We start from the raw sequence: 61,251 nt of genomic DNA on the forward strand, positions 1-61,251 counted from the left end.
GATAGGGCCCGATTTCCAATCATGTGATCAGATCTGGACATCCCTATTGCAATCTAAACAACTACATTCTCGCCTAAAAAAAGCCTTTCCTTGCTACTTTACAGCCTATAAATAATTTTTTCTAAAATTTAATAATATTATATATATAATTTATATAATAGAAAAGTCATGTGTATATTCAGCGGGCCCACATCTTGAATAAGAATCATATTCGTAATGTGCATACATCATCATTTGAAATGGATTTTAATGCATTTGAATGTGTTGATGATAATACATCCCACATTTACAGCAATACACAATTGTTTTTTTTTACCAAAACAGTTCTAGTAAATTTCACAATTACAAACAAATGATGAGAAGCACACAGAATTATACAAGGATAATCAAATATAAAGCAATTCCCTTCCTGCCCATTCAGATTAGTCACTTCTCATCGCTTTCGGAAAAGGAAGTGTTTAAGATGCACTATCAGGTTCGTTGTGTGATATTGACATATTACACTTTTTTTTTTAAAGAACTTTGGTTGTGTGGGTTTTGTACTTGGCTTTGTTTGAAGGTCAGTTTTTTGTTCTTTTTCTCTTGATACGTCTTTCAAGCTGTCATGAAGGTTTTTTCTGTGCTATGTTTGATGTAGACTTTGAAGGCACTTGTTTGCAGCATCAGATCTGCCTTTTTTTGTAGTAAAGCATGATCAGAGTTGTTAAAATGACAGTTAAATGACTTGGATGAAGCACATGAATTATCATCAAGTAGTAATAAAATATTCATTCATTCATTTTCTTTTCGGCTTAGTCTCTTTATTAATCTGGGGTCGCCACAGCAGAATGAACCGCCAACTTATCCAGCATATGTTTTACGCAGCGGATGCTGTTTTCCAGGTGCAACCCATCACTGGGAAACACCCATACACTCTAATTCACACACATACACTACGGACAATTTTAGCTTACCCAATTCACCTGTACCGCATGTCTTTGGACTTGTGGGGGAAACCGGAGCACCCGGAGGAAACTCACACAAACACGGGGAGAACATGCAAACTCCACACATTAATGCCAACTGACCCAGCCGAAGCGCGAACCAGCAACCTTCTTGCTGTGAGGCGACAGAACTACCTACTGCGCCACCGCGTTGCCCTACGATCTAAGATAATAATAATAATAATGTCATCATATGTTTATTTAATTTATTTAAATTATTGCATCACTGTAAAATGTTATAATTACTCTTTACATGCAGAATAATATTCATAATTTGTGCCCCTTCAATATATGTATTATGCAATTATAACATATTTGACTAGATTTAGAATATAAATTCCTACAATTTACAGCAATGTAAAAATATGTTTTAAAAATGTCTAAAATAGGGTTTTCTTCTCGTAAAAAGTATTTTAATAAGGCAAAGAATAAATTACAGAGTATCTTTTTGTACAAGTGAAGTTTCATAAACTAATTTTGAGAGGAGCACGTGATATGATTGAGCACGACTGGCCGCTCATCTGTAATCAGTAATAATCCAATCAGAGTGATCCTAGTTTACTATAAATGAAGCATTTTCTTCCTACTGCTCTATCTTCGTTTTGGAAGAATCCCCCCTTCCACCCCATCTCCTCCTTTTCCTCCCTATAAAGGGGGAGCTCTCGAGACCTACCTGATCTCGGATCTCCTGATATGCTTATTGCCTGGGCGGGAGCCTTGGGCTCAAATATCTCAGAGCTCAGGGTTCTCTCCTGGGACAGCATGCCAAACCTGCTTTAAACACCAAGCATGTCTAAGTGTGAACTCTTGAATTGTAGATTTTTTTAAAGCAATTTATAGACAAATTAATTTAATGAATGAAAAAAATGTTACTGAACAAAAATTTTCTGAATTTAATTCAGTTATGGAATAAATACTTTAATTTATTCAATGTAAAAAACACGATTAAGAACTTAAAGGTGAGCTGAGAGTTGAATTTAGCTCCAATGTTTTGCTAATCATTATTATATATTCAGCTCTTTAGTGACCTGAACACAGATAGATCTCTTGATATTGAGTAATCAGATATCATTCATTAATTTTGCACAAAAAAAAAAAATCTACATTACTACATACCTAGGGTTTGTAGTGACGCTACACTTGATTTAAAAAATGAACTAAAAAACAGACATTTTTTTCTTATTTTATTCTCACTCCAAAACTTCTGTTTGCTCTTTGTTCCTACTACTTATATAAAATGAGCTGAAACAACACAATGGGATTGTTTTGAGAAAACTGAATTGTTTTATGTTAAGTCCAGTTAAATTTGTAAAAACTATTAAGTTAATTTAATTCCTTCACATTGTCATTGATTGATGTGGAACCCAGCATTTTTACAGTGTTGTTTCTATTGTTGTAGTGTTTAAAAGGAATATATTGAGAAATCCTGATGTCTAACTTTAGAAAATTAATGAGGGAGAGTGTAGTAGATTGTGTTACAGTTCACTAAAGACCCAAAGTAGCATTTAAGGGTCGATTGGAATCAAAACAAATCTGAAATTGTCCAGTCATGCATTGAAACCCTTAGATAATTACCCACAATGCCCTTACTTTTTAAAAACGAGTCTTTCATTGCCTTTGTGGGTACACTTTAAACCCACACAAAGTCCCCAGAATTCAATGATTAGAGATTTGCCAGTCAAATATTGATTCATTAGTGTGTGGGTCTGATTTTGCCTTTGGGAAGTAAGGGTCAGATTTGCTAAGATATGTTAAAGAAATACTGCACTCTTTTTGGTAAAGGTTCATTTTACAAGTCACCTAGAGTTTCACAATTTTTAAATCCATTTGGCCAATCTTCGAATCTAGCGGAAGCACTTTCAGTTTAGCTTAGCATAAATCTGAATCGGATTCGATCATTAGCATCTCGCTCAAAAATTATAAAACAGAAGAGTTGAGCTTTAAATATAGAAAAATTATTTAAACACTTTTCTCAAATTTTTAAGCACAATGCTAATGATCTAATCTGATTCATTGATTTATGCTAAGCTAAGCTAAAAGTGCTCCCACCATACCTGGGGATCGGCTAAGTGGATTCAAAAATGGTAAAGCTTAACTGTTTTGCAATGTTTTGTCATGTCTTTAGAGATTCTACAGCAACACTTTTAGTAAAAACAGAAGAGTCAAGCTTTAAATATAGGAAAATTATTGAAACTCTTCTTACACTTTTGAGCAGGATGCTAATGATTTAATCTGATACTTTTATTTATGCTAAGCTAAAAGTGCTCCCTCCATATCTGGAGATCAGCTGAGTGGAATCAAAAACTGTAAAGCTAAACTGTTTTGCAAATGTTTTGTCGTGTCTTTAGAGATTCTAGAGCGACACTTGTAGTGAAAAACAGAAGAGTCAATCTTTAAATATAGGAAAATTATTAAAACTCCTTTCTTATATTTTTGAGCACGATGCTAATGGTCTTATTTGATTCATTGATTTATGCTAAGCTAAGCTAAAAGTGCTCCCACCATACCTGGAGATCGGCAAAGTGGATTCAAAAACGGTAAAGCTCAACTGTTTTGCAATGTTTTGTCATGTCTTTGGAGATTCTACAGCAACACTTTTAGTGAAAAACAGAAGAGTCAAGCTTTAAATAAAGGAAAATTATTGAAACGTTTTTCTTACATTTTTGAGCACGATGCTAATACTTTAATCTAATTCATTGATTTATGCTAAGCTAAAAATGCTCCTGCCATACCTGTTGATTGGCGGAATGGATTCAAAAATGATGAAACTCAACTGTTTTGCAATGTTTTGTTGTGTCTTTAGAGATTCTAGAGCGACACTTTTAGTGAAAAACAGAAGAGTCAAGCTTTAAGTATAGGAGAATTATTGAAACTCTTCTCAAATTTTTGAGCACGATGTTAATGGTCTAATCCGATTCACTGATTTATGCTAAGCTAAGCTAAGCTAAAGTGGCTCGCACCATACCTGGAGATCGGTTAAAAATGGTAAAACTCAATTGTTTTGCAATGTTTTGTTGTGTCTTTAGAGATTCTAGAGCAACACTTTTTGCGAAAAATTCATTAGAAAACAGATATGCTTTTATCATTTATATACATATTTTCTCATTATGGTGTTGATAATAAATATATATAGAAATAGTTCAAAACCAGTTTGATCTCACAAGGAAAAGTGGTTAATTCGTACAAATTAATTTGTCTTCTTTTATATAAAAACATATGATTTTTAAAACAAGGCGTGCACCCAAACCCTACACCTAACCCTAACACTTATTGGGGGATGAGCAAATTGTGTCTTATGACTAATGACAAAGTCTTATGACTACCCGTAAACTTACACTATAACATTCCATTGGGTCTTTCGTGACCATATACACTGTTTTAAATTAATTACAAAACAGATCAGTTTTATTGATATTGTTTTGTCTTCAATAACAGCTTGAAGAATATTGAGATGGTTGATGTCTACCTTAAAAATGAATGAGGTGGAAGTTAGTAAATGGCATACTAAATCTTTTGAGGTTTAATCTGAATCTAAACAAATCTGCTATTGTCTCGACGTTTAATAGTCCTACTTAAAACCGTATAGAAATCCTTAGATAATTACCCACAATGCCCTTGCCTAGTGAAAATGAATCTTTCATTGCCTCTGTGTGAACATTTCAAGCCTGCACAAAGCCCCTTAGACTTCAATGATTAGAGATTTGCCAGTCAAATATTGAATTTCTAGACTTGGTTTATTGAAGGACAATGCTGAAAAGAAAAGAAAGAAAAAAATCTCATCCTCTGTCATCAGTATGGGTTTTTTTAAGGAGGCGAGCAGGTGGTCATCATTAGTGTCTGGGTGTGATTTTGCCTTTGGGAATCGAATGTCTATGTCATTGTGTCTTATCAAAGAGAAATATAGCAAAGGCCTTCAGATGACCACAGCGCTGCTATTGTAAGTCTGTTCACCTCCAACATAATTAGAGGTTAAGAGCTTCTAAAATGGCCCTTGACTCATTTGCTTGAGCAGAGCTATCATTAAAGCATTTGAGCTCTGCACGGGAGAGCCTAATAACTCTTGTTTCTCAGTAAGTGTGAAGTCACAGGAGTACAGTCTCGTTCTTCACTTTTAAAGACTGGGTTTAATAGCCATTAGCAGACTGGAGCTTCGGGGTTTTGGATGGGAACGTACTGTACAATAGGAAAAAAACACAGTCTTCTGGCTGTGGTGCTGCTGAACATGATGTTGAGATGTTTCGATTGTGTTTTTACATCAGTATTCAGTGTTTTTCCTGAAGCAAGGCTTCGATTTTAGCAGTGGGTTTTGTGTTGAGATAATGATTGGTTGATAGAAAAGTTTCTTCAGGAAAAACATATAGGCATCAGGAACATGACTTGTTTGTGTAAATCATTTTATCCGTTGTCATGTTGCATGACTGAAAGTGAATATAAGAAATTCTCTTGATAAATTTCAGGGAATGTTATGGTCTATTTATAGAAATGTATATGGTTACACACTATGCTTTTTTACATTTTGACATTTTACCAGTATAGGAAAAAGTAATAAAATAAAATACTACTTGTCATTATTACTATTATATAAGTATGCAAATATATATGTATATCAGTTGTACGGTTGGTCAGTCAGTTGGTTGGTCAGTCTTTAAGTCTGTTTTTAGTCAGTCATTTGGTTGGGCTATCAGTTGTTCAGATATTTGGTTCAGTAGTTTGGTTGGTTTGTTGGTCAGATGGTTGGTCTGGCAGTAAGTACAGTAAGTCATTTGGTCGGTCAGTAAGTCAATCAGTTGATCAGTCAGTTGGTTGGTCCAATGGAATGTCAGTCAGTAAGCCAGTCAGTTTGTTGATCAGTCAGTTACCATCGGTTGGTCAGTTACTCAGTTTGTTGATCATTTGCTTGGTCAGTTATCCAGTCAGTCAATTAGTTGGTTGGTCAATTGGTCAGTCAGTCAATCGTTTGGTCAGAAATTTGCTCAGTCTGTCAGTTGGTTGGTTGGTCAGATGGTAAGTCTGTCAGTAACTCGGTAAGTTGGTTGGTTGGTTGGTCAGATGGTTGGTCTGTCATTAAGTCATTAGGTCGTTCAGTAAGTCAATTAGTTGATTGGTCAATTGGTTCGTCGGTCTGTCAACCAGTTGATCCGTCAATAGGTTGGTCGAATGGTATGTCTGTCAGTAAGTCAGTGAGTTTGTCGGTCAGTCAGATGGCCATTGATTGGTCAGTTAGTCGGTTGGTTGATCAGTTGTCAATCCGCCAGTCAGTCAATCAGTTGGTTGGTCAATTGGTCAGTCAGTCAATCGTTTGCGCAGTAATTTAATCAGTCTATCAGTTGGTTGATTGGTCAGATTGTAAGTCTGTCCGTAACTCAGTAAGTTGGTTGGTTTGTTGGTCAGATGGTGGGTCTATGTTTATAGTAAGTCAATGAGTTGATTGGTCAATTGGTTCGTCAGTCTGTCAAACAGTTGATCAGTCAGTTGGTTGGTCGAATGGTATGTCAGTCAATAGGCCAGTCAGTTTGTTGATCAGTCAGTTATCATCGGTTGGTCAGTTACTGAGTTTGTTGATCATTTGCTTGGTCAGCTATCCAGTCAGTCAATTAGTTGGTTGGTCAATTGGTCAGTCAGTCAGTCAATCAATCGTTTGATCAGAAAATTGCTTAGTCTGTCAGTTGGTTGATTGGTCAGATGGTAAGTTTGTCAGTAACTCGGTAAGTTGGTTGGTTGGTTGGTTGGTTGGTTGGTTGGTCAGATGGTTAGTCTGTCAGTAAGTCATTTGGTCGGTCAGTAATTCAATTAGTTGATTGGTCAATTGGTTTGTTGGTCTGTCAATCAGTTGATCCGTCAGTTGGTTGGTCGAATGGTATGTCAGTCAATCGTTTGGTCAGTAATTTGGTCAGTCTGTCAGTTGGTTGATTGGTCAGATAGTAAGTCTGTCAGTAATTCAAGTTCCTTGGTCAGCCAGCGAGTCAGTCAATTAGTTGGTTAGTCAGTTGATCAGTCAGTCAGTCAAGCAGGCAGTCAGTCAATTGGTTAGTCGATTTGTCAGTCTGTCAGTTGGTTGATTGGTCAGATGGTAAGTCTATTAGTAACTCAGTTGCTTGGTTGGTTGGTCAGTTATTTGGTTGATCAATCATTCTCTTCATCAGTCATTCAGTCGGTTGGTTGGTTGGTTGGTTGGTTGGTTGGTTGGTTGGTTGGTGAGTCAGTCAGTCAGTCAGTCAGTTAGTCAGTCAGTCAGTTTGCCAGATATTTGGTCGGTCTGTCAGTTGATTGCCTGGACAGATGGTAGGTCTGTCAATAGGTTTAACAGTTGGTTGGTTGGTTGGTTGGTTGATCAGTTTGTCAATCAGTCAGCTGGTCGTTCATTCAGTCAATTATTTAGGTGGTCAGTTGGTTGATTGGTGAGTTATTCATTCAGTTGACCAGTTAATTGGTCCTTCTGTTAGTTGGTTGATTGGACAAATGTAAGCCTGTCAATAACTGATTCAGTTGGTCAGTTGTTTAGTTGGTCAGTTAGTCAGTTAATCAATCAGTCAGATGTTCAGTTACTTTGTCAGTCAATCAATCGCTTGGTCAGTCAGTCGGTCATTCAGTTAGTTTGTTGTTTGGTCAGTCAGCGAGTTGGTCAATCAGTCAACTGGTCAGATGGTTGGTTGGTCAATTAGTTAGTTAGTTGGTTGGTCAATTAGCCACTTGGTCAATCAGTCAAATCAATCAGTTACTTGATTGTTTGGTTGGTTAGTCAGTTAGTTGGTTTGTCAATAAGTCAGTTGGTCGGTTGTTTGATCAGTTTTAAGTTAGTTGGTTGGTGAATCAGTCGCTTGGTCTGTCATTCAGTGGGTCATTCAGTTAGTTGGTTGTTCGGTCAATCAGTCAGTTGGTCAGTCGGTTGGTTGGTTGGTCAGTCAGTCAGGCAATTGGCTATGAGTCTGAATCCTTCTCTCATTTCCGATTTTATTGAAGAAGTTGTGGCCTGATGGTCAGCAAGTCAGAGTTGTAACTCAAAAGTCTTCCAGTCTCAATATACACAATAGAGACTGCCCTTCAGAAAGTCCCTCTAAACCCCATCGACTGTTCACCACTCACTTCCCCTAATGTGTGTGCACAGCAATGGGTTAAACGCAGAGGACATATTCAGAGTACACGTTACCATACTTGACAGTCACATCACTTGACTTCAAGATCTGACGAAGGACATCTTCAAAATGAACGGCGTCAGGTCATCACAATGACAAACTGCATGCCTGGATTATCTGTTGTTCGTCTGATAGGTGACGAACAAAGCAAATAGGTCTTATACATATGAAACAGTTGTGTCTGGGACGGTGAGGGCGTCTAATTGCCGTGTTTGTTGTGATGTGGAAGCCAGTACAGATATCAGAGTGAACATGTGTGAGGGGAATTGTATCGATGTACACGACGCTTGCTGAATTTCAAAGAGGGACTCGTCGAACCTGACTCCATCACACCGACTGACAGTCAAACGCCTCAGATTGAGAGTGGATACTGTGTCAACATTCATTAGACCAGACCTTAAATGAAATGGAGACCTAATGGACTAGAAACTAAATGAAACTGTGCTTTGTGCGTATGTGTGTGTGAAAGTGGGATAATTTCATTTACTCGACTTCTTTTAACTAAAATGAAATTTAAAAGTCAATGTCATCAAAGTAGCTTATTATGATGATGTTTTATAACTAATTATTAATGATCCAGTCATCCTCACTACATTTTTAAAGGAAGCTTGCTTATTTTCAGTTTATTGAATACTTTTATTATGTTAATTTATGATTTTATTATTTATGTTATTAATTTTACATTACTTTCATGACAAACAACACATTTCAAATATGTTTCTGAAATAGGCATCTTAGGCATGTAGACTTGGGCAAGAAAGATGATTTAAGTGACTTTGAACGTGGCATGGTTGGTGGTGCTAGATGGGCTGGTCTGAGTATTTAATAAACTGCTGATCTACTGGGATTTTCACGCACAACCATCTCTAGGGTTTTGTCAGAAAAAGAGAAAATATCCACTGAGCGGCAGTTCTGTGGAAGCAAATGCCTTGTTGATGCCAGAGGTCAGAGTAGAATGGCCAGACTAGTTCGAGCTGATAGAAAGGCAACAGTAGCTCAAGCAACTACTAGCTACAACTGAGGTATCACTCGTTACAACTGAGCATCTCTGAACCCACAACATCTCCAACCTTAAGGCAGATGGGCTACAGCAGCAGAAGACCACACCGGGTGCCACTCCTATCAGCTACAAACAGGAAACTGAGGCTACAATTCGCACAGGCTCACCAAAATTGGACAATAAAAGATTGGAAAAACGTTGCCTGGTCTGATGAGTCTCGATTTCTGCTGCAATATTCGGATGATACGGTCAAAGTTTGGCGTCAACAACATGAAAGCATGGATGCATCCTGCCTTGTATCAACAGTTCAAGCTGGTTGTGATGGTGTAATGGTATGGGGGCTATTTTCTTAGCACACTTTGGGCCTTAGTACCTATTGAGCATCAACCTACCTGGGTATTGTTGCTGACCGTGTCCATTTTTTTATGACCACAGTGTACCCATCTTTTGATTTATTATATATTTTTAGTTCGTTTATTTAATTGGATTTAATAATTTTAGTGATCACTTTTTTAGTTATTTGCAATGACAATATTTATCTTTATTTGACATTTTTCTTGTAAACATTAATATTATGTTTAATTTCAGCTTTATTTTACTGAACAAAATAGATTTTGTTTTAATTAAGCATTATAACATTACTGATAGCACTCATTATAAACAACTAACACAATAAACAACGACCTAGCAACTACCCAGAACATCCTAACCATCACTCTGAATGCCTTGAACCACATGTCAACCTAAAAATGAAATAATATTTAAATATTACTATTGTTGCTCATCGTATAATTTTCAGTTTGTTTAATTTTAAAATAAATAATTAAAGAACAAATAGTATTATAATATCTTCTCTATAAAGGCTCTAGAACAGACAAGCATTCTCTTTAATTAATATTAATATTGAGAATCAATAATATTAACCAATCTGAATTCCGAACACAGGATGTGTGTGTATTACTGTGGTTTCCATCTAAACTGCTCAGTCTATTATATAAAGTTCATATGCATACATTTAAGAAGTCACAAGAGGTACTTCTGTGAAACAGGCAGAAATGAAATGAGCTTGAAAACTGAAAAACCGAAGCTCAGCAGAACAAAGAAAACTCTAGTTATCAGTCAATTAGCCTTCAGAGTCTGTGTAATTTGAACAATACAGTCAGAACACTCCAGAAATGAGGAGACAGAAAGATCTTTTACAAGAGGAGAAAGACATTTAAACAAGAACAATGCAAAATGTATTCATTTCTACATGTACGCTCACTTTTTGATCACATTTTCAAAACGTAACGTTAAATATTAAGCTTATAATACCTCAGCCATACATTTGGTGAAGTGGATCAGTATTATTTTAAGTATTATTTTATACTAATTTTGTTTATATATTATTGCTCAAAGTGCAATTTAAAGGCTTAATTAGGTTAATTAGGGGAGTTTAGGTAATTAGGCAAGACATTGTATAACAGTAGTTTGTTCTGTAGACAATTGTAAATAATATTGCTTGAGGAATCTAATAATATTCACCTTAAAAATAGTGTTTAAAAAGTAAAACGATGCCTTTTTTAGCCAAAATAAAACAAATAAGACTTTCTCCAGAAGAAAAAAATATTACTGGTAATACTGGGAAAATTTTCTTAATCCCTTACATATCACTTCAGAAATATTTAAAAAAGAGCACAAATTTCACTAATAATAGGGCTAATAATTTTGCTCTCAACTATATATATCAAAAATTAAAGTTAACATTCATTTATTTGTTTGTTTTTTTGACAATGGATAAATGACAGAGCAACAATTAATTTCACCAGGCCCAAAAATGCTAACAGCAAAACTCCTTTGTACAGGGCCATATAGATGTAGCGCCTTATTTAGACTGTAATGCAAACAGCACACACACACAAACACAAACACACACCTTATTTCAGCTGGTGGTAAAGAACCAGAATTTGCATGCCGAATGCTTTGGTCCAGCTGAATGAGCTCATGTTTTGTAACGATGATCATAATAGCAGTGTGTGTTTTCATAAAGAAATCTCATGAGACCCATTACTGGCATCAGACTGCTGCCACCACCACCTCTGTCCTACACACCATAACACCATAACAACTGAATGCCAAACCCTAATGCTTACCTTAAACTTTAACCAATTGGTAAACCCTAAACCATACCCTAAACCTGAACTTAACCAAAACAACTGTGTGCCAAATCTTAACCCTTAACCTTAACCAACCCTTAAACATGCAGATGATCACTACAGCGCACACACACACACACACACACACACACACGTACACAACATGCATACACATGGACACACCTTTACTTGTATGTGCACACTGACTCACACACGAGACAACACAACACACATGCACATCCACAACTATCCTTGTGAGGACATTCATTGACAAAATGTAATCGGTAGCCCCTGACACAACTGAATGCCAAACTCTAACCCTAACTTAAACAACTGAGCCAAACCTAACTCTTGCCTTAAACCTTATCCTAACCATCACAACTGAGTGACAAACCCTAAACCTTATCCTAACCATCATCACTGAGTGACAATCCCAAACCCTTATCTTAAACCTGAACAAACCATAACAACTGATTGACAAACCCTAACTCTTACCCTAAAGCTGAACCTAACTATCACAAATGAGTGCCAAACACTAACATTTTCCCTAAACCTGAATTTAACTATGACAACTGAGTGCCATAACATAACTGTTACCTTAAACTTTAACTTGACTATCACAACTGAGTGACAAACCCTAACCATTACCCTAAACCTGAACGTAATGATAAAAACTCAGTGCCAAACCCTAACCGTTACCTTAAACTTTAACTAAGTGACTAACCCTAACTCTCACTCTAAACCTGAACGTAACCATGAACAATTAAGTGACAAATCCTAACCGATAAGTTAAACCTGAGCTTATTTATATCAACTGATTGACAAACCATAACGCTTATCTTAAACCCGAACCTAATCATAGTGCCAAACCCTAAACCTTACACTAAACCTGAACTTAACTATCAAAATTGGGTGACAAACCCTAGCTCTTACACTAAACCTGAACTAAACCATAACAACTGAATGCCAAACCCTAAGCTTTACCCTAAACCTCAACTTAACCATAACAACTGAGTGCCAAACCCTAACCCTTACGCTAAACCTGAATTGAACTATCACAACTAGGTGTCAAACCCTTACCCTAAACCTAAACATAAACCTCACAACTGAGGGCCAAACCCTAACTGTTACTGTTAAACTTTAACTAAGTGGCAAACCCTAAACTTGACCCTAATCCTGAACTTAACAATCACAACCAAGTGCCAAACCCTAACCCTTATGCTAAACCTGAACTTAACCATAACAACTGAATGCCAAACCCTAATGCTTACCTTAAACTTTAACCAAGTGGTAAACCGTAAACCTTACTCTTAACCTGAATTTAACCATAACAACTGTGTGCCAAATCTTAACCCTAAACCAAATCATAACCATCAAAGAGCCCTTAACCCTTAAATGTCTGCCAGAAAGTGAGAAGCAGCCAAAATGTCCTTACTTTACACTCTTGGTCCTCATTGTGATGATCCATAACTCAAACAAGTACAAGTACATACACACACCCACACACACACACTGACCGACAGACAGCATTCACTCTCCCACAAAGAGAAATGTCCTGAGGAGCCTCGAGTTTCACTTCTCACCTTTAAAAGGAGAAACAAACCCGTCCGGCCACTGAGACGCTCTACTCTTGTGCCAAAATCTGTGCCAACTCAGGCTCATTTACATTTATTCTCATTAAAGTGATAGGTCAGCTAAAACTGAAACTTGTTCTTTACAGCTTGTATGACTTTCTTTAGCCAATTTTTTTTTACTTATGCAATGAACTCATCTGTGGGGTTCAGTATTTTTGTTGTTGTTTGTCTATGTATGGTAAAGGAAACAATTTTCATTTTTCTTCAGAATTTTATTATATTTTATGACATGCATGTTGGGAATAGTGAATTAGATTAAATAAATATTATAATAGAAAATTAGAAAATGCATTAATTAGCTCTTTAATAATCAGATTTCTTTTGAAATTCTGCTTTAAATTGCCAAAAGGTAGAAAGCGATGCATCAAAGAATCAATGTTATATGGTTTTAATTAATAGTTTCATTGTGGGGCTGGGTGATTAATCGAAAAGTAATTGAAATCGACAAACAGAAACTATAATCGATCAAATTTTTCTAGGTCAATTTTTTCGATTACTTTCCCTACCTCGTGTGGTCACGTGACCTGCGCTTACAAATCTGCATCGAGCGCAGAGTATGGTCTGGCACAGCCTTTACACAGTCCCATACCTGATGCTGACCTCTCAAAAACTACACATTGCAAAGACACATAGCGCAAGATCTGTGATTGGTCAGCTTGGTAGCCTTGACGAGTTTGGGCGGCGAGGAAAGGGCAAAAAAATGAATAAAAGAATCGTTGATTGATCATAATCGAGTTAAAATGTTCAATTAATCAAGATTTTGATTTTAGGCCAAATCGCCCGGCCCTAATTAATTGACTATAATAGTAATAATAATAATTTTGCTATCAATTAGATTTTGCTATATAGTTAATTTAACTATTTATGCCTAAATAAATGAATGAAATATTCCTACATTTAACCTCAAATTTAATGAAGGAACTGACTATTACTAATGAGTTTAGGGGTAGAAAATTAACAGTGAAGATATCAAAATCTTCGCCTTCTTTTTAAATTCACCATATAAATGCCATTTTCATCCAAACAATTGCTACAAACTGGCCTAAAACAAAAACAAATGCATCAGGTTATGCTACAAATGAGTTATAATATAAATGCACCTCAGAAATCATCCCACCAAAGTTTAATCTACATTATAACTCAATTCCTTAATTATATATATGAGCAAATCTGCTATCATGTACATTTCCAGGAAAACTTTTTTTTTCTATCAACTTTCTGGACTGTTTCTATGAAATCCAATACTCATTGTTTATTTTACATGAAATGCATGAGATTGATTTGGGAAGTCACAACGATTATATCGATTTTTTTATTCCAAAACTGCCCTAAAACATGTAAACCCACCAGGATTTACACTTAGTGTTCTTAACTAATCGCTTACTCATGAAATAATTCAAGAATATCAGTTTTCATGTAAATTCACCTCAAAATTGTAACGAAATGCATTTGAAGTCTTTTCAAGAGTAACATAACCACAAAGTGATGTCAGCAAACCCCACCAGACCCAATCCTCGGTTGCCAAACATTGTGCTCAGCGTTAGCCGATAGCTTCCCATGTGCCAAACACCATGGGAGGGAATGTCCACCGAAAACTGACTAAACACCAGAAACCAAGATGACCCAAACCTGACTTCGCCAATCTGTTGGATTTTTTTTGTGTTTTCTTTTCCCCTTCCAAGGGCTCAAGATTAAGCTGAACAAATGGAGAGATTGTGCAAAAGAAACCCCATCTCCTTTCAAGCCAACTTTATTACATTGTGTTGTCACCCGATACCATGATTAGGACAATGACTCTCACTGTGGGACAGCGTATGGCTATACGGGACGGAAACGAATATCCCTGGTTTCCCACAAAAGCGGCCTTAAATGTTAGCAGACATCCAAACTCGGCAAGGCGCATTTCTGTTTTCGCCTTTCTTTCCTGATCACTCCAAATAGATGGACCCCAACAATCTGCCTGGCGTTCCGTGATCGTCTCTAGTGCCCATTTAGCCAAGGAAAGAAAGAGCAGCTTGTTGATTAAAAAGCTTTTTACTTCAGACGCGTCCTCCATTAATTCCATTCAAACGCTCACGTCAAATCGCCTTGTCTGGAGGCTAATCACTATGAATGATCTGCAAACTCCAGCAGCCAAAAGAGAAGCTATTCATAACTGTTAGCGGCCCCAATAATAAAGCCTTCTAATGCTTTAATGGCTTGAGCTGTTGTGTGGCAGGATTCATCTTCTCTTTTAAAAGCAATTACATTCTCAGACTCAAACGAAAGAGGCGTAGTTGCTCTCAGAGCATTTTGCTGTGGCACCACGCACAATAGAGCTTTTTGGGTGGTGTATATTCATGCTTAAAATTAGTGGATTGGTTCACATGGAAGATTTGGTACCTTACTTGCTCTGCTTTAACATTATATGTTACGTTTGGAGATAAAGGGATCACCTAAAATGATAATTCTGTTTTTAATTACTCGCCCACATGTCTTTCTAATTCCCTGATATGTGATCAATTTTAGACAAGTAGCAGTGCAATATGGCTGTATATCGGCACTGGTAGGCGTGCGTTGGCTCGAGGCTCCACCAGTGTCTCACCAGTGACGATATACAGCCATATCACACTGCTACGAGTGTGATATTGTGTTTATACAACAGTTCGATGGCATAATCGTGTATATAAAAAAGACAATCAAACACAGACAATCTTAAAAAGCCTTTTGTACAAGGAACTACTTTCTTTCGCCATTCATTCACATCTGCGGCTGACAGTCAGAACACCAGAGACCATTGCTACTTCACGAACTTCACTTTAGAACTAGTGTTTGAATGATTCTCTAGCATTATGTCTAAAATGATGACAAAACAGGGGATTTTGCTCACATTTTAAGACTAGAAGGCTGAACGACATGAAATGCCATCAGTCAAAAGAGATTTCCCAGTATTTCTCAGTTTCAGTCAGGAGATCGCTGTAATTTACCCTGAAATGTTTGAATACTGCACTACAAAATACAAAAGAGAGAGAGATCAACTTAGAGTGTCACTTACCTGTTTTATAATGATTTGTTCAGATGTAGTTTGAAATACGAAAGAAAACAAGTTTTTCTCCCCTAAGGACTTGGTATTTGACGCCATCTTAAGACGCAACTGTCTTTGCTCTGCTCAGTATGGCAGGCTCATGGCCATTGATGCGCTGAATCTTCAAAATTATAAATATTTAAAATAGGCACCATCCTTATAAATAAAATGCATAGTTGCAATTTAAACAACTATATTCTCACCTAAAAAAAAGCCTCAAAAGTACATTATGCTGTCCAACAGCTGCAATATTTGTAGTGAGTTTATTGATCTGCTATCCCTCTATGTGGGCGGAGTAATGCACAAGAGTGAAGAGGCTGTATGAGTATTGTTATTGCAGAATATTGTAGAGCTATCAGCCAATCAGATTCGAGAACCAGACAGAACTATTGTATTAATTTGTATAGCTTCAGAACACATTTTAAGATATTTTAGATGAAATCCGAGAGCTCCCTTAGCCTCCATAGACAGCAACAGTTTTGAGATGTTCAAAGCCAAAGACCTTGACAAAAAAATTCCATGTGACTTCAGTGGTTCACATGTTATTATGCAACACTCCATAAACACTTTTGTGCACTGAATACCCTTTAATAATTGTTGCTTTTTGCCAGTTGGACTACTGAAGTCACATGGAATGTTTTTACCATTTTAAGTTTGTGTTATTTTAAAGGTCAGAGAGCTCCCGGGTTTCATCTAAAATATCCTAATTTGTGCTCCAAAGATGAATAAAGGTTTTTAGGGGGATTGGAACAACATAAGGGTGAGTAATTAATTGCACAATTAATAGTATTTAATAATAACAAAGAATTGGTGTTTGGGGCGGTGGGTCTATGGAGTAAACTAACCCTTTAAAAATGCACAAGCAATGTTTTGATTTTCATTATTTGAGTTATTTGTTGGTGGCAGTGACAATAAACATTTTAAATGTATCGTTTGATGGTGTATACAGTATATTGAGTCATATGTTAGATTTTCAAAGCTTGGATTTAGCTTTAATTAAAAAGCTAAAGTAGAAGATGTCAAAATTCACAAGTTTCGACATGTTGAGTTGTTCATTTAAGCCAGTCACAATAAATATTTTCCAGATTTCATTAACTCATTTTTTAGTCATTTTTGGTGTATAAATTGCATTTACTCATTTAAAAACAGCAGATTCATTCATGTCCTGTTCATTTTTTGTGTCTGATTCAGGTAACTCTGCATTTTTCACCCCACACTCTCAGAAATAAAGGTACGCGAGCTGTCACTGGGGTGGTACCTTTACAAAAGGTACAAATTTGTACCTAAAAAGTCCATAGTAATACCTCAAGGGTATAAATTAGTACCTAAAAAGTACAAAAGTGTTCCTCTTAAAATTTGTAGGTACTAATATATACTTTTGATCTACCAATGTGGATCCTTCAAGTACAAATGTGTACCTTTCGAAAAGGTACCACCCCAGTGACAGCTCGTGTACCTTTATTTCTGAGAGTGCATAGACTTCCATAGACTGCGAATGTGGCAGACTGGAAACGTAAGTTCGTGCGACAAGTTTCGCAGTTTGCTGTGTTGGAAAGTTGAAGCTTGGTGAACTCTGACCTGCGAAATCGCATCACCTGACTGCGTTGACTCCAATTTAAGTTCAAAACATGACCTCTCTGTACAGTTTTTTAAGTGTCTAATCATCTTGTTTAATTCGCCCCTTTTCGCAGCACTGTACGACAGAATTTCGCATTCTTAAATTCTAGTGTGACCGTGGCTTATGAGGTGTGACATGTCCTGGTGATGTGGAGCTGATCCCCGAATCACAACACATTACGTTAGATGACCAATCAGAGGCTATTGAGGGCAGGCCTTCAAAGGAGTCAGGAAATATGATATGTCATATTCATGTTAGGTGAGTAACAGAATAAAATTAATATAAGTGAAAAAATAATAATTTTTACAAATGAAGCACAAGCACACATTGTTTTGCACCCAATAAATACAACTTTAAAAAAAACACTATACCACCCCTTTAAAACTAACGGACAAGCCTGAACAAGCCTAGTTGTTTGTTAGCACCAGTTGTAAGGCCCCATTTACACTGTCAGGTCTTGATGGCTAATTTCGATTTGTTGCCTATATCTGATTTTTTTTTTTGCCTGTCTTTTTACACGTTCTTTTAACTGTGACCCATATCCGATTAATGTATTTACACTTGCCAAACAATTTATGAAGTCATATATGCGTAAAGGCAGGTACCATCTGTGCCACACTAGCCACAATGGAAGAAATTGTCTTGCTTTTAGCTCTTCGTGAAATATGCAAAGATCGGCCAACTTTAAAGTGATTTTGAGGCGGAGGAGAAGAGAAAGGGCTGGCATCGCAGCTTGCGCCTATGGTTTACATATGGTGTCCTCCACCATTCAGAAGAATTTGTGGGTACGAGAGAGATCTAGGTCTGGTGGGAGCAAACTGCCTCAATAAATCCGATTTGCCTGTTTACATGATAGTTGCATTGCCACATATCCGATTTACATCAGATTTTTTCCACATATGAAGGAGGCCTGAAAGCGATCTCTGAATATCCGAATGAATGCGTTTTTTTTGTGTTTACATGGTCGTAGAACAGATCCGATCTGTGTCACATATGAATTGGGTCACATTTAACTGGTAGTGTAAACGGGGCCTAATAAATCTTTTTGGGGTGACTCAAAAGTTTCAAATGCAAGATTATAATTTTAAAAATAAGTCATATGACTTAAAACTCATAAAAAAGGTAGTAAAGTTTCATCAGTTGAGCATTTTATTGGCGAGTAAATATTCTTTGGACTGCATTTACTCATTTAAAAACAGTATATCGATTCATATGCTGACTTTCTAGCATGCACAAGTTTTCTAGCTCAGTTTAGCATTATATAATAAATTAGGAGGGTTTAAAACTCACGAACGGGCCTGGGAAGTTTCGTCAGTGGAGCTGTTCGCTGGCGCCGGTGATTTTAACGAGCGCAGCCTCTCATTACTGTCAAGAACTAAAGAACGGACTTCTCTGACCTAAAGGCGCTAATTTCGCAAACAGTGCATTTTTCAACAGTCAAGACCTCGTTCCTTTATCTTTTCTGTGGCACGCAGCAGATTTGAATCCACCCCTAATTAAAGCATATGGGTTAGAAACCCGTCTCCTTGAAAACTTCCTCCTGCATGCTATAGCCAAATCAGCAAAGGCCTATAGTTGATAGCTGAAGTAGCACGCTGAAAGTTTCGGAGACGGCACATACTGTACGGCACCTCTAGACTCGATTTGTCTTTAGTTTCTGTTGATGTCGTCACCCCGCTTTTCCAGACATCTCAGGGGGGAGCAAGCAGGTGCTGAGGGTCATTCATGCCTGCAATGCATTTTCATCAATTCTGTCAGAGAAAAATATATTTTTCTGAGAGAGATCTAGGAGCCCATAAGGCGATTGCAGTTTTTCAGACAGAGAAATGAGAAAAGCTATTATTAGGGGTGATAACATTTAGCATTTATTCAACCTTACATGATTTCCAGCCTGCTTGGTTTTATTTATTTTTTTATCTCCATAAAATGCAATAGAAGATGGTTAGATATATGTTGATGCTGTTCTTTTCTATCAAATTGATCAATGATCTTGTGTGGTCAAACCTTGAGAGTGGTTTTGTGGTGCAGGTCACAAATGACAAAAAACAACATGACTTAATCATAAAAGTGGTTAAAATGACTTGTACGTTATAGTTCACCAAAGGGAACATTTACACAACATTGTTTACAACTACAAATGTAAAAATAATTTAACTCATTTGGCAGTTAATTTACACAACAGCAGTGTTTGGTAGCCAGAAAGCTGGTAGCCAGTATTAGTGTTTGGTATACGGAAGCCACTCCTTAGTAAAGGGCACATAGCAGCCTGCCTGGAATTTGCCAAAAGGCATCTGAAACAAAATTCTCTGGTCTGATGAGACTAAAATTGAACTCTTTGGAGTGAATGCCAGGCGTTATGTTTGGAGAAAACCAGGCACCGCTCATCACCAGGCTAATACCATCCCTACAGTGAAGCATGCTTGGTGGCAGCATCATGCTGTGGGGATGTTTTTCAGCAGCAGGAACTGGAAGACTAGTCAGGATAGAGGGAAAGATGAATGCAGCAATGTACAGAGACATCATGAATGAAAATCTGCTTCAGAGTGCTCTTGACCTCAGACTTGGGTGATGGTTCATCTTCCAGCAGGACAATGACCCAAAGCACACCACCAAAATATCAATGGAGTGGCTTCACAACAACTCGGTTAATGTCCTTGAGTGGCCCAGCCAGAGCGCAGACATAAATCCTATTTAACATCTCTGGAGAGATCTGAAAATGACTGTACACCGACGCTTCCCATCCAACCTGAGAGAGCTTGAGAGGTACTGCAAAGAGGAATGGGCTAAAATTCCCAAAGACAGGCGTGCCAAGCTTGTGGCATCATATTCAAAATACTTGAGGCTGTAATTGCTGCCAAAGGTGCATCAACAAAGTATTGAGCAAAGGCTGTGAATACTTATGTACATGTGATTTTTCAGGTTTGTTATTTTTAATAAATTTGCAACAATTTCAAAAACTCTTCTTTCACATTGTCATTATAGAATTTTGAGGAAATAAATGAATTTAATCCACTTTCGAATAAGGCTGTAACATAACAAAATGTTTCAGTTCAGTTGATTTTGCATTGATTGGGTTGTTTCTCCCACATTCTCCTCTGCCACAGTTTGAGTTTGATTTTTATTGAAAAAAATGACCATTGTTCTAGTTCTGCTTCAAAACTCCCTTGCTCCTGCAACCAAAGCTGACACAAGAAAATATAGTATTTTAGACACAAGCTGGGTTTCCATCTCCACGTGTTAATGCACATTTTGATGGAAATGCCAAATTTCCAAAAGTTTATACACTAGCTCAGTGGTTCCCAAAGTGGGGGTTGCTGAACAATGACAGGGGGTCCCTTGGTGATTTCCAAAAGTCAAATAGATTTTATTAAACTATTAGAATTTCCATATTTTATCCATAACCCACAGAAGACAAAAATAGCAGTTAATAGTTACATAAAAACAACATGCAAATGAAAAATCATCAGTCTTTTAATTTTTTTTCATAGAATTATGCGTTTATGTTAGATTAACAACAGCAATAGCGTCAGCTGCAGCAGATGGATTTTATAGCACCAGGTTAAACTGTCCGACACCTTTATGGCAATCAAATACAAAAAAAAATAAATACAGGCCACAACTGAACATTGAGAATGATCTCTGAGTGGTGGTCTCCAAAACTAAACTAAGAATAGACTTGTGCTGAAAACATTGTGCCCATCAACATCTTTAGGTGACGTTAATATTAAATTAAACAAATTAATAAAAGACAATAAAAATGATCTGATTGTTAGACTGTTGCACTTTTTTGTGTTGTCAATATGCTCGTGTTTATATAGGCCTATTGTTGTATATTCATAACCACCTCCAAGAAATGTGGGGGTCACGAGTCACTGGCATTGTTATTTTGGGGGTCGCTGGCTGAAAGGTTTGGGAACTCCTGTGTTAGCTCCTGTGGTTATGGACTTGTGGTACAAAGGTAAAATGTGTGTAATGAGGAACGCATATGCCAAATATGTAGCGAACATTGCACATACGTGACCAGTCAGCTGTCTATTCTGCTTGCCTTGTTTATATGGCCACAGCCATATCACCCTGCGGCCCAAGACTGGTCACTGACTGAAGCTAAGCAGGGCTGAGCCTGGTCACTACCTGGATAGGAGATCACAAGGAAAAACTAGGTTGCTGTTGGAAATGGTGTTAGTGAGGCCAGCAGAGGGCGCTCAACCTGTGGTCTGTGTGAGTCCTAATGCCCCAGTATAGTGAAGGGGACACTATACTGTCAGTGAGCACCGTCTTTCGGTTGAGACGTTACACCAAGGTCCTGACTCTCTGCGGTCATTAAAAATCCCATGCCACTTCTCGTAAAGAGTAGGGGTGTAACCCCGGTGTTCTGGCCAAAATCCCTCCATCGGCCCTTACAGATCATATCCTCCTAATCATCCCCATCCATCCAATTGGCTCTATCACTGTCTCTCCACTTCCCCTACAGCTGGTGTGTGGTGAGCGCACTGGCACCGTTTTCCTGTGGCTGCTGTCGCATCATCCAAGTGGATGCTGCACACTGGGGGTGGTGTGGAAAGACCCCCCTCATGACTGTGAAGCGCTTTGTGTGTATGGCCATACGCTATAAATGCGCTATATAAATACACATTGCATTACTATTGGTTACTAGGTTACCAATACTACAGTGAGCCACTCTAACAAGTCAATGAAAATATTTCTTTCATGTTGGAAACTGGAAAGGAATGAAAAAAGTATCATTTTTGCAAGGTATTTCTCAGTTAAACCAATTTTTTAGGTGATTTCTTCATTGTGCTTTCTTTTGAAGGTGTACTTTTTATGACATTAATGACTCAGGATAACAATATTTGAGAAAAAGAATGCCATAGCTTACACATCATAAAAGCAGTGAGAGAAGCAAATTATCCAAACACAGAATCCCTCTAGAAGGCCATCTAACTCATCGTCTCCGGCGTGTTCATTTCAGTTCATGCCTGATGACATTTCTCAACAAGCGTTCTCGTTCGCGGTAGATGGAAGATGAGTCATTGGGAAGCATTCTTGAGCTCATAAATGCACTCTGCTCATCATCTGCTACTGATGAAGTCATAATTACAGAGCTTGCGCCGCAACGTCGCCAGATATCATTCAGCATCACCTCCGTCTTCAGATGTCTGGCTAACAGTCGGCCCAATGCGAGGAGATGCTGCACAGCCACCGTTATGAATCCATGCTCACAGATGGTCACAGCCTTCAAACACTTTGTGCAACATCAATCTTGCGGACGTGACATTTGGCCCCCTCCCGGCGCCTTACACAAAGGTTGCTTTTGAAAGATTACTTCGGAGAGCGATTTTCAGGAGAACAGAACAACCTGATGTATTTCGGTCCTGGAAAAACCTCAAAAAGATTAAAAGCAGACTGCACCTGCACCTGCTATTGACATATTTTTGTACAGCGTGATAAATGGTTATCCTAGTTTTTCAGTTATTAACTGTATTAAACAGTTTTTGTAGCACCGGGCAGAGATCTTGTGGTCGGTCATTAGTGGTGCTTGCTAAAGCAAAACATTGCTATTACTTTTGCTCATGCTTGGGGGATTTGAACAAATCTCTAACACTAAGCATTAAACTTTGCTGCATAATTTTTACTGAATGCATAAAATCATGCAGCTTGTTGAGGAAATATGCTATTGCTTTAGATTTTTTATGCTTGGTGGATGGATAAAACCAATGAAAAATTCCTTAGACGTACTAAAAAGGAAGAACTTGGGATTGGAAACCAAAATGCATGTAAAAATGTCTATATAAAATATTGATATTTTAGTCTCTTGATTATAATTTCATTGTGAATGTGTAGAAATGACCAATTTTGGGAAAGCTCATTTGACTTGAGCTAGTAAAATGCCTAATGAATACTTCTCAGAACAAGTAAGCATAGATTCTACATTGTCTAATACTAAAGAAGAACACACATTTTTTATTTACAATTACATAATTATATATTTATTTTATAATTTGATCATTTTAATTACACAAATTATAATCATTATTACTATAGAAACAATCAGCATTTTCAGCATTTTATGCGTAGTTTTTAAAAGTAAATTCAGCAAGACAAGTCTGCTTTGCTGTTTTCTCTCAGCATGCCAGCTCTGTTAGACATCCAATAAATCACCCGTGCGTTAACTGGCATGGACACTCGTGCCTGGCAAGACATGAATTAAACCTAATACAGCATGGATCAGCACCACCTGTTCTCTCAAAACAACAAGCCTTAGACCCAAAACTTATCGCTTTTCATTTCAGGAACAACACTTTACATAAAAACACTCTTAAAAGGACCCTCTGGGACTTGCTTGGTTTGAAATGAATGGCACCATTCAGTGATAATGTCCGTATCAGATTTATTATAATTTGTAGCACAGTGACCCGCACTGTCAAAAGTACACAAATGAATATTTGTAATTTATGGTTGTTTATTTATTTTAAGAGAATATATGTATTTACATGAGTAAGGAATAATTTATAATCTCACGTGTGCATTATTTTCCAATAATTCAATGGAACAGAGTTAATTATTCTGCTTATATCACACTTAAAGACGTTGTTCATGTGTTTTATTTCAAGATATTTGTCAGAATTCTGCCCTCAGATTTACGCATCTCATCCAAAATGTTTTGTTTTGTTTGGATTAGATTTTTCATCATTGATGTAAAATAACTGAAATAATTCATTGTAGTTATATTGAACTGTAATGCAGTCAATAACTGCTTGAAACTACTTTTAACATTGCACATTATGTTATATTTGGTATGGCATACTGTAACATACAGTGGAGATCAAAACCAAAGTTTTTTCTAAAATCAGAGGGAAATAATAGTTAAATAACAAGCCTGACTGTGAGCCTAAATTCAATATAAACATTAAACTCCATTAAATCTGATTTTGTTGCAGGATCAGCAACATTGCTGATATTCCTAAATAGAGTTGTGTAATTGGCTGATAACCCACATGAAAAAATACTACAGCAATTTATAATAAATACTATGCATTTTGAACCATATGTAAAGTGTATTGTGCTATATATTCATTTAATCATTCATTCATTTTACTTTTGCTTCAATTTTAATTTTCCTTTGTCTCTATTTCAGAGGTCACCACTAACCACCAACTATTCCGTCATATGTTTTACGCAGCGGATGCCCTTTCAGATGGAACCCAGTACTGGGAAACACCCATACACTCTCATTCATACACTACAGACAATTTTAGTTTATTCAATTCACCTAGTGCATATCTTTGGACTGTGGGGAAAAACGGAGCACCCGGAGGAAACCCACACGAACAAGGAGAGAACATGCAAACTCCACACAGAAACGCCAACTGGTCAAGCCAGGACTTAAACCAGTGACCTTCTTGTTGTGAGGCGACAGCGCTACCCACTGCTAACGCTATATAAATTATGTAATAATTAAAACACTTTATTAATGAATGCTACGGCAAACTTTAGTATAGCATGATCCGATATTAGTGTATTTTAGTGATTTAGTGTAGCCTACTTTAGATTTTACTACAGTAAACTGGTGTGTTGTAGTATAGTATACCCTACAGCAACTATATAATTACCACAACAGATTAGTTTAAGTACTTTACTATAGTATGGTTCAAAAACACACAGTGTATTTATAGTCAAAAAAAAATATTTTTTTTTTTGCTCATTCAAACTACTTATTTAAAATTAGCTGAAACAAAACAATTCCTGAGATTTCATGGGGACAACTTAATTTTTTTATGTTCAATCCACATAAATTTGTTAAAAAATATTAAGTTAACTTAATCAATTTGTGTTGGGACAACATAAATGAATTGTGTGGAACCCTGCATTTTTACAGTGTACTATAAATTGGGCTACTGTACTATTTTTTGTTCAAGTAGACAGATATTTACATTAATAAGCAGAGCCTAGCCTAATAAAGTAGCTGCAGTGTATTATCCCGTTTTTTTTAAAGGCTTTGCACAGTAGATTTCATACTTTGATGAGTTATGATGTCCTCTAAAGCCATTTATCCCTAAATATGGAGATTAAATATTTTAAATCCTGTACAACTAGTAAAATGATAATGTACAACCCTCATAGCAATTGTAATAACAAAATGGCGCCGTTTTACTACTGTGAAATGTCAGATTAAGTGACTTCCACGCCAGGAAGCAATTTCTAATGAAGTCTACTTTTAGATACAGCATTACTAAAAGAAATAAGAAGGTCATAGAAAAAGCAGGAACTTGTTAATCATTTATGTTATAAAGTCTATGGTGAGACATCCTGAATGAAGCAAATACTTCGCCTGAGGGCAAATAATATGCTTTTTACAGCACTCGAATTTTACAAGCATGTACTATATAGTGAAATTTCTTCTATTGGTAGCAAGAGACAGCAAAAAGGTCGTTTCATTGACGCATTATTTCTAAGGATTTCCGTTTTTATTTGTCCTTGGCAGATTTTCAGTGATAAAAAAAGATTATTCTAAAAGATATTCCTGATATCACGACATCCAGCTGGAGGTTTGAAGGCTTATAGCCGTGCAGGTTCCTGCTTGTCAGCGACTTTCCCTCCGCTTTGTCAGTGATTGAATTTAGAGCCTTTAACACCCCGAATTTTATCAGGCCATTCATAACAAACGTCTGGAACGTCCCCAAGTTCAATCTAGACTTACCATTATTGATCAAAGCGCATGGCACATCTGAGATTGAATTGGTCGTCTCGAAAAATATATAACAAATAAGAGTGAGCCTGTGATTTTATACAGTTAGCTCAGTTTTTAAGCATTATATGGTAGGCTACGAGGTGTTCAAACCATTAATTCAAATGCAGAAATCTTAATTTTGGTAAACGGAAGAGAGAATTGTGTTCAGATTCATAAACCATAACCTTTTTACTCAAATCTGTATTGGTATAATAGATCAATTGGGGGTAAAGAGTGAACGTGGTTCAATTAATATGTAAGCTTAAAGCGCCCTCTAAAGGCCAGTGCATTGTTTATATATTTTAAAAGCTTAAAAGTATTTCTAATAATATTTATCTAAATATTAATTTGTGATGTAACAGATATTGTGAATGAATAACGTCTTCTAAACTGCTGGTGCATTATTTTAGATTTTTTTATAGTTTTAAATTAGAATTGATTTTTATTATTTATATAATACTAATACATTTATATTATATTTAATTTTATAATACTTATTATTATGTTATTATAATATAGTATTATTTAAAAAAAAACATTTTCGATATTAATCCTTCGACTACCCACTCTACCAAACGATTGACCATGTTTTGACTGTTTTAAATAATGACTGTAATATTTGGTTTTAAAAAATGGTTTACACATAGATCAGTGTTGGTTTACAAGAAGATCAAACAAATATAATCCTGTTGCACTAATAAACTTGATTTTGGTTTTATTCTAAAAAAAAAAAAGAGAATGAAAATCTGAAATATTTTATGGCATACTTCAAAAAATAAAGATGATTTAGTGTGCAAAAATATTTTAGGTTGCAAATAAAAAGGTTTAAAATAAATTGGTATAAACTTAATATTTTCATATTTTTCATAGTATATGCATTAATTCTGGTATTTTACCATAAACCATGTCAACCATTTGGCAGAGGTTGATATTTTAGAAATTATGGGATGTGTTGAAAAACAAATGCATTGAGTATGTTAACTAGTGACAGGTGGATTCGCTTAAAAAAAATCTTGGTGGGGTAGTTAAAGGGTTTTTAATGTATTTTTGGTAATGTATTTGTTTTATTATTTTTAAACATTTGTAATATGTATATAAATTCTTCATGTATAACACAATACCGCATATTATGCAGAATTATAGAGAATATTATATAGATAATGCATATAATACATGATTAATTAAATAGCTATAATAAAACCTATACTTATGATAATCTATAAATTATGGTTTTAAATATGTATAATATATTTAAATACTTTCTTTATTGTTATTATAACACATAAATTAATAACATACTAAACCGCGGGTGCACTGTAATTTATATAACTTTTACAATAAAAAGCTTTTTCATTATTTATATTTATTCCTTCATTCATTTTCCTTCGGCTTAGTACCTTTATTCATCAGGGCTCTCCACAGCGGAATGAACCGCCAACTTATCCAGCATATGTTTTACACAGCAGATGCCCTTCCAGCGGCAACCTATCACTGGGAAACACCCATAGACTTTTATTTATATTATGCTTTAAAAATAATATTCAATCCACACTTTTAATTTATATTATAATATATTCATAATATATACTTTACTGCTATAAAAAGTGTACTGATATAAAAGCATTAGGTAAAGCTACAAGCTACTCGTCAGGAAAAGTAGCTAATCTGCTAGCTACATTAAGTTACGGAGATTATAGACAGAAGATTTCACATTTTTATATATATATATATATATATATATATATATATATATATATATATATATATATATATATATATATATATATATATATATATATATATATATATATATATATATATATATATATATATTTATTTATATATATATATATATATATATATCGACCGTGGTTCTCAACTAAGCGGCCGCTAGAGGGCCTCAGTAAACTTCCAATGTGGCCACAAAAGACTTTTCTAGAAATCGAAAAGTTTTCCTGTTTAGAATGTCAGCATCTAGATTAAAAAACACCACAGTTAATGATGTGAATGGGCTACTAAAACAATGTGTGTAGAATATAGATATGAGGAAATATTCAGATTAGCCATCAGGCTCAACCGTGCAGAGATAGCTGCTCCATACTCTCCGGATGGAGGAAGACATTGTGGTGTGTTTGTGCTCACAAAATTCATTTACCTGGAGGAATCGACTGAGGGTGAGTAAGTGCCTCATCCTTAGTTAAAATAAAAACCTTCCTGGCCACAGAAGGTCTCTCGGCGCAGTCTCTGGGTCAGTCGATGTCCACTTTAGTGGTCCAGGAGCACCACCTATGGCTTAACCTGACAGGGATGCAAGACGTCAGTTCAGAGACTCTGTCAAGGATTCTGTGCTGCAGTTTTCAAGCATAAAAAGCAGATGGAGGCCTGTGTCTTGTTTTGATGTGGGTCAGTTGCTATCCCTGCGCCCCAGAGACTCTAGCCTTCATCTGCTCCTTGTTCAAATTTCCATTAGACAGATGGCTCTCAATTGGTCAGCAAAAGAGCAATTTCCTTTTTCACTGTGTCTGTGTCTCTCACACACACACACACACACATGTTGGCTCTTGTCATCCCAACAGCCAAACATTTGGAATCAGTAACAAGACCTGATCAGACACAGATACAATAGGGACTTTTGCAACTGAGGAACTTTTCACAGTTTCTAGAGCTATTAGTGGAACTACTTTTTTTGCTTCTGTGTTTTGATATATTTATACTAGCGGTGGGAGATGCAAAGCATTTCCAAGTACCATGAAACAATAGAACAAATTGCAAAATGATTCACTGTTTCAAATCTTTCAGCACATGCTAGGGACACCTGTTGGTCAAAACTGTGTGAATGCAACAAAAACTGAGGCAAAACATGCATTTGAATTGACTTTTTCAAACATCTTGCAAACTTTAAATTGAAAGTCTAACCTAAAAATGCACTTAGCTTGTCATCTAATATAATTAAAAATAAGTGTCTGCATAATATGCATGCTTTTAATAGGCATTTTCAATGCGTATGTGATGTTCGTTCCACAGTGGGCTCTGCTAAACAGGCCAGGAAGAAACTGTTAACGATTTTATTTTACATACTGTATGTCTCATTAATTTGTTCTGTTGAACACAAAAGAAGATATTTTGAAGAACGTTATAAACTGGCAATCATCATCCACATGAAAAACAAATACTATGGAAGTCAAAGCTTTCTACAGGCCAAAGGTGAGTAAATGATAACAGAATTTTCATTTTTGGGTGAACTATCCCCCAAGTCTAATAGCAGCTTTTTTGTAAACGTTTCACATTGGTTAATGTTACAAACTCAAGTTACCAGCTGCGTTGAAAATGTGAGTCGACTCAACTTAGATTCTTTGTTTCAACTTAAGATGTTGAGTTTTAGTTAAACATTTTGTGAAACAAAACATCTTAAATTGAAACAAAGAATCTCTCTAAGTTGAGTTGACTCACATTTTCAAGGCAGCTGGTGAACTTGAGTTTGTAAGTTTATCCAATGTGAAATGTTTTACAGTGATAGGTCATTTACAGGAATTAAGTCTTTAAATCAGTTTTTTCAGTTTACAAGTACTGTTATTATTTGACCCCTCTCTTCCTTTCTATTTTTCTTCTATCCTGAAATGATTTAGATTTTAGAAGTCACATGAAACCTCAAAAAGCATCGCAAACTCCAAGAACTGTGCATTTTAGCAATATCTAGACAGAGATGCTCAAATAAGTAGAGCCTGTGGGCCAATGTTGGCCCATGCTAACCTTTGATTTGGCCCACTGTCCCATTTGAGAAGATAGTAAGAATGATAAGACAAACAGGACAGAAATCGTCATTTTGAATTCAATGTAACTTTTTGTTTGTTTGTTTTGTAATTTCTTTTGTGTTGTAAATGAATTTATTTTTAGACAGATAGACAGATAGAGAACAATGGCAGGTGCAGCTTAGTGTATTGAACTCTGTGGTGTTATTAATGCGATTGTTGATGCGTTCACTGTAATAAATTAATTTCAAATTCAATTTAAATTCATATATTTTTTATATACTGTGTTAGTTAATATAACTTATTATTAGGAAACAAATTAGAAAATTACTCATGGAAATTTTGATGTAATACAGTTTGGTATATTCACCTTCGGCCCACAGCCAAATTTTGGCCCTTCATAAGAAAAAGTTATCTAGAGGCACAGTTTGTACAAGTCTACTTTCTGTTAGAAATCAGTAGACAAAAGAGGATGATCAGTGAAGGGTTGAAATATGTAAATGCATTTGGTTCATTAATAATTTGGTTTAATAATTAAACAAAATTGCTCTAGGATATATATACTTTTTTCACCAATATATTTTATTATTTTATTTTATAATTTATTATGATATATTCAATTAGAATGTAGATATTAATATACACTTTTGAGAAGTAAATGTAGTAATATGTTATAATCAAATGTATTAATTATTGTACGATATATTTGATCACTGCAAACTATCATAATAATGGAAAAACAATTATATTTGCTAAATATGGTAATAGATGTTGTAAAAAAATATCAATATGATTAACCAACTAATACTAGAGTTGTAATGTACTATAACTACAAGGATTATAACATATATTCTAAAAAAAAGTTGGGCTATTTATTTACCCCAATGGTTGAGTTAAAAATATTTAGTGCTTTGTTGGATTATTTTTAACCTTTATTGGGTTATTTATTAATAACTCAAGCAGTTGGGTTAAAAAAGGGGGTGCTTTGTTGGGTTATTTTTAGCCTTTGTTTGGTTATTTATTTAATAACTCAACCAGTTGGGTTAAAAAAATTTGAATTTCAACAGTCAACTGATTTAACTGACAGAGAACAGCTGTATTATATGGGCAAGTAATGTTGGTTTTGCATTATGAAGTTTATTTAAGGTCTAATTAGGGGTGGATCTAACCAGTAAGCAAGGTAAGCAGTCGCTTAGGGCCCCAGGAAATCTGGGGGCCCAATAAATATCTTGAAGTATAAATTATACCTATAAACTATATATAACATTTTTGTCTACCATATTTTATTTGGTGAGAGTTAAACAAATACAATTTTAATGTAATTAAATATTATTTAATATACAATTAAATATCATTTTATTATAATAATGTAATGTAATAATAATATTACAAAGTAAAATATCCATCATGGAGCAGTTTAGCAGTCAAACAGAAAAAAAATATATGTATTATTTTTAGTTGTAAATTCATTTTAAGAAAACAAATCATTTAAAATGCATTAATTTAAAAAGTCTAAAAGGAGATTGAGTGATAAAAAAACAGCAATATAAATAAATATAAAATAAACGTAGAAATGGTGCATTTCAGGACTTGGGCCCTTTGGCTGGAATTGTTTAGGGCCCAAAAATCCGCCCCTGGGTCAAACGCAATAAAATTGCTGTCATTTTTTTTTTAATCAAATTACCTCTCTGTGTCATGTTTTTTTTTATATCCATTTCACCAGCACTCTTAATTTAACGATACAAACGTGTCCTTCATAGCCAATCTATATACGGATAAAAACACTTTCTCTACCTCTGTGTTTATTTCTACAGTTTTTTTTTTTTTTTTTGAGGAAATGATACACAGATTTGAGATATTCTGCCATCATTCTCACCTTTAGGACCCAGCAGAGACATCCATCCAATAATAGGACTAATAATAATAATTTATTATATAGTGGTTAAGCCACTTTTTGGCAAAATAACCCAATAAATTAGTTATTTTTGTAATCCAAATTGTTGGCTCAACCTTAACAAATCAATACATTGGGTTAGAATAACCCAACAGCAGGTTGGTGCCAAAACGACCCATCATTAGGTTACTTGTTGGGTTATTATTAACTGTTATTAACCCAACAAAAATGACATTATTGTAAATAATAACAATACAAATATACATATTTCATTGTTACAATGTTCGTGTACATTTATATTGTTATTATTTGCAGGAATGTCATTTTTTCTACCACAAGTTTGATCATAATATAATATAATATAATATAATATAATATAATATAATATAATATGATTTACAGACAGACAGACAGACAGACAGACAGACAGATAGAGATAGTAATATACTACTGTACTTTAACAGTTATACATAAGTAGTATTATTTTATTGTATAGATTCTTTGTTTCATTCCTATTACTTTTTAAAAGAGACTAGTCAGACAGGTTGAAACACTGACCCATGGGCATGTGAGCCGAACCTGACCTCTATCTCAGCCACACAGTAACCTTTAAAGTTCATTGACCATAATCTGAACCCTTTATTTATCTGATTTCGTTAATGTGAAGAAGAACCACGAGGAGGCGCAAAAACAACACTCAACTGCAACTGCGTTTCTTCAGGATACTCTTATAAAACATGTTTGGCATCTGCGAGTGTGCATACACACACACATCTTAGTATGGGAGAAATACATTCCTCATTCTCCAGCTGTAGTGTGGCGTTGTTCGCTGCAGACGGTGTTTTGCAAAGAGCACTTGACTCTGCGCGTGACTTACGTGTTGTTACCAACTCGCACGAATTGATGTCATAATTTGACGATGAACATGGCGAACAACACACCAAAGAAACGTGACGGGGCTGGACTTGCACAGTGAGCCCGAGCCAATCACAGCTCGGAGGCCCGAGTCACTCATTCCGGTAATCCGTACACGTGTCGTCCCGCTGGCCAATGAACGCGGGGAGAGGCGGAAAAAAACCATTGCGTCTGCAGTGTGTCTGCTCCCCATCTCAAACTCCACACTGAGGCACAATGTGCGTGCTGGACGGCTGAAAGCTGGGATTGTTTACTCTTCTGGATTTCCTTGGAGCTTTTACGATGGAATAAAGCGCAATTATGGTGGTGAATTCTGTGCATTGGTTTCGCAAAGGGCTGCGGCTTCATGATAATCCGGCTTTGCAGGAAGCTCTAAATGGCGCGGATACTGTACGTTGTGTTTATATTTTGGACCCGTGGTTTGCAGGCTCGGCTAACGTGGGAGTCAACCGATGGAGGTAGGTTTCATTATTTTTTGGTGGTTTGCGGTTATGTTGAAACTTACAGATGTGTTATTTTGGTGTTTTAGTGATGATTGGAAATGGTAACGTTAGCGCGTAACGTTAACGTAAACTGCGCATCTGTTTTGCACAGACGCTGTTGTTTTGGCCTTGTGTCTGATATGTAGTTTTAATGTAATATATTTGTGTGAATGTCGGATTTAAGTGGTAAATGGCGTATTTATTACTTAAAAAACATAAATAATACGGCTGCGTGCGGCCCTTGCTGATGTTTTGACTAAGTTAGGTTAACAAACTTTATAAGTTACTCAATGTAAACACCTATGATTTAACTATTTGTCATTTAACTATTTGTCAAAATGTTATTTTTGTTTAAAACAACGGTTGTTAAACTGGTTTAATATTTATTTGCGTTAATGGTGTAATTCTGTGGCCGTGCCATGAGAGCAAATGGAGGCTAATGATAACAGGCTAGTCGTTTTGCTCACGCCCACTTCGGTTTTATATAACGGCTAAAATTACCAATTTCGTTACTGCGTCATTGAGTGTTTTCTCGGTGAACTCTAAAGTTGTGTAGACTGAAACTGATATAAAGTGTATGTAAAATGTTATTTTGGTATGCAAAAGCTCGAGTCACGTGACGGAGCGATTGTATTTTCACGTGTTGTGTCTTAGCAGACATGCTGAGAGATGCAGTGTTTGAATGAACAAACCAGACATAATGTATTGTGAAATCTGTCAAATATTTTTATTATTTTGTTCATAGGCAAAATTTTGTAATGTAGTATTAATAATAATTATTATAATCATCTTCATTATAAACATGATGTATGATGAATAATACAATAACATTTTACTAAATATCAAGTTTACAGTAAGTTAGTTAAAATATGTTTGTTAGCTTTCGAAAGTTTATGATTCATTCCAATGTCTTATCTTTTAAAGTCATTGAGTAAGATTTGTGACTTTCTGCTGTCCTCAAAGAGTGAGTTCACCCGCAAATAACATTTGCTGTATGTTTACTCATCCACAGGCCTTCAAAGATGAAGGTGACTTTTTTTTCTTAAGTAAAATAGTAAAGGTTTGTTTAGCTTAAGCTGTGGTCCTTCTTGATTTGTAAAATGGAAGTCAGTGGCTACTGGCGCTTTGATAGTCAAAATACATACAGGCAAACTTAAAGTAATACTTGTTATTCTACTTTAAATACATTGAGGTCTTTTGAAGTGAGAAAACAAGACGTCAAATCGACAAATATGTTCCTTATCGTATTTAGGCATAATTTGTTTCTCTTTTTTGTTTTGGTAGTTGATGAGTATTATTAATATTTTTTTAACCAGGTATGTTAAATATTAATCTTAATTGACTATTGTGTTTTTACTAATGGCTGAAATTAGTGCAAACTATTCATTCATGCTAAAAATATCATTAACTATTTGAAGCAATGTTATTTTAAATGTAATCAAATCAAAGCTTTATAAATAATATGTTAGGAGAACTTGATTTATTTATATATATATATTTATATATCTATATATATATATATATATATTAGTAATTTATTTCAGACTAATTCTTGTTAAATAATTCTTGTTTTCTCTGCCAAAACTGAGACTGTTTGTAATATCAAGGTATCTTAAAACAAAGTTTTGTTCAAATCATATTTTTCCATTTCTCTCCACAGATTTTTACTGGAATCTTTAGAGGATTTGGACACGAGTTTGAGAAAACTGAATTCGAGACTTTTTGTGGTGCGCGGACAGCCAACAGACGTCTTCCCAAGACTATTCAAGGTCTGTTTTTGTCTCTGGACATTTGTCTTGTATCTTTTTGTTTCTCTTTGGCTTTTAATTTCTAAACATTTGTGTCTGCAACTTGAAACACGGAAAATGTCCACCAGGCCTGAGGTGGACATACTGGTGCGTAATACAATCCTGAGATGTTAGGGCATTTGGTAACTGTTTACAGCAATTAGTGGGTTTAATATCAAATATTTAAATATATTCACTATTAAGTTGGTCTTCATTTGTTTCAGAAGAAATGCAATAATAGTTTAAGTTCGTCATTTAATTCTAATGTTACAATATATTGTTTTTGGCAGAAGCACTGATTTAAAAGCTTAAACTGATTGCCAAATATCAGCCACTTGCTAATTAGTTTAGCAAACATTAGCTGGTTGCTATGACTTCATAATAAACACAGTCTAGTTAGTATGCAGGGCGGTGTGTGTCCAAATCTGGTCCAACAGCGAAGTAAAGATTCAGGTTATTGTTTCACCAAAATAAGGTTAATTTGGTGGTGTTGTCTGTTTGGTATGCAACAAAATGGAAGGATGTAATGTGTCACACAGCTTAAGTTGTTTTGGGCCAAAACAAGACATACTATTAGTTTTCTCTTTTAATATCACAAGATACTTTATTCTTAGATGTTTTGAAATGTTCACAAAGTTTCCATCCAGTATATTCAGAACATTTACAGTGTTAAAATTCTGTCATGCAAAAAGTGGGAGTGAATAAACTATTTAGTCATAGAAGGGAGTAGGGCTGCAGGATATTGGAAAAATCTGATATTACGATATTTAGTTTTTCTACGATAAATATTGCAGGTAATATGAATACAGTTTTACAAGATGGTTTGAAAATCTGACGGTTTTCTGGATGGTCTAACAAGTATTCTGGTACAAAAATTGAGTAATTACAATGCAAAAAAGTATGCTTTTCTTTGTCTCGTTTCTAGTCCAATTCATAAAAAAAATATTGTTTATTTTCACTGTTAGTAGAAATAAGGGAAAATTAAGAGTGGGGTTAGTGAAATCTTGTTTTCATTATGAAATCTCGATATTTGGACTAGAAACAAGACAAAAGAAATGTTTTTGCATAAATCATACAAATTCCATATAAATACGTTAATTAAATATCATTCTGTGGCTCCTGGTCAACTATAATTTAGATTGGACATTGCACATCTTGTGACCATAGCGAATGCAAACATTGTGATATCGATGCTAAAACAATACAATCTGCAGCCCTAGAAGGGAAAAAAGCTCTTTTAGTCAATATTCTGTTTTTTATATGTAAAATATTTCAATTCAATTCCAAAAACTTTTGTCTAACAAAACTGTGTTCAAATAGAGGCTCACACACAATCACACAAATACAACAAATATACTAGCAAAATACATTCAGAAATACAATATTCATTGGCTGTCAACTGCTAATTTGTTTCTAAAATTATTACAGGGTGTCCACGGGGTCTTAAAGTATTAAAAGTTGACATTAAGAAATAGAGAATTAAGGCCCTTAAAAGGTATTAAAAAGTCTTAATTGCATCTCAAATTCTGTTCAAGTGTTGTCCGAAGTGTTAGACTCCAAATAATCATAAATATATTTATTTTCCTCCTAATTTTAACAATGGCGTGCTCGATCCACATGATTAGTTCGGGCCGGGGCACGTCTGACCTTCGTTCAGGTGATGTCACGTAATTTGCAACAAAAGCGAAAAGGTGATGTGACGCTCTCCACATGTGGCGGAACCATAGAGCGAAACAGACAGCAAAATGGGAAAATGTAAGTTTGCATACTCCTAAGTGGAGAAAGATGAGGTAAAACGGTGGCTGAAGCCTGTCGCTGAAAACAGCCGCATAATTTATTCTTTCAAGCTTTGTTTCTTTCGAGCTTATCTGAGTTCTGTTGCATGGTTGTGCTCCATTGATTTATTTAACTACAACTGTTTATTAGGTTAGAGGTTTGATATTGATTAGAACTTGAAGTGCTGATGAGATCTTAAAATATTCTTTAAAAAGGTCTTTAAAAAGTCTTAAAAAGGTATTGAAACTATCTTTAGGATTCCTGCATATACCCTGTATTAATAATAATCACACAAACAGCTAAAAAAGTAATCTGAAATTGTTGAAAAGAAAGAACTGTTGAAAGAAATTGTTGGAGCCAGTAGCCTAGTGGTTTAAATTCAACGACATATAGCACCACGGTGCTCATGGTGACCCGAGTTCAATTCCCGGCTCGAGGTTCAATGCCGATGCTATATTTATCCTGAATATAATTTTTAAAAATAATGGAAATTTATGGACGAATGGGTGTTATTTATTTTATTTTTATTTTTTTTATTGTATTGTACTAATTGTTTATTATAACATTTATTATCCAGGTATGTCTGTAGTACCTTTTAAGTGTCAAAAATACATTTCATAAAGTTTTGTGATCAGCTAATATTAAGAAAAATCAATGCTGTACATTTACTATTGCTTTCACTCTAAAATATAATTAATTAGGAAGTCATTTAAAATGTAAAAAAAAAATCATAATATCGCTGTTAGGGCTGCACAATATTGGAAAAATCTGACATTGCGATAATTTTTTTTCTGCGATTTATATGTTGTGATATGAATGTAATTTCACCAGATGATTTGAACAGCCATTTGGAAATATTTAAATACAACAGAGCAAATATCAAAGTTAAATTAAATAAACAGTGCTTTATAGTTTCTAACGGTAGTCTAACAGTATTCGGGTACAGAACCTAAACAAAATAACATGGTCATCATTGTATAAATTCAAAAATAATATTAAATAATGTTTTTATCATTTGATCTTTAATAACTTATCTAATGCTGCGATGTGACTACTGGATACACACGTTGCGATATCGATGCTCAAACTATATATTGTGCAGCCCTAATCACTGTGTATTTATTAAACCAAATTCATGAGCATGACAATCTTTACCCATTATATATTTTATAAATTCAGCTATAAACTTCGCCACATCCCATAATTTTTCATTTAGATAAAAAAACTACCAGTAACTTCATCTCAAATGAGCATCTGATTCCTGTAAAGCTGTTTGGTTTGCTCCAGCATCCAAGGTAGTTTGTTTTGAAAGATCTCATTTTCATACTGCTGAAGCAGGCTTCTCTTTTTAGCATGCCAGTGTGCAAGTCAGACGTTGGCAAGTGGGCTGTACGATTCGTTTGGCATGTGGTTAATGGTGCTGTTTATGCATGAGGGTGAAAGCACCAGCACATGGACCCTTTATAGTATGCTTGTAAAACCAAGAAGTCACAGCATTAGCTACAGTACACTTCTCTTGGACTGTTCCGTATCTGTATGTGAAACCGTTATGAAAGGATTTGGAATAACTTGTAATAAAGAACTCTATTTTTTAGGCTAATTATATACACTGTAAAACCCAACAGTCAACTTGAAATAAGTGTAGTTAACTCAAAATTGACTGAAAGTTAATTCTACTCATTTGAAAAGAGTTTTGAACTCCACGTTGAAGGTAATGACTTTAAAACCTCATTACATAAACTTAAATGGAGTAAGTTCACAGTACTCATATAGAATAGTTTTTTTTAACTGAAATTGTTTGTTGCGATTGGTTTCCTCTAACGGTTTGAGTTGCCTTAACTTATTGGGTTTTACAGTACTCCGTTGGTTTGAGTTCTCTTCATTTATTGGATTTTACTGTGCTCAGATTGCTTCATTTACTCAAATGGTGTAAGTTCACACTACTTATTTGGATTAGTTTTTGAACTTAAACGGTTTGTTGCAATCAGTTTCCTTGAATAGATTGAGGTTTACAGTATACTCTTATGTGTGCATGCTCTTTACAAAAGCAATTGGTCAATGGGGTTAACTTCTGAGATTTTAGTTTTTACTTTTTTTTAATGCAAACTTTCTTACAAGCTTAAGCCCAAAGTATAAGTTGTTGGCTTGCTTGTGTTTTTTTTTTTCACAGGAATTCACACAATTTATTATTGTATATTATCCCACTTTTTTACGAACAGAAAAAAAAAATGAACTATTTAAATTAGACTGACTATATTCCCCTCACACAAATGCTCATTAAAGTCCACGCAAACTAAAAATTAAACCCTCTGAATTGTGTTGGAAAATCTTTTTTTAGATTTAAAAAAATTATAGAGGGACTCAAAATCGAGCCTTTGTCAACTCCACAAGAATATCTGGTAAATATATGCCACAAACCTAAGTTTTGGGTACACTTCAGCGCATTTATTTTTCTTATGATCTTCACACTTAGACGTTTGTTTCATAACTTCTTTTGTTTGCCCAGTTAGCATTGGTTCATTTTGGCATATGTGAAACCTGCAATTGCACTAGTATTTGTGCCAAATCAATTGGTCTGAGATCGCCTGAATGAATCCTCAATTAAAACGAACTCTGGAGAAGATTGATTTGTAGTGAGAAAGCAAAACAATTCAACAAACCAGGCTGTATCACAGTGTATTATGGTTATAAAGCCTAATAGCCATATATTGAGCAATATGAAGAGAGAACTATGAGTAAATGTGCAAAACAATTGATTCGCTGGTGTGAAAGCACTCCTAATCCCTTTGATCTAAATGCTGTTGTCGAAATGTTTTGTTTTGCTAGTGCACTCTGTTGTTCTTTAGGTGAAAAATGCAAGTTAGTCTACTGAATAAAATTTTTTTATTTGTTTAGGGAATCTTCAATCAAAGTCTGACCTTTTGGTCTTTTACGTTTGGAGTGGTGGTCCTCCTCTGACGTCAGTTTGACAGCTTCAGTTACAATATTCTTAACCACACCGCTCTTACCCTCAGTTTGTTTTGAGAGAATGATGCACAAAAAGAAAGTCCTGGCCCCTACTCACTTTTTTTGTTAAATAGTAGAGGGGCCTAAATTCTAGCCTTGGTGAACTCCACAAGAAAATGTGTTGAATATATGCTACAAGCCTCAACTCCGGTTTAAAGAACACTCCAACGCGTTTATTTTTCTTAGATCTTAAACCCTATTGCATCTAGATGCTGTTGTTGAAATGCTGGAAATTAGGTTTCATTAAATTAAGACCTAAGTTTACTTGGGTTTTAGAAGTAAGGGATAAAGGTACTATACCTTGATTTGTTAGTTTGATTATTTGTATCAAACATATCTGATCCTCTCTCTCTTTTTTTTTTTTTTTTTTCCAGGAATGGAATGTCTCACGTCTCACGTTTGAATATGACTCTGAGCCTTATGGGAAGGAAAGAGATGCCGCAATTATTAAAATGGCACAGGAATACGGTGTGGAAACCGTGGTACGAAACACTCACACACTCTACAATCCAGACAGGTGAGTGATGGACTGCGCTAGCACACATTGCTCATTAAAAAATGACTCTCGTAAACTCACAAAGGCAATAAACTTAGGTCATAGGTGTAAAATGTATTGTCCTATAAAATTTCAGAATTATAAAATCACTCAAGTGTGTCCAGTTTTGACTTGAGAGTGTATTAATATTTTAAAGTGATATTTTTATTAGCTTGTTTTACTTGTGGCAAGCACTCAAGTGTATTTTAAGAGATTTTATTTTAATAATACACTAGTGGTTAAAGTTCTGTGATCAGAAGGATTTACATCAGTCTTTTATACTCCACAGAAATGCATTTATAATTCATAAAACTGTGAAATGTAATTCTTTTAAGAATATTTCACAATGTATTCATTCTTGTGATACCAAACCTACATTTTCAGCAGTTATTACTACTTCAGTCTCCCATTATCCTTCAAGACATTCCAATATGTTGATTTGTTATGCTGCTTATTTTTTAGGAAGATTGAACCTTTCCTTCTGAGAAATAGAGCTGTATCGTTGACATTGCATATTGAATTATTTGGCGATTATCTCTGTTTTTAAAATTGTGTGAAATTGCGTTCTTAAAGCATTCTGAATTCAGCTTAAACAACTGTGTATGTGTATATATGTATAGATATAGATATATAGATAATCCTTTTAGACTAGATAATGGTGAGGTAAAATGCTGCAATATTTTGAAATTCCAGTTCATTTTTTCACATCACTCTCCCAAAATCTCCATGTGGCCCAAGTGTAGCAAATGGAGTGTTCTCATTGAACAGCTCTGAGATAAACCTTGTCATATGGCACTGGGCTTCAGATTTTCTCAGCTGCAGTAATAGAAAATGTTTACTTGTGAGTTGATTGAGTGTGGCAATGGCTTTATCATGCCACCTACATTTGACCTTCTCTCAAGTATTTTCATTCCATTTTAACCTGGTAAAAATGAACCGTTATGTAAGTGTTATTGGATCTGAAGTTCATTACCTATTAAGGTAGTTATTAAATGATATTATGTAATTTCTGAATTACATGTTTTGGTTATTATGTGCCTGTCTGACTACACGCATAGTTTGCTTTGTTTTGCTCCTGTTTTAAACGTTCAAAAATTTCAGTTACGAGTTCATATTATAATTATGTTTATGTCCATACCTTTTGTTTCTTTTTAATACTATAATAGATTCATTAGCAGAGTTGGGGGTAAAGCATTACAAATAACGCAAGTTACGTAATATTACTTTTCTAAGTAATGAGTAAAGTAACACATTACTTTTAAATAATCAGTAATAATATTTGAGTTACTTTTTTGAAAATGTAATGCAAGTTACTTTTTTGTTTAATTAATTGGCATTTAAAAAATTATTTGTTCATTTTTTGAACGCATCGAAGAAATAGAAAAGGGGGTTGTCTTAATGGACAGTGATTTTATTTAAGACAAATAGTACAAAAGTAGCAAACGCATTGCTTTAAACGTTCAATAATCTGTATATATGGCATGTATAGCTCTAAGGTCAGGATGTTCTCAGATAACAATATCCTAAAATATAATTTTTTGATTTGTTTCTAAAGGTAATTGAAGGTGTTGGTTATACAGTGCGTTGTTAATTGCAGAACGAAGGAAAGTGAGGAAAAAAACAAGTTCTGAAAGAGATCAATCCTCAGCCAAGTAATAAAAAGTACTGCAGAAGTATCTTAATGTATTACTTACCATAAAAAGTAACACAACTATTTCCATTTTTAGGGAGTAACTCAATATTGTAATGCATTGCTTTCTAAAGTAACTTTCCCGACACTGTTCATTAGTATCAAAATAGGCCGTTTATTCTCTTGAAATTGTTATTTTTGAAATAATATTGTATTTAAACAATTATACTTGCTAAAAGATGTGATTAAACTATTGAGGGGGCCCAAAAATGAGCCTTTGGGTACACTACAAGAATACATGGATGAAATATACACTCACAAGCCACTTTATTAGTTACACCAATGCTTGTTAACGCGATTTTCTAATCAGTCAAGAAGGGCTGGTCTGAGTATTTCAGAAACTGCTGATCTACTGGTATTTTCACACACAACCATCTCTAGTGTTTACAGAGAATGGTCTGGAAAAAAGAGAAAACATTCGGTGAGCGGCAGTTCTGTGGGTGCAAATGCCTTGTTGATGTCAGAGGAGAATGGCCAGACTGTTTCAAGCTGATAGCAAGGCAACAGAAACTCAAATAACCACTCGTTACAACCGAGGTATGCAGAAGAGCATCTCTGAACGTACAAAACGTCGATCCTTGAGGAGGATAGGCTACAGCAGCAGAAGACCACACCGGGTGCCACTCCTGTCAGCTAAGAAAAGGAAATTGAGGCTACAATTCACACAGGCTCACCAAAATTGGACAATAGAAGATTAGAAAAATGTTGCCTGGTCTGATTGATTTCTGCTGCGACATTTGGATGGTAGGGTCAGAATTTTGCGTCAACGACATGAAAGCATGGATCCATCCGGCCTTGTATCAACGGTTCAGACTGGTGGTGGTGGTGTAATGGTGTGGGAGATATTTTCTTGGCACACTTTGGGCCCATTAGTACCAATTGAGCATCATGTCAACGCCACAGTTTACCCATCTTCTGATAGCTACTTCCAGCAAGATAACTCGCCATGTCATAAAGCACGATTCATCTCAGACTGGTTTCTTGACCATGACAATGAGTTTACGGTACTTAAATGGCCTCCACAGTCACCAGAACTCAATCCAGTAGAGCACCTTTGGGATGTGGTGGAGTGGTAGATTCACATCATGGATGTGCAGCTGACAAGTCTGCAGCAATTTTGTGATGTTATTATGCCAATATGGACCCAAAAATTTTCGAGGAATATTTCCAGTATCTTATTGAATCTATGCCACGAAGGGTTAAGGCACTTCTAAAGACAAAAGTGATACTAGTCCAACCTGATACTAGTAGGGTGTATCTAATAAAGTGGCTGATGAGTGTAGACTACTGAACTTGCTCATTATTATTATTATTATTATTATTATTATTATTATTATTATTATTATTATTATATACTACTGAACTTGCTTATTATTATTATTATTATTATTATTATTATTATCATTATACATAAAGTATAAATTCACAGCTTTTCATGAAGTTTTAGTTGACTTTTTTTCTTACTGCAAATGACAACTATTGTGTTGTATGTACTATTAATGATCGATGTTGTAAATATAATTAACATTTGTAATGATGGCTGAATATTATACCATAAATTCAACACCATTTTTAAATGTCAGTTAAAAATAATCAAACTACTATAAATTTAAGATATCATGTTATATTTATCCGATATTTAACTGTTTCTAAAACAGTTTAAACATTTTAAATGTAAATAAAATTTAAACACAAAGAAAATTGAATTTGATTTGTGTGTTCTAAATATAAAATCCAATTAAAATGTCCTACTGACAGGATTTTCACTGTCCCTAATACAAGTATAAATCTGAACTACGGTTCTACAGGGGAAAAACCTTCTTGTTTTTGCACGTCATCCAATAATCATTGACTAGATTCCTCAATAAACTTTGCCAGCACTTTTAGCATAATGTGACATAACGATGAACTGTGCACTACCGTGACCCTGAGCTGCTCTTGTGTTTGTATGCCTTTTGCTGAGTTTATTACCAAACAGAATGACTCTCCTCTTCTTAGATCATCATGCAGATACCGCTACTCCTGATGTGTGTAATGTAAAACAAGCGCCCGTTTGCGTAGGTTACATAAATGGGATTGATGTTGGTTATACACCCAGATGCAGCGTCTCATTCAGAAGAGTAGAGAACGAGCCTGCATGCATAAGCGTGTGTGAATGCATGTGCTGGTGTGCCTGTGACGTCTTTAGGACAGCCAGATGAAATGAGACTCGCTGTTGCCATCTAGCGGCAAGAGGCAGCCCTGGCGGTCACACTGTAAAACATGTGCTGTGAGAGGGAGGGTGAAATAGCTCAGCATGCAAGTCACCACTGCAAACATGTGCGAGCCGAGCGTCAGGCTTTTCCTAGTGAGCACGCGGGTGCCCCCTGATTCCAGAAAAACGGCCAATGGCGGAGGCTCCACCCCTGATGGATATAGACAGTTGTATAAGATCAACTATAAATAAGGGACAGGCTGTTAAATGTGTTAAGACTCTTGTTTCGCTCCTAGAGGAGACACCAAGACAGCTCATAGGCAGTCAGGGACGTGTGTGCTTTCATTTGGAGAATGTGGGTAAATGTTTTTCTCGTATGTCGACACATAACCAAGCGAACTGGTTAATTGAATATGGCGTGAGTGACCTTATTTCCACTGGAACAAAATTGGTCAAATGTCTTGCACTCAATCAAGATTGTATTAATATCTATCAGAGTAACATTTTTTTTCTTTATACAATGGGAAATAAGTAATGAATAAGTTTTTCCCTGGGAATAATATTTATAATGGAGCTGTTGACATGAAATTGAACTAGATTTTGGTAAAAACCCAAACAATACAAACATAAAAATAAAGCAAAACAAAATAAATCTGAAAAATTTGTTGTGTAATAACAATGAAATGACACCAGGAGTAAGTGCCGAACTACTGAAATGTATTAAATACATTATATAAAGGCTTTTTGGTGATGGCATTGGCGGCTTAAAGACTCCTCATATGGAAAATAAAGTCACATGAACATCATGACTTCAACAGAGTGTAAAAATCTTGATGGTTCTGTAGGTCTCGTCTATCAAATCTAAGCTTTATTTTTTTATTTTCTATTGGGTTCAAGTCAGGTGATTGGCTGGGCCATTCTACAGCTTGATTTTCTTTGTCTGAAAGCATTTGAGAGTTTCCTTGGCTGTGCTTTGGATCATTTTCCTGCTGAAATGTCCACCCTGGTTTCATCTTCGTCATCCTGCCGGTTCATACGGTCATGGAAAACCTGGCAAAGTCATGGAATTTTGACATGGCATTTTCCAGGCCTGGAAAAGTTTTGGAAAAACAGAAAAACCCACAAGCTCTTGGAAAAGTTGTGGAAATTTACATTTAGTCATTTAGCAGACATTTTTGTCCAAAGTGACTTAAGCTGCATTCGCTCTAGAGCTTGTGCTTGCAAAATCCTGTCGTACGGTGCTGCGAAAAAGGGCGAGGTTAAACAATATCATTAGACATCAATAAAAGTGAGCGATTGCTCCTTATTTTAAATTTCTTATTTTAAATTATCTTCTATTGGTCTCACGCAATCACCTGATGTGATTTCACAGGTGAGAATTCAGTGAGCTTGAACTTTCAAATGCAGTGACATGCAAAACTTGTCGCACGTGCTTGCGTTTCTGGTCTGCCGCATTTGCATGCCTATGAATGGAAGTCTATGGAGTGAAAAGTGCAGTGTGACCGCAGCTTTATAATAGAAGTAGTTTTACCTACTATTACTAGTTTAACAAGCAATTAAGATGATCTAAAATTAGTTTGACAAATGTCTGTACATTGGAATGGAGGTTCGTTGTTTTTACTTATCTTTTCTTGGCCAAAATATGCTCTCAAATTATTAGTATTAGTAAGCATCATCTTTTTTATATAAATATAAAAATTTATTGAATCTATTGCGTGTTTTATGAGTTGCTGTAATTTAAACGTTTCTTATGGTTTACCACGTCTATGTAGACATTACATTAAACATTAGGTCATGAAAATTGACTTGAAAGTCCTAGAATAGTCATAGAATTTTTGTAGTAAAAATGTGTATGAACTCTGTCCTGATAATGTAGATGCTGGACTGAAGTAGCGAATATTCATTTACGATGAGGATTGCTGATTAACTACTGAGAGATTTCAGCTGCTGTCTGGGTTTTCACTGCCTTTCTACATCTTCCTTCATGTGTTCAATACTTTTTCTGTGTCATTTTGTCTTATTACACATAACTTCATTTGTATACTAATTAAATTTGTTTTCTTTGCATATATGGATTTCTTTGCTTGCTATCAACATCTGGCAAACATTTAGAGTCAACAGCACCTTTAGAAATGTGTTTTCTGAGAAAAATTGTGATGTGTTCAATACTTATTTTCCCCGGCTGTATATGAATTTTGATATTTAAATTTGCTAATAAATGTATTTAACTAACAGAAGGGCCCAGAGTTGAGCCTTGGGAGACACCAAAACAAAATATGTATAATAGACAATACTAGTTACATTCTTGGGCTGAATTTCTTATGATCTTACAAACACTTGGTAACACTTCAGTTTAAGTAACCATTCGCACCATTAACTACTGGCTTATTATGATATTAATGGTGTATTGTTAGTACTTATATAGTATCACCTTATTCTACATTCCGAATCCAACTCGATACCTAAACCTAAATACTACCTTATTAACTATTAATGAGCAGCTGTTTAATAGTTTGAGCTAATAGTCTTAGTTAAGGCTTTGTTTGAGTGAATTGTACATTTTAAAATGAAGTCCTGCCAACATCTTTTGATTTTTAAGACTGATGTCGAAATCCTTAAAGTTTGTTTTGGAGATGACTATAAATATTTTTCTTTATAGAAATACCAGTAATTGAACTACTGGTAAATGAACTTCTTAAAGAATGATTTATCTATTGGTATCACTTTATTTTGATGGTCCCTTTGACACATTTTGCTTAATTTAAGTTGCATTGCATCTACATGCCAACTAATTCTCAATAGATTATAAGTAGACTGTAAGTTGACATGTACTTGCAAAGTTTCTTATAGTCAGTTAAATGTCTGTTGAAGGAGCAGTATCAGTAGATATTAAGCAGACAGTCTACTAATACTCAAATGATAATTAATTGGCATGTAGTTGCAATGCAACTTTGTCAACAAAACGTGCAATAGGGATAATCAAAATAAAGTTTTACCAAAGAGTTCATATTAAACTGGTTCGAAACACAGACTTTTCCCCCATTTCCCCCTTCTAAGCTTAATGTTCAACCTTAGAGAGAAAACAGCTACTTTACAGACGGTGAAATCTGAGACTTGATATGCTTTCCCCTCAGGATAATAGAAATGAACAACCACAGCCCCCCTCTCACTTTCAAGAGATTTCAAGCCATTGTGAACCGACTCGAACTTCCCAGGAAACCGTTGCCGACCATCACTCAAGAGCAGATGGCCAGGTGTCGGACACAGATCTCGGACAATCATGACGAACACTACGGCGTGCCCTCTCTCGAGGAGCTGGGTTTTAGAACTCAGGGTGACAGCTTACATGTATGGAAGGGTGGGGAGACGGAAGCCCTGGAAAGATTAAATAAGCACTTGGATAGGAAGGTAAGACATGGAGACACTTTTTATCAAGTTAAGCATTTTAGGTTTTAATAATGACTGATGAATAAAATATGTATTAACTAAAGCATAGTATTTTATGTTTGTCTGTTTTTTATTTATGTATTAGAAATGGGGATGCTCATAATAACCCGATTCACCGTTAATGGAAAGAGTGCGTTTTTAACCGATAATGGTATCAGTTAAACGATTAATTTATTTATTTTTAATTGACTGCATAAATGTGCAACACATATTTGTTAACTCGCGGGATGGTAACACATGCAACCACACGTGCCTACAGAAGCAAAATGAAAGAAGTATATTGCTGGTCACAGTTCGACACAGACGGGTTGATGCCAAACTAGTGCTGATGCTGATTGCATCTGTCCTGGATCTGCATCATAAACACCTCTGTTTATTTGCACAATTTGAGAAAGAAGCCGCAAAACAAATCTTTCTGAAATGTGCTATGCTTTAGAAACAAGCCGCCACAAGTCGGAGTGTCTGATTTATTAATTTTTTTCTCTCAATGAAAGCACGCTGCAGCACCGCTCATAAACACAACAAATAGGTTATAGTTTTGAAGATTTAGTGTACAACCAACAAACCAACATTTTTTCCATATGGAAAAATTACAGTTATTAATAGTTCTTATAAAATATCCATTTTTAAAATAGCCTGCAAAAAACGCGTATATGCATTTTGAGGCGTCTTCTCCTGATAACTCTGTAAAGAACTTAATTTACACTTTCAGTGATCGTACAGATAAGAGCAAATCATCAATCGTATCTGTTAGGTGTATACTTTTTTTGTTTGCACTCACAATAACAACAAAAGCATGTGCTTTTGCAAAATAAGGAAAACAAACAGTGTAGGCATTCTTTCTTGTCTCTCTCCGCGAACTGTTTTTAGAAACGAGTCAGTAAAATGCACTGAAACTCAGTGAAAACAAAATACGCATACATATATCTATAGAAAGAAATGTCTACTTTTAAATGCAGTGAGTGCATGTTGAAAGCAAATATTGTTTGGTAAAGTAATTAGTATGAAACCAACACCATGTCTAGTTTCCCAGTCTGAGCTCATTATATTTAATGTGGCCATGCCTACGCCCACGAGGCTTTGATATTACAGTCCTTAACGTGAAACACAGGCTTCATGTAAACTGTGGTCAGAAATAGCAGCAGAATCTCCACAAATACATGAGAGATACACATGAGAGACATGCGAATCTACAAATCAAACAAATCCAATGGTTTTCTTGATTTTTGCATAATGATAAGTCCGCACCAAACATTTTATTGCTTGTAAAACCTGTATGCAAATTAATGCAATATCATGTAAGCAAAATTGTTATATGCTATAGTAGCCTATACCTTACAAAAAATCTAAAATATGAGCCTTGTTATTGTCTTTTATCACACAAATCGCGAGTGAGGAAATGAAAGCACGCAAGCGCTAAAGTAAAACCAGATACCGGAGACATAATCTTTAAAATAATGACTTCTATTAAATAAAGTTGACAGAGGTTTATGATATAAGAATAACAGCGGAGAATTCATTAAAAATATTTTCCATGGAGCGATCGATTTGAGGTAGCCTGATATTTTTCTTTGACGAAAAGAAAAAAAACATCTAATGGGGAAAAAACAGCCTATGCCGTTTATTTAAAAAAAGATTCAGTTTGTGTTTTCGTTTTGTAATCCAAATGAAAAATATCTAGGGCAGGACTATTTATTTTATTCTTTTTATTTAGTTTGTTCTTTTTTTTCCTAACCTGTTGGAAACACTGCAGGTGCATGAAGATGTTCTGTTATTAATATGTTCGCATGTTAAAATAAATCGGTATTTTAAAATGCAATATTTGATGTCAGACACAAAATAGACCCTTTTATTTTTTTATTAATAATTTAATATAAATTTGACCAGTTAATGGTTAATTTTCGGTTAACTTTCGGCATTGGTGGTTGTCGGTTGGCAAAATTAACCGAAATGAGCATCCCTAATTAGAAAGTATTAACTGATAAATATCTGCATGTACATCTAAAATCAGGTGATTAATTTTTGAAGTGTTTTCTTTGTTTTGTTATAGGCCTGGGTAGCAAATTTTGAGAGGCCTAGAATATCCGGTCAGTCACTGTTCGCAAGCCCAACTGGACTTAGTCCCTACCTACGATTCGGCTGTCTGTCATGTCGCGTGTTTTACTACAATCTGCGGGACCTTTTTATGAAGGTAAGTTGTTGTTTTTTTTGTCATTTGGTTGTAATCTAGTGATATATAAGCTTAATGGTTTAGTACTAAGTGGTGAATTTTTAAGAAATTTTGAAAGTGGATATACAATTTGGATAATAGCAATTGCTAATAGATGTATTTAAACAAAGTAATAGAGGGTCCAATATCGAGCCTTGGGGGACACCACAGGAAAACATTAAATGTACAATAAGAGCCATTGTTTTATGCACACTTGTCTGAGTTCATTTTTCTCATGATGTCAATAAAACATTATTCTAATATCTGATGTTTAAATGGTTTTGGGGATTAATGAGCTGTATTTTCTTTGCAAAACATTTAAATTGATGAGTTGGTCCAGTTAATGTTGCAAACGCTTCAATTAAATGCCCAGAATGCAAGCAAACTGAAGTGTCCTAAGTAAAATTTTTATATCAAGCATTGAAAATGATCCAATAGTAAGAAACTGAATGAGCCTCACACTGCAAAACAGCTACAGCTCTGTAAAAAGTATGTTTCATGACTTTTTCTCTATTGCAATGCACTTTACCAGTTACGGAGGCGCTCCAGTCCACCCATGTCGCTCTTTGGTCAGCTGCTGTGGCGGGAGTTTTTCTACACGGCGGGCACCAATAACCCTAACTTTGACCATATGGAAGGAAACCCCATCTGCGTGCAGATCCCCTGGGATCACAATCCTGAGGCGCTGGCAAAGTGGGCTGAAGGTCGGACGGGGTTCCCTTGGATCGATGCCATCATGACCCAGCTGAGGCAGGAGGGCTGGATCCATCACCTGGCCCGACATGCAGTAGCCTGTTTTCTCACTCGAGGAGACCTGTGGATTAGCTGGGAAAGTGGAATGAAAGTAAATGAGATCAGACTACTTTGCTTTACTTTCTTTTTCATTTATTTTTTTCCTCTCATAAAGCAAGACACCAAGTGAAAGGGAAAAAAAAAGAAAAGAAAAAATCACTTATATTAACAAATATTGTATAAATAAATTGATAATGAGCTATTAAAAAACACAATGTATTTTGGAGGTTTTCGATGTTGACTAAATAAGTACTTTAATGAAAGCCCAAAATCTCAAAGTTTAGATTTGTTTTTGGGCTGCGGTGTCTCATCTTTATCTATTTCACATTTTCTCCCAGGTGTTTGAGGAGTTGTTGTTGGATGCGGACTGGAGTGTGAACGCCGGCAGCTGGATGTGGCTTTCCTGCAGTGCGTTTTTTCAGCAGTTCTTCCACTGTTACTGTCCAGTTGGCTTCGGCCGCAGGACGGATCCAAGTGGAGACTACATCAGGTACGTAAACTGAACTAAACCAGTGTTAGAACAGCATTTGTTACATCACTAACAGGTGTTAAAAAAAATCAAGATTTATGTTGCATAAAGGTTTATGTTAACGGCATCAGGTTCGAATCTTTCCACTGTTTATTTAAAAGGCTTCACAATGTCACAGCGAATCTTTTGAATATGCACAGTGTCTGAAGATTACCTTGGAAAATGGCAAGCTGGTTCAAAATTGGTGCACAAGATGTCATACGGAGATATTATGTAAAGCGTATTGTGTACTTAAAGAGTGTAGAACATTTGTATGAACTCTGCTACACACCAAGTCGAAATGCTGCACATTACACTACAAATAATAGCTTTTTTTGTGGCATTGTTGGCAGAAAGGAATAAAGGTTTAATAGATGGTATAAAATTGGGTGATCAATTTGAATAATTATACTTTTTAATAGATTAATTTATGTAAATATTAAGGGGGCCTAGGCTTCAGATTTACACTTGCCCTTTCAGGCTTGCACTCTCAGGCATCCACGCTTTCTCTGCAAGTGACGTCATTTACAATCGACACCTAATAAGTTTTCAGTTTGTTCGCATTGCCAGTCCACCCTCAGCCACACTTAAGGAATTTAAGGATGTTTTAAATAATTTCTTTTAGTCCTAAGTAGCCATTTCCCCTTAAAGCATTTAAGGGACCTAAACCGCTCCCTTAAATGAGCAAATGACACTCAAAATTCAAGCATTCTCACCCAAATAAAACTGAGTTAGATTAGACTCGCAGGACTGTAGATAAATAATTTAATAAAACCATTTAATGAACAAACTAATATATACAATGTGTTGAAAGCACATCTGCACAGGAGTGCATTCATATGAAACCGCAGCTTCAAAAGTCTCTACATGATCCCAGGCCTTTTTTTTGTAGGTCCTCCAAACATAATGTCTTATAGATTGACTCTATAAGAGAAAGTATCTCAGAGAGGAAGTGCGGTTGGCTCAGAGTGCAAGTCCAAGAGTTTAGTGCAAATCTGCAGCCAGACTCTATTGAGAATTGAGTCTTGGAGGGCACCACAAGAAAATGTGTTAAATATTCACTTTAAGCAATCTTTAGGAACATTTGAAGAACCAATGACATTTACTTGGTAACATTTACAAAAACTTTGTATTATTTTGACAACTTTGTCAGTTAATTTTAATCAAATATAGCCTTAATATAGGGTTTATTATATTTTGATGGTTTATTTAATCTTACAGGGTTATTAAAAAGCAAATATTGCACAAATGTCCTTTCCATGCATCACTTTGGCTACTAACGTATGTGATTTAAAAAAAAATAGCTTAACCCTTTAAGGTGCACTCCTTGAAAGTAATTTTTTGGCCCACGCTTGCGTTGAATAATATACTGAGACAAATCTGATAAATACTAATAATCAATTAAAATATTAACAATAGCCTATGGGTAAAAGGTCGTCCAGGTGGTTACGATGCCTGTTAAATTGTGTTTACTCATTACAGGAGGTACATCCCAAAGTTAAAGGACTATCCTAACCGCTATATCTACGAGCCGTGGAATGCTCCAGAATCGGTGCAGAAGGCAGCTAACTGCATTGTCGGTGTGGACTATCCTAAACCTATGATCAACCATGCAGAGAGCAGCCGGCTCAACATCGAACGGATGAAGCAAGTTTACCAGCAGCTCTCACACTACAGAGGCCTTAGTGAGTAACACAGCGTGAACCTACCAAACATGACACATGAGTGACTACTGCCCTCTTGTGGACAAAAGGGAGAAATGCAGCCTTTTGCCTCCAAGTAAAACAGTTCTAATGATACTAAATCTAAGGGCTTATTGAAGCATTAGCTGCTTGGCTACATTTTATACAAATTACTTTGACACAAGAGCTACAGTGATGTGGTTTGTTTTGGACCCAGTGCTTTATGTAGATAGTTTTGCTAATTCCAGATAATTCAAATTCAGACTTTAAAGGTGTCTTCACATGCACTTGGGAGGTTTGGTATGGTTAAAATAGATCGTTGTGATACTACTGCTCTGTTAAAGCAGTGTATTAGGGTTAATGTGAATGCTTCCAGGACTTAATGTATTATTTTCTTTTTGGTCTATACCAAACTAACCAAGAGAACACAATTTTAAAAGTGAAAATGCCTTAGAAATGGATCTAGTTGATTGGGCAACTGACATTTTCCAAAAAATACAGGTTGAAGTCAAGATAATAATACAAACAGATGGAAACAAATTAAATGCTTAGCAAATGGTTGTGTAAGAGCATTTGAAAAGCATGCAAATGATAGTCAAATAAATGTGTTTTATGATCATTTGTGTTTCAATGATTACATTTGCAGAATTTGCATTAAATTCATTTTAATTTACAAAATGTCAATGTATCAAATGATTTTGTAGTCAAACCATTGATGGATGATTATGATTGTTTTTCCGTTTCTGTGTTATTTGTTGTGCAATTGTATACAAAAGGCGACTTTTTGTTTAGCATTTTCCATTAAGCCCCTCTGTTTGTGATTTCTCTGTAGGTTTGCTTGCCTCAGTTCCTACTATTCAGGAAGAGGCAGAGCCTCCCATGTCAGATGACTCTCAGGCCAGCAGCAGCTCTGCCGGTGAGAAATGCTATTCATCATACTAAAGTTATCGTTCTCTTTAAAGGCTCATGATGAAAGGCTCATGCATTCCAAGATTAACACAGTTTGTTTACACTGGGTGTAACGATATGCCAGTGCCATGGTTTGTTCAGTTCTCTTTATTGGGGACACAGGTTCTGCTTTGTTTTATCTTAATATCAGTAATAAAGTTTAATAACTTTATACACTGGATTTACATGCGTCATATTAGTGAAGACTTGTCAAAATAAACCTTATTGTAAAGTGTTCTAGCTTTTCAAACACACAAACTATCTGTCACTTTGTCTCTAGATCTAAAACCAACAATTTGTTACATTTCATAGATTAATAACCAATGGCAAAGAAAATGGGATCTACATCCAAAAAAAACAAACTTCATGAAATTTGCCCTACTGTTGGTAAAAGAAAAGAATATTTACAACCGGTGGGATCAGATTGTTTTTACCCATTGTAGAATCGGTCACTTCAGGATGACAAGTTTTTAATTCTTGTAGATCTTTCCACACATTCTATTTTTAAAAGCACTATCTATGAAGAGTTTTCTATTAGATTTCATTGTTTTTAATTATGTGAGGAATTTAGATTATTCAGTTAGTTATAGTTTTATATATATATATATATATATATATATATATATATATATATATATATATATATATATATATATATATATATATATATATATATATATATATATATATATATATATATATATATATGAGTTTTTAGCAAAAATAAAATGTTGTAAAACCTTAATATTATCTATGTTTCCAGTATACTTTTTGTGATCATGAAAATGGCCATAGAAAACAAACTCTCTCCATTTTCATAGATAGATAGAAAGGTAGATGCATAGATAGATGCATAGTTTTTTTTCTTGTGCTGTTTGACTCAAAAGGTCATGATTCGCACTTGTTAAATACTTTCTTTATAGCTTTATTTTACGTTCCTAGGAGATGCACAACACAGACGTTTTGGCACAATGCCTTCCTCAGTGCATGACAATCTTCTCACTCCACCCTCATATTCCACATCAATCACATTACGTCATTAGTTATACAACTATTCAATAGTTAAAAACAATCTCGTTTTGGTTTCAATATAGCTAACAACACAAGAGATATATCCTCCACTCTTGTGCTGTTTGATCATTAGATTAATAAAAATGTACATTTTTAATATGAGATAAATTGTTAATGAGTAGTTTATTTGTGCCATTTCTGGGTTTGTAATCTACATAAATGACTGTAGTGATTAATAATTTACCAACTTCGTCTAATTATTCATAAGACTGTGTGTCCTTATCCAATGAGAAATCACATTGCTGTTTTTTCAGTACCACACACTGACTTCTGACAAAAACTCAAGACTGTGAGATTGTATACTATAAGTGAGAGTTGTGTTAACGGATGTAAAGTTTTTAAGTTTCTGTGGTTCATTCACACTCATCTTTAGACTATTATAAAATGAATCTATCATCTGCAGCATTTTTCAAGTGCTAAAACAGGCTTTAAAGCTAAATGTGACTTCTCCCAGCAAACAAATTTGTGTTTAATAGACGTTTAATAGACATCTAAATGTAGACAGCTTGGCTAAAACAAGGCTAAGCTTGGGCTGTCAGTGAAAATCTAATAGACATCTATGAATAGCCCAAAACTAGAGTAGTCATCAAATAAAGAGAAATGAATGACTGACTACACATATAAAGTCTGTCTAATCTGTCTATTTGACGACTAATCTAGTTTTGGGCTATTCTTAGATGTCTATTAGATTTTCACTGGCAGCCCATGTTTAGCCTCGTTTTAGCCAGGACGACTAGGTTTAGACGTCTATTGGACATCTTTTAAAAACAAAAAAATGCTTGCTGGGTTGTCATCAATTTAACAGAAATGAACGACTACACATATAAAATCTGTCTATTTGATGACTGGTCTAGTTTTGGCCTATTCTTAGATGTCTTTTAGATTTTCACTGACAGCCCAAGTTTAGCCTTGTTTTAGCCAAGACAACAGTGTTTAGATGTCTATTAGACCTCTTTAAAAATAAAACATGCTTGCTGGATTCTCAAATACAATAAAAGTCTTATTTCACCCTAAAGTAAATATATAATTATATATATGTATAGTTAAATATTTACAAGTAGATATATTTACTACTCTTACTATACAAACAGTTGTCAGGACAGTATTTTTGCTAAATGTTTTGTGCAGGTCAAGTGTCATCTCCTCCACACCAGAGCATCATCGCACCTTCAACACCACCGCTGTCTGAATCCTCCAGCCCAAACTCCAGCCCGACGGCAAGCACTTCTGTCCCGCACATCCAGAGGAAGAGAGGAAGACCATCAGAGACTCCCAGCAAACAGAAGACTAAAGTCAAGCACACCAGTCAGGCCAAAGGACTCGAGCTGAAGATGGACGAAAAGCAGTAACCGCAGGTACAGGCCAGTGTTTTCACTGATTTCAATAATGGTAATAGTTCCAATTATAAAACACTATTCTAATAATATATGAGCAATTCCAGTGTTATGGATGTGAGATTTGCAGTAAACACTTAACCTAAATTCACAGAGGAAGTACATTGTTGACGCATCTGTTTACATTTTCCAAAACAACTAACCACAGAGTTAAGGGGTCAAAAAATATTAATCTGTAAACATTTTTTAGAGTTTAAATGAGGAAAAAAAACATGCATTATAGATCTGACCAAAAAAGTAAGCAAGTTTACAGTACACAACAAACTTTGCTGATATTCTTTGAATTAAACTGCACAACCCAAAAGAAATGACACTAATCAAAAGGATAATGCTGTGTTGACACCAGACGTGGCACATGCGGATAAATTGCGCTATTTGTGTGAAAATAGACACGTGAACATTTTGAGTTTACTCGCTTCATTCACGCGTCAAATTCGCTTTATTCACATGTCAAATTCACTTCATTCGCGGGTCAAGTTCGCTTTATTCAAGCGTCAAATTCACTTTGCAATAGTCACGGGTTTGCGTCATGGACAGGGCCTGGTGACTCTAGCTTCGATGCTAAATGGCTAACATGGATTTTATTGAGAGAATACCTGTGCTTTATGTACTTTTAAGAAGGCTGATAAACGGCATAGATTTGTTCAGTGCTGTGTCTGAGTCCACTAAATCCTTGCTGCGGTGCACCCAGCTCTGAGTTCATCAACTCCTCCAGAAACTGTACCTGGATGATGGAGGCTTTTAGCGGTGCTTCAGACTGAGCCAAGCCCAGTTTGATGAACTGTTGTCGGGTGTCGGCAAGAGGATTTCCCTTTAGGACACCAACAACAGGCGCTACATAATCACACCCCTACAAGAGAAAGCTCCTGATTGGTTAATGTGACGTGAATGTCCACTGAAGTTATTTCAACTCAAGCGATTCCCGCTTTCGCTCAGTGTCATTTGCGCCAAACGTGCTGCTGGATGTCTTTGCATTGTCTTAACATATAAATCACTCGCTCTTGACGCTTTATCTGCATCTGGTGTGAACGCAGCGTTAGAGTTAGCACTGTATCGAACGAACAAATTATTTTATTTTACATTTTTACATTCATGAGGAAAAGGCTTTGTTATGGCTTTGACACCTCTCCTTTCAGGATGTGACGGATGTGAAATTGGCACTTGTGTGAATTTGGAAAATTAAGTATAATTGTTTGAAAACATTGACAGAGACATTTGAAACGTTGAAAACATTGACAGAGACATTTTTGTTTATTTTTACAGTACTGTACAATAAAAGCCTACACAAAGAAATAAAAACTTTAAAAGGGTTTCACTATTAGGGTGAACTTTTCATGGCGAAGTTGACATTTGCATGTTATTGCTCGTACATTTAAATAAAGATAATAGTAATAATGTATCTGTATTATTTTAGTCAATTATTTTTATTATCACTATTATTATCATGATTATATTATAGGAATCGCTGTTTTGTGGTTCACATAGTTATTTGTAGTTTTAATTGTAGTTTCATTTTTTAAATAATGTGGGTAATTTTGTTTAATTATAATTAGTCTTGTTTGAAATAGTATAATTGTTATAGTATTCATTCATTCATTCATTCATTTTCCTGTCGGCTTAGTCCCTTTATTAATCTTGGGTCGCCACAGCGGAATGAACCGCCAACTTATCCAGCATTTGTTTTATGCAGCGGATGCCCTTCCAGCCGCAGTTATAGTAATCAATGCATTGTAAATTGTTCAATTCCAAATGTTCATGCTAATATTAATAAAAGATTATAATAATATTAATGTTTATCATGTTGTTTAATATAAAAGTACATATTTTTATCATTATTAGAATCAATGCTTTTTTTATTTAAGTAGTTTGTAGTTTTAAAAAATATTTAGAAATTTAAGATAAATATAAATTAACTTTTTTTATTTTCAATTTGTTATTATTAGTGGTCATTTTTGTAGAAACTAACACTTTGTGAAGTTTCATTTGAATTTCTCTTTATACAGTGAGTTATAATGATAGTGAGGATGATGATGATTATTATTAATTGTACCAATAATGATAAATTATATTTTATTTAGCATAAAACCCTAATTTAAAAAACAATTACATGTATTATATAAAAATTTGAACACAGAACACCATATAATTTAGTCAATTAAAAAAAGCACCGATCCTTGCTATAACTGTTATTGTAACAATAGTTATTCAACTATATTGTTTTACAAATGTTTAACATTATAAATTGTTATATAATTATTAGTGTGCATATGTGTGTTCAGCTGTGATTGAGCTGTATATCCAACACTAATGATGATGAATTTTACTTCTGCCCTCTTCAGGTTGAAACTGCATTTGCAGTCCCATAACCAAGCGAGTCGGACAAGTTCACCTCCCCGAACCATCCGACAGACAGAAACGGCAAGAGAGAAGGGTGAAACGGCGCCACCTTTTGCAGAAAAACAGGAACGGCAGTAATAAATAAAAAGAAAAGAAAAAATGCCGCACTTCCATCAAGGCGTGCTGTAGATCCAGGGCTTATTTCCCAAAACATCCTTCATTTAAAAAAGCTGCTTTTGTTCTAGTTTGACCTGATAAAACTAAACACTATCGTGTAAAGAAACAGATCTGCATCAGATGCATCGAGATCTAACAGAAACAGAATTCTCTGAAATAAGTGTTCATCAAATCTAGCCAAAATTGATCTCTGGTTATCTTAATAGAAGTGATGAGGGAACATTTGAAGATACAGCGTTGATTGAGAATTATCTTTTTCTTTTTTTTTGTATGAAGTCTATAATTGCTTGCAAGCTACAAGCAACTAGTCTGCACAAGCAATGAAGAATTTACCTTCTTCGCTTTACGGTTCGATAATTTCTCCTCATGAATATACGCTTTGTGTATGTAACTCAGACGCAACATTTCATCACCATTGGCTGCACTAAAAGTTTCTCAAGTTAAAGTTAATGATTCAGTCAAAATTAAAATTGATGATTATTTGCTCACCTTCAGGTTATTCATGATATGTGACACTTTTTTACTTTTTATTTTTAATTGAGTATTACATTAAAGAATATTTTAGTTGGGATGCACCAATACCATTTTTTTTGGAACCGATGCGATCTCGATACCAAAATTCTGAGTATCGACTGATACAGATCCGATCCCGATATTGTGCGTTTAAATTTTTTTTATATATACGATAAAGTTTCTATAATTCTGGTGCTAAACTCAAATAAATAATCTTCTTTTAAAATAACACACCTATAAGTCTACTCTAAATGACAGATGACCCAATCTAAAGCATGATGCTTTCTGTAAACCTAGGCTACATTATTTGAGCATTCGTTATGACATTGATCTGTTGTGGTCCAGCTTATATTTCCTTATTTAATATTAAGATTTTACTTTGAAAACTGCAATAGGCTACCACTATTGACACTTATCGTTGGTAAAATAACCAGCCTTTTAACAAGCCTGATATTTTCCTGCAGGTTTGACGCAGACTAAACTAAACTGTCTGAGGCCAGGTTTACTTAATAATCCCTCGCCAAAGCTCACTGTGAGTGAGACGGAGAAAGTTCAGAAGAACGTCCGCTTGTATGTTTCAGCGCCAACAGGTCTGTTAAATAAAATATTATTATATAAATGACAGTGAAATATTCACAGTTTCAGAGTAGCCTATATTAGGCTAAACAGTTTTCTGTTAATGACTATCCATATTGCGCCCATCAGTTTCACTTTTATTAATTTAATCAACTATTTTGACCACAATGAGCCAGGATTTACAAACTATTCGCAGCACTAAAAGTATTCCCCTCTGAAGAATAAGCTCAGTCAGAAAGATGAAAGAACAGAAACTTTTAATATTACAGGATAATTGTACAGAGCGTCATGCCTGCGCAGCCGGTGCTTGAATGAAGCGCTTGATGCGTTACCAAGAAACGACTCTAAGCCCTCCGGAATCTGCGGACACGTCCAAAACAGCAGAAAAGAAATCAGTGCGTTGAGGATCTGTCCAATGTATTATTGTATTATTGAGCCTTTTCTAATTTAAAATTCCAGGTAGGCCTAGTTTGTGTGTGAGGAGCAGGTAATAACCCTCTCTACTCCAGTGTTGCCAATGCGATCTGCTGATCTAACAGTGCAACATGATTTCGAAACGGCAATAAACTCCTTGTTGCAGGTCAAAATGAACCCATTTAATGCTAAACTAAATGCATTTTCTCCATCGATTACTTATATTAACAGGAACAAATAGTCTTGGAGAGAGTTTTTCGTGTTGTCATGAACGCAACACGCAGTTAGAATTGTGAATGAATGGAGAATGATTGGCAGGCGCAGCGGTGGGAAGCGTTGAACTGAACATGAATTTAACCACGTGAATATTCATCTGTACTTCACATTAAACTATAAAATGACTTGAGAACATTTGGGATATAGTACATGACAACTTTCTAGGGCATTATAATAGGCTGCCTTCATGGCTTTCGTTGGCTAATAAATTACACAGAATATAGCGCACGTGCAAGGTCGGATTTGGATCTGTACCAGCTGGCCGATACCCAATTCAGCAAAAATATGCGGTATTGAACCGATATCGGATCCAAGTATCGGGATCGGTGCATAGCTAATTTTAGCTGACACCTAAAGCTGAGGCCATTTGATAATTCTTAAGATTCTAGTCAACATCTTCCAGCACTTTTAAAGAAAAAAAAATGTACAGGCAAAACAAAATGAATACCTGAGGCTTCTGATGATAATTTGAAGCAAAACTGAACATTATGTACCTTCTTTGACCTTCTGTAACATCTTTGATAGCCTGAGGGTGAGGAAATGAACAGCAGACTTTCATTTTTGCGAGAATTATAACAGATTCC

General features: G+C 35.3%; 1 protein-coding gene across 1 annotated transcript; it reads left to right on the plus strand.

The window, feature by feature from the left end:
- The first annotated feature begins 33,010 nt into the window (after window positions 1-33,010).
- On the plus strand, window positions 33,011-60,016 carry cry2 (cryptochrome circadian regulator 2). Its single transcript, XM_056451834.1, has 11 exons — window positions 33,011-33,311; window positions 34,996-35,104; window positions 40,279-40,421; window positions 47,458-47,731; window positions 49,821-49,961; window positions 50,512-50,823; window positions 51,110-51,261; window positions 52,762-52,964; window positions 53,794-53,877; window positions 56,109-56,335; window positions 58,714-60,016. The coding sequence occupies exons 1-10, from the start codon at window positions 33,154-33,156 to the stop codon at window positions 56,327-56,329; spliced, it is 1,797 nt and encodes a 598-aa protein (XP_056307809.1). The 5' UTR covers window positions 33,011-33,153; the 3' UTR covers window positions 56,330-56,335; window positions 58,714-60,016.
- The last annotated feature ends 1,235 nt before the right edge of the window (window positions 60,017-61,251 follow it).

Source organism: Danio aesculapii, chromosome 25 (genome assembly GCF_903798145.1).
Source record: "Danio aesculapii chromosome 25, fDanAes4.1, whole genome shotgun sequence".
In the NCBI taxonomy this organism is placed as follows: domain Eukaryota; kingdom Metazoa; phylum Chordata; class Actinopteri; order Cypriniformes; family Danionidae; genus Danio; species Danio aesculapii.

What these genes read in the sequence shown, in the direction of transcription:
- cry2 (XM_056451834.1), top strand. Translation starts at nt 33,154, where the DNA reads ATGGTGGTGAATTCTGTGCATTGGTTTCGCAAAGGGCTGCGGCTTCAT. An exon ending in ATAAGCACTTGGATAGGAAG is followed by an intron (nt 47,732 to 49,820) that starts GTAAGACATGGA and finishes GTTTTGTTATAG; the next exon opens with GCCTGGGTAGCAAATTTTGA. An exon ending in GGCCAGCAGCAGCTCTGCCG is followed by an intron (nt 53,878 to 56,108) that starts GTGAGAAATGCT and finishes TGTTTTGTGCAG; the next exon opens with GTCAAGTGTCATCTCCTCCA.